The sequence below is a fragment of the Gorilla gorilla genome, chromosome 6 (genome assembly GCF_029281585.2).
Source record: "Gorilla gorilla gorilla isolate KB3781 chromosome 6, NHGRI_mGorGor1-v2.1_pri, whole genome shotgun sequence".
NCBI lineage: Eukaryota > Metazoa > Chordata > Mammalia > Primates > Hominidae > Gorilla > Gorilla gorilla.
The window spans coordinates 13,617,969-13,679,548 of record NC_073230.2 but is presented as its reverse complement, the minus strand read 5'-3'; the positions used below and the strand labels follow the sequence as shown (position 1 = coordinate 13,679,548).

The following is a 61,580-nucleotide window of genomic DNA, read 5'->3' as shown; positions in this document are numbered from 1 at the left end:
AAAATTGTCTTTTCTCTAGCATTGTTGATTGAAAAAAAATTTTTTGATACTGTGGAAACATTTCCTTTATCTTCTCTACTTGTTTTGGGTACTACCCTGGAAATTTTTAGGGCCACTGTCACATTTGGGAAACTCTCACATTTCTTTCACAGAAGAGCTGCAAGATTTCAGGGTACTTGTAGTTTTCTTGTGCAGGGACTAACGTGTGATACTTTTTGGATTTGTAATACTAGTTTTGTTTTGTTTTCGAGACGGAGTCTTGCTCTGTCGCCCAGGCTGGAGTGCAGTGGCGCAATCTCTGCTCACTGCAAGCTCCGCCTCCTGGGTTCACACCATTCTCCTGCCTCAGCCTCCCAAGTAGCTGGGACTGCAGGCGCCTGCCACCATGCCCGGCTAATTTTTTGTATTTTAAGTAGAGACAGGGTTTCACCGTGTTAGCCAGGATGGTCTCAATCTGCTGACCTCGTGATCCACCCACCTCAGCCTCCGAAAGTGCTGGGATTACAGGCGTGAGCCACTGCACCCGGCCTGTAATACTAGTTAACCAGATTGTTAGCACTCCTTGTATATAAATAGTTCAGTGCTTTTGGATATGACACTTCCCTTGAGAGGCAGCTTAATTCTCCTTCCCTACAATATGGGATGGGCTTGGTGACTCTTTATTCTTTTGAGAGAGGGTCTTGGTCCATCACCCAGACTAGAGTACAGTGGCTTGATTATAGCTCACTGCAGCCTCAGCCTCCCGGGTTCAAGTGATCCTCCCACCTCAGCCTCCTGAGAAGCCAGGACAACAGGCATGTGTTGTCCAGTTGGCCAACTACACATGGCCGGTGACTCACTTTTTTATTTTTTTATTTTTTTGAGACGGAATCTCACTCTGTCACCAGGCTGGAGTGCAGTGGTATGATCTCGGCTCACTACAACTTCTGCCTCCCCGGTTCAAGTGATTCTCCTGCCTCAGCCTCCTGAGTAGCCGGGATTACAGGAGTGTGCCACCACAGCCAGCTAATTTTTTTGTATTTTTATTAGAGACAGGGTTTCACCATGTTGGCCAGGCTGGTCTCGAACTCCTGATCTCAAGTGATACACTCACCTCGGCCTCCCAAAGTGCTGGGATTACAGGCGTGAGCTACCGTGCCCAGCCCCAGTGACTCACTTCTTTTATTTTGTTTGAGACGGAGTCTGGCTCTGTTTCCCAGGGTGGAGTGCAGTGGCGTGCTCTCAGCTCACTGCAACCTCCTCCCGGGTTCAAGCAATTCTCCTGCCTCAGCCTCCCAAGTAGCTAGGATTACAGGTGTGTGCCACCACATCCAGCTAATTTTTGTATTTTTAGTAGAGGTGAGGTTTTGCCATATTGGTCAGGATGGTCTCGAACTCCTGGCCTCGTGATCCACCCACCTCAGCCTCCCAAAGTGCTGGGATTACAGGTGTGAGCCACCACACCTGGCTAACTCACTTCTAATAAAAAGAATATGATAGAGATGCCAGCTTGTCACTTCTGAGACTAGGTCTAAAAGGTGTTGCAGCTTCCTCCCCTCTCTGTCAAACCACTCCCTCTGGGGAAAGCTAGCTGTCTGGTCATGAGGACACCAAAGCAGCCATCTGTAAAAATCCATGTGGTAAGAAACAGTCTTCTTATTAGCAGCCAGAAGGGGGCCTTCTGCCAACAGACAAATGATTAAACCATCCTGGAAGGAAGACTCCAGCCCCAGTCAAGCCTTCAGATGAATGCAGCCTTGGCTGATGTCTTCACTGTAACTGTTGGGGAAAAAATAATGAAAATAATATCTCCTGCTAACCCAGTAAAACTTCTGCTCCAAATGTAGAAAAGAATGAAATAGTTTTATTAATGAATCAGCATCAGACTAGACTGTGATGAGCATCACAGGCAGTCCATCAAAGTGATTTCAAAGACAAAACACCAGGCCAGGCACAGTGGCTCATGCCTGTAATCCCAGCACTTTGGGAGGCCGAGGTGGGTGGATCACCTGAGGTCAGGAGTTCAAGACCAGCCTTGCCAACATGGTGAAACCCTGTCTCCACTAAAAATACAAAAATTAACTGGGCACGGTGGCGCACACTTGTAATCCCAGCTACTCGGGAGGCTGAGGTAGGAAAATCACTTGAACCCAGGAGGCAGAGGTTGCAGTGAGTCAAGATCATACCACTGCACTGCAGCCTGGGCAACAGAGTGAGATTGTCTAAAAAACAAAAAAATACAGAACACCCTTTTATATAGGAAGGTAGATACAATCCATTACATACCAATTAATAGTCTTTACCCAAAAGAAAAAAGAAAACTTATATTTTTGTCTTGTTTTTATTTTTTATTTTATTTTCACTTTTTGCTGGGATTATAGGTGCACACCATCACACCCAGCTAAATTTTTTTTGTATTTTTAGTAGAGACGGGGTTTCACCATGTTGGTCAGGCTGGTCTTGAATGCTTGACCTCAAATGATCCGCCCACTTTGGCCTCCCAATGTGCTGGATTACAGGCATGAGCCACCGCACCCGGCCCAAATTTCTTTTTTAAAAATAATTTTACTTAATGTATTGAACCATCAGTGGTTAGCTCTCTTCCACATTGCCTGTCTATAGATTTGTGAAAGTGGTAACAGGTATACGTAGGAACCAAAGCATAGAGCTTGTCTGGTGAATCTTCATCCTTATTAAGTTTTCTGGGCAACTTCATATGGATATGGTATGGGACATTCCTTATTCCTTTGGCCCAGAGAGCTTTGTTGAGCCTCACATCAATGTGCAAATTTGGAGTCCCCATCTCCTTCATGGCGAATTTCTGGATCTCTCTGTGTGCCCGAGGGGCACTTCTTGAAGCCCACTCCACCCATGCGCTGGTGTATTCTGGGGTCACCGCCTCACTAATGGCGGAACGACCTTTCTTCTTGCCACCCTTCTTTGCAGAAGCCATCCTGCCAAGCCCCAGTTGGAAAAGGTGGAATCAAATTTCAACATGAGGTTTGGACGGTACAAACATCCAAACCATAGCACCCAGTAAAACTATCTCTTAAGAACCTGGGTAAGCCAGGTGCGGTGGCTCATACCTGTAATCCCAGCACTTTGGGAAGCCGAGGCAGTGAGTCGAGATCGCACCACTGCACTCCAGTCTGGGCGACAGAGCAAGACTCCATCTCAATTAAAAAAAAGAAAAGAAAAGGGGAAGGAGAGGGTAGCAGCCGCCGAGGTCTAGAACTGTCCAGCATGCTGCGTGGACAGCGGTGGGAAGGGTATATTTACCAGTGAAGGGGAAAGAGCTAGTTGATAGTGATTTGTGGTCACTGATGGAGTGAGAGCTTGGGAAGGCAGGTGCCCAGCATAGACAGGGAATTCACTCTGAATTGGAGGAGTGGGGAGGGAGGCCTGGATGCCCTGTGATGAGGATGGGAGCCGATGCATACAAGTTTGTAGAAGAGGCATGGGGTGGGAGAATCCTGTCTGATAGAATCTTTTTTTTCTTTTTTTCGAGATGGAATCTTACTCTGTCGCCCAGGCTTGAGTGCAACGGCACAAGCTCAGCTCATTCTAACCTCTGCCTCCCGGGTTCAAGCAATTATCCTGCCTCAGCCTCCTGAGTAGCTGGGATTACAGTCCCCCACCACCACGCCTGGCTAATTTTTTCTATTTTTAGTAGAGACAGGGTTTCTTTGTGTTGGCCAGGCTGGTCTCAAACTCCTGACCTCAAGTGATCCACCCTCCTTGACCTCCCAAAGTACTGGAATTACAGGCATGAGCCTCAGTGCAGCCTCTGCCTGATAGAATCTTTTCTCTGTGAAGCATCATCAACTCATACAAAAATCTTTGAGGCCTCCTTGAGACTAAGGACTATTATATCTTTGGCACCTGAAAGGAGGGTGTTATGGACTGAATTGTATCGCTCTCCCCCCACCACTAAATTCGTATGTGGAAGTCCTAACGCCCAGTATCTCAGAATGTGAGTGTATTTGGAGAAAGGTAATTAAGGTTAAATGACACCACATGGGGAGGGGGCTTAATCCAATAGGACTGGTTTCCTTAATAGAAGAGGCAGAAGCCTGGACAACATAGCAAGACCCCATATCTACAAAATTAAAAAAAAAATTAGCCAAGCATGGTGTTACATGCCTGTGGTCCCAGCTACTCAGCAGGCTGAGGTGGGAGGATTGCTTGAACCCACGAGCAATCCTCCATATGTCTGCATTACTTGGTGTTTACTGCATGAGCCATGATTGTACCACTGCACTCCAGCCTGGGTGATAGAGCAAGACCTTGTCTTTATGAAAAAAAGAAGAGGCAGAGTGCGGTGGCTCACCTGCAATCCCAGTATTTTGGGAGGCAGAGGCAGGCCTGAGGTCAGGAGTTTGACACCAGCCTGACCAACATAGTGAAACCCTGTCTGTACTAAAAATACAAAAATTAGCCAGGGGTGGCAGTGTGTGTCTGTAATCCCAGCTACTTGGGAGGCTGAGGCAGGAGAATCACTTGAACCCAGGAGGTGGAGGTTGCAGTGAGCTGAGATCGCACCACTGCACTCCAGCCTGGGTGACAGAGCAAGACTCCATCTCAAAAAAAAAAAAGAAGAAGAAGAAGAAGAAAGAAAGAAGTAGGACAGAGGAGGAAGGAGGTGGAGGGAGGAAGGAGCAGGAGGAGGAGATGGAGACGGAGACAGAGACGGAGATGGAGAGGGAGACGGAGACAGAGAAGGAGAAGGAAGAAATGCTGGGGAGAAAAGACCAAGTGAGGACACAGGGAGAAAGCTTGTCTGCAAGCCAAGGAGAACAGCCTCAGGAGAGACCCAACCTGCTGACACTTTGATCTTGGACTTCCAGCCCCCAAAACTGTGGGAAAACACATTTTTTCTGTTTAAGCTGCCCAACCTATGGTATTTTTATCATAGCAGCCCTAGCAAACGAATAGAGGGAACAGGAAGAGAGAAAAGAAGTAAGGGCTTTATGTTGAAACCCCCAGCATCTGTGGCCCTTAGAGTGCTGACATGTGTGTGTGCGTGCATGTGTGTGTGTGTGTGTGTGTGTGTGTGTATATATATATGGCAGCTATTTTCACTCAGAGGATGGGGCTTTTGGATTTAGACAGACTTGGATTTTAGATCCAGCAAGTCACATAACCTTCCTAAGTTTCAGAGTTTTACTTGCAAAAAAGAGGTAATGAAATCCACCTTGGGTTTTTGTGAAAGTAAAATGAAATGAAATCCGTAAAAACACTGAGCACACTAACTAACCACTCACGGATATTACTATCTGGAAAGGTGGTGTATCGTGAGGCTACGTTATTTTGTTAGTATTATTGGAGATAAATGAATTCCTGAGGCATAAGTGCCTGCATTCACACCTTGTCATTTGGTGAGGAACTAGGGGGTCTGGGTGGATATGGTACAGATATTGAGTCATATACAGGGCTTTGCACTGACTCTGGGGTAGAACCACCATAAAACATAACTCCAGGTAACCAGACTCAAGAGAGGCTGCCTTCTAAGATGTTGGTACCTAGCAACGCACCTGGCACACAGTAGGCAATTAAAAAGCATTGGCCGGCCTGGCGTGGTGGCTCACGTCTGCAATCCCAGCACTTTGGGAGGCTGAGGCAGGCGGATCACGAGGTCAGCAGTTTGAGACCAGCCTGGCCAACATGTTGAAACCCCATCTCTACTAAAAATACAAAAATTAGCCGGGCGTGGTGGCACATGCCTGTAGTCCCAGCTACTCAGGAGGCTGAGGCAGGAGAATCGCTTGAACCCGAGAGGCAGAGGTTGCGGTGAGCCGAGATTATCCCACTGTACTCCAGCCTGGGCGACAGAACAAGACCCTGTCTCAAAATAATAATGATAATAAAAATATATAAAATATAAAAAGCAGGCCAGGCGCAGTGGCTCACACCTGTAATCCCAGCACTCTGGGAGGCCGAGGAGGGTGGATCACGAGGTCAGAAGATCGAGACCATCCTGGCTAACACAGTGAAACCCCGTCTCTACTAAAAAATACAAAAAATTAGCTGGACGTGGTGGTGGGCGCCTGTAGTCCCACCTACTCGGGAGGCTGAGGCAGGAGAATGGCATGAACCCGGGAGGCAGAGTTTGCAGTGAGTGGAGAGATTGTGCCACTGCACTCCAGCCTGGGCGACAGAGTGAGACTCCGTCTCAAAAAAAAAAAAAAAAAGCATTGGCCAATGAGTGCAGGAAGGAAGAGCGCTCACTGAGTACTGAACATCTATCAGCATCTGTTAATGGGTCTGTTAATTAACCCTTTCAGGGTTGTAAGTAATAGCAACCATTCAAACCAGCCTAAGCCAGGGAATTTAAATACATTTAAAATTCTTTTAAATGGAAGGAGAATCTGTTGTCTTGAAGACTGACAAGTCCAGTGTGTGCTTCAGGTATGGCTGGATCCAGGGACAGTGGCATGTATATGGTGATCTTCTCCCCTTTTTTTCTCCTGTGCTAGCTTTATATCCAGGCAGGTGCCCTTCATATGGTGGTCTTGGCAGCCCCTCCTGACTCCTACCTTCTATACACCCAGAAATTCCAGAGCAAAGGGAATCTCTTTTTCAAACAGTGCCAGCTGGAGGCTTGGACTGACTCTGAGCCACACAGCCAGAGTCACAAGATCATCCTTATCCAATCACTCCAGCTCCAGGCCCTGGGAGTAGGGGAGAGATAATTTCTGAAACGAGAAACAGGAATCCTTTCCCAGCACAAGGGCGAGACTGGTTGCCAGGAAGGCAGACCACACTGCCCACTGGACTAAGTATCTATTTCATTTATTTATGTATTATTATTATTTTTTTTTGAGACAGAGTCTCCCTCTGTCACCAGGGCTGGAGTTCAGAGGCGCAATCTTGGCACACTGCAACCTCTGCCTCCCAGGTTCAATAGATTCTTGTGCCTCAGCCTCCCGAGTAGCTGGGATTACAGGCGCCTGCCACCACACTTGGCTAATTTTTGTATTTTTAGTAGAGACAGGGTTTCACCATGTTGGCCAGGCTGGTGTCAAACTCCTGACCTTAAGTAATCCACCTACCTCGGCCTCCCAAAGTGCTGGGATTACAGGCATGAGCCACTGCGCCCAGCCTGGACTAAATATCTGGAGAGAAGTCAGGTAATTCATGGGTGAACAGGTAAGACAGACAGAAGCATGCCACCTGGTGAGTACTTGGGGATGGGGAACCAAATCTGTGCTGGGTCCAGGCAGCACCAGCGCCACTGGGGATTTTAAGGAGGCTGGGATCTGCACCCCTGGCCAAGAGGTCATGCAGTAGATTAATTGCAAAAATGCTCCTGATTCTCCATCTGTACCTGAATCCACACCCTGTGTGGAGTGGCTTTGCGATATCTCCTAGCAGAGCCTGTTTCCCTTCCCCTAGAATCAGGGCTGGCCTTGTCATTTGGATGGACAGCAGATTGTGGCAGAAGGCACGGTGTACCAGCTCAGAGCCTCAGCCTCAAGCCATCTTCTGTGCCTTTGGTTGTTCACCCTCTTTGACCCCCAGTCCCCTCATGAAAAGAATCCTGGCTATTTGGGTGCAAAATGAGAGACCCCACAGGGCTATCCCAGCTTTCCCAGCCAAAGGCCCCAGACATGAGATTGCTTGGTATGATTACCAAAGCTGCCTAGCTGACTCATAGCTGACTGAGGGTGCAGAGTCTAGCTCAGATCAGAACCGGGACCCAGAGACTTGTGAGCAGTAAGTGATTGCTGTTTGAAGCCAGTGAGTTTTGGGACAGTTTGGTATGCAGCATTGTTGTAGCAAACAGATAACCAATAAAAGGCATGCTAGGGAGAAAACCTAGCTGGTGCTTGGCCTGCCACACTGTGCAATCAAGAGGTTAGGTCTCCTGGAAGGGACATGTGTTTCTAACTTGCAGGAAAATGCCATGTGGGCTAACCAGGCCTGGAAATCACGCCTGTTGGAGTCTATTATCTCTACAGATCTTATGCAGGGTTTTTTTTTTTTCAAACGGAGTCTCACTCTGTCGCTCAGGCTGGAGTGCAGTGGCAGGATCTTGGCTCACGGCAACCTCCGCTCCCCCAGGTTCAAGCAATTCTTCTGCCTCAGCCTCCCAAGTAGCTGTGAATACAAGCGTGTGCCACCACGCCCGGCTAATTTTGTGTATTTTTAGTAGAGATGTGGCTTCACTATGTTGGCCAGGCAGGTCTTGAACTTCTGGCCTCAGGTGATCTGCCTGCCTTGGCCTCCCAAAGTGCTGGAATTACAGGCGTGAGCCCCCGCGCCCTGCCTGCAGAGGTTTTAACTGACCTCCTGACATGCTTCCCAGAGACACAGGCACTGGGAACTTTTGGAAACAATTCTGCTTGAGCTGCTAGGGTGAAATGTACCCCACTAGCCACATCCCCCTTGCAGTATATATTTTGGTTTTGATGTTTTTGTATGGTGCTTGTGTGCAAGGAACAAAAAAACAAAGATGGCTTCCAAGAGGGGCCTAGGGGAGACTGGGAAGAACTGAACAGGTTCCCAGTACTGCCCAGGTGCAATGTAAGCCATTTGATTGCAGTGGGAGAAAAAGAATCCATGAGACAGGATTAAAGCCCATTTCAGACTTTTCCAAAAAAAAAAAAAAAAAAAAAAGGTGCAATGAGGGAAGCTGTCTGATCCAAGCATCTGTCAATCAGAGAATTTTAAAAAAGGTGAAACAGTTCACACACCCTCCCTCCCTGCCCACCACACCACCTGCTCCTGCTCCTGGTATCCAGGTAACTCCTGCTATATGCCTAGGCACATGTAAAATGACCATTTGTGTCCCAAACACATCCCAGATTGTGTCATCTGCCCCCACACCTGCCCCGGTCTCATGACTTGCTCCAGGGAACATCACCATCCGTCCAGGTGAGAAGTCTGGCAGTTGGCCACCAGATCTTGCTCACCTCCTGCCTCAACACCTCCCCATTCTGTCTGCTCTACCTTGACCACACCTATTCCACTCCCAGGCTCCCCACTTCCAATTGGGCCACCTCTACACAGGTTTGGGTTTGTCCACTGCATGAAACCTCAATTCCGCAGTCTGACATAGGGGGTCTTCCTTCTCCAGTCCTTCCTTCCCTGCGTCTCTCCCAGGCTTCTCTCTTCCTATGTCCCTGAAGCCAGCTTCCAAGGCCCAGGCTGGGCGTGCACATCCCCAGGGCCCCTCTACATTGGGCTTTCCGCCCTCTCGCGTCTCGCGCCTGCCTGCAGGGTCGTGTTCAAGGGTGTCGGCCCCCTCACAGGGACCCGCTAGGAGCAGGATCAGAAAAAAGTCCACATGTCCCAGGAATGTGGCCACTTTGTAATCCACCCTCCAGGCCCCCCTGACAGCCTGGGAGCGAAGTGGGAAGTGGGCCCAGGAAGCTGACAGAGCACGGTCCTCCAGGTGCAGGCACACTCAGCACCTGCTCCTACAGCATCTGACTCTGGGCCTGGGTGTAGGAACAAAGGCTGGCAGAGGAGGGCCCGGCCACAGCTCGGCGGCTGAGGTAGCTGCAGGTGAGGCTGGCGGTGTGCTCAGAGCCTGGGGCACAGTGGCCCCGGACCCCGGCAGTGTCTGGGCTGCCCTCTCGGCCTCCATATCCCTGCTCAGGCCGCAGAGGACGCGCTGTGGCCACTGTCACCAGGCCAGGGGTGAAACCATCCCGGAGCTGCGCGGGCCCTCCCCGGCCTGCAGGTCACTCAGCGCTCGCTGGGGAGGGGGAACACAGAGGTAGGGTGGTCAGTGGTCCCAGGAACCTGTGACGCCTCCCCTGTCTCTTCCCACACTAGATAGCCCATCAGGGAGTTAGGGGGATGTGTCACTCACTGGAGCCCCTTTCCCAGCCCTGGCTTCATGGAGGATCCCTTCATTTGGCCTCTGGCCCCCACCTCTCCAAAAGGGCCCCTCAGGGCTCCACCGAGGCTCACCTCGAATTTGCTCATGAACTCTGCAAAGATGCCGAAGAAAGCCTCAGAGGTGGTGGCCTTGGAATCCTCCCCAAAGAAGGCCAGAGCCTTGCCCAGCTCCTCCATGGCCTCGCGCTGCAGCCCGTCCAGCGCCCGAAGTGCTGGCTGGGCCGTCTCCAGGAAGGACTGACGGGCCTCAGTTAAGGAAACAGCCAGCCCGCTGGTGCCCCCAGGGTCTCGGGTGGTGGCCCGACAGACAGGTCCCTAGCAGCCCTATTCCCGGTTGGCCTGAGTCCTTCCAAGGGCCAGGCCCTGTGTCCAACAGGGAACCAGGCCCTGTTCAGGGACTCTAGTCCCACTGGCCACTGAACTCTTCCTGGAACTGGCCACAGCCAGTGCAGCCTCAGGCCATTCACCCCTGTTCTCTCTGCAGGGCCAGGCCCTGGGTCTCTGATCAGAGGCCTCCACTGCCACCTTCTTCCCCAACCACTCATTTACAGTAGGCCCCTCTGTCACTCTCTAGGCCTTTTTTTTTTTTTTTTTTTTTTTTGAGACAGGGTCTTAGTCTGTCGCTCAGCCTGGAGTGCAGTGGCGTGATCACAGCTCACAGATCATTCCAGCCTCTACCTCCCAGGCTCAAGTGATCCTCCCACCTCAGCCTCCCGAGCAGCTGGGACCAGAGGTTTACACCACCATACCCAGCTAAGTTTTTGATTTTTAAAATAGAGATGGGGTGTATGTTGCCTAGGGTGGTCTCAAACTCTTGGGCTCAAGTGATCCTCCCACTTTGGCCTCCCAAAGTGCTGAGATTACAGGTGTGAGCCACTGCACCTGGCCTTAGGCCTTACTCTGTTTTCTAGAGCATTTGTCATGATCTGAAACTGTTCATAAGTTCATTTCCTACCGCCTAAGTGAAAGCTCGCTCCCTCCTTGCACCTCCAGGGCTTAGAATAGCATCTGATACATGGTCAGTCTTGCAAAAAGATTCAGTGGCTGAATCGCTATCATTTTTTCAGCACTTAAAATGGTGCCAAGCTTTGTTCCAAGCTTGTTGAATCATCGTTTAACACCTCTATGAGGTAGATTATCTCTATTTTACATGCGAACAAATTAAAGCACAGAGGACTTTAGCAACTAGCCCAAGATCACACAGCAAGCACTGTAGTGCCTGAGCCACGGTTGAACCCACCAGGGTCATATCAATTAATGACCACTGTGGTAAAGGCTCTCATGACCCCTCTTTTTCCTGATGAGAAAACTGGGCTCACAGAGGGTAACTGACTTGCCCACAGTCCCACAGCAGGTAAGGAAATGAGTCAGGATTTGGGCCTATGCCTGTCTGATATGCCAGGTCAATTTCCTTTGCAGAGGCTGCCTTTAATTAATTAATTAATTTTGAGACAGAGTCTCACTGTGTTTCCCAGACTGGAGTGCAATGGCATGTTCTTGGCTTACTGCAATCTCCGCCTCCTGGGTCCAAGTGATTCTCCTGCCTCAGCCTTCTGAATAGCTGGGATTACAGGCACATGGCACCATACCTGGCTAATTTTTGTATGTCTAGTAGAGACAGGGTTTCACCATGTTGGCCACGCTGGTCCCAAACTCCTGACCTCAGGTGATCTACCCTCCTTGGCCTCCTAAAGTGCTGGGATTACAGGTGTGAGCCACAGCGCCTGGACTGCCTTCATTTTATTTTTGAGACAGGGTCTCACTCTGTCACCTGGCTACAGCGCAGTGGTGTGATCATACCTCACTGCAACCTTGAACTCCTAGGCTCATGTGATCCTCTAGCCTCAGCCTCCTGAGTAGCTGGGACTACAGGCATGCACCACTATGCCAGACTCATTTTCAAATTATTTTGTAGAGATGCGGTCCCCTATGTTGCCCAGGCTGGTCTTAAACTCCTGGCCTCAAGCGATCTCTCAGCCTTGACCTCCCAAAGTGCTGGGATTACAGGCATGAGCCACTGCACCTGGCCCAGAGGCTACCCTTGAATGTGACCATCCATCTTCTCTCTGGGGACCTCCAAGCCCAAGGAAGCAGGCCAATACCCCTGGACTGAGGGATGCTAGAGTGGACTAACCCTTACCTAAACAGCCTCAGTTTTCACATCTGCAAAACATCTGGGTGGGCCAGGCACGGTGGCTCACACCTGTAATCCCAGCACTTTGGGAGGCCGAGGCAGGTGGATCATGAGGTCAGGAGTTTGAGACCAGCCTGACCAACATAGTGAAACCCCATCTCCACTAAAAAATACAAAAAATTAGCCGGTTGTGGTGGTGGGCACCTGTAATCCCAGCTACTCGGGAGGCTGAGGCAGAAGAATTGCTTGAACCCAGGAGATGGAGGTTGCAGTGAGCCGAGATCGCGCCATTGCACTCCAGCCTGGGCAACAGAGCGAGACTCCATCTCAAAACAAAACAAAAATCCAGGTGTGAAGTGGGTGGAAGATGGGGGTGAAAAGCACCTTGCCCAGGCTGTAGAGTTTGCTTAGTGATTCTCTGCAGATCTCCTGCCTGAGAGGAAAGGGCAGGGGTGGATCTGACATCAAATTCCTACTCAGACACTCACCCGCACCAGGCCCCATGTGCTGCAGTCAGAGGAATGTGACGGGCTTTCACCACCTACTGCCCTGGCCACAGGCACAGCCCCCAGAGCTCTCCCCTTTACCTAGCTTCAGCATTAGGGAAAACCCTGTGTTCCCTGCCAAGGGGTGTTGGAGCCAGAGAGGGGGAGCAGGGAGAACTGCCACATGCCCTTCTTTCCTGTCTTCCCATCTGGGCCTCTGTCACCCACTGGCCAGGCCCTGTTTGGAGGCTCAGTGGGAATGTCCCACCCTCCTGAAAGTCTTTGGCTGGTAGGGCCTGACAGGCTGCTCCTTGTAATTTTGACACTTAGCTCTGGGCTCCACTGCCCCAGAGGACAGATGGTACAGTGGCTTTGGGGCACTCAAAAGAGCTCTGGCTTCAGTTACACACAGACTTGGCATAAGCACTTGGATTATAAATGACCCAGGGCTAAGCACAGTGGCTCAGGCCTGTAATCCCAGCACTCTGAGAGGCAGAGGCAGGTGGATCACCTGAGGTCAGGAGTGCAAGACCAGCCTGGAAAACACAGTGAACCCATGTCTGTACTAAAAATACAAAAATAAGCCAGGTGTGGTGGTGGGTGCCTGTAATCCCAGCTACTTGGGAGGCTGAGGCAGGAGAATAGCTTGTACCTGGGAGGCGGAGGCTGCAGTGAGCCAAGATCGTGCAACTGCACTCCAGCCTGGGCAACAGAGCAAGGCTCTGTCTCAAAAAATAAATAAAATTAAACAAATAAATAAATAAATAAATTTATAATCCAGGATGGGACCTGGTGGTGTGGCTCACACCTGTAATTCTAGCACTCTGGGAGGCTGAGACAGGCAGATCACTTGAGCCCAGGAGTTTTAGACCAGCCTGGGCAACATGGCAAAACCTTGTCTCTACTAAAAATACAAAAATTAGCCAGGCATAGCCTGGGTGACAGAGTGAGACCCTGTCTCAATCAATCAATCAATCAATCAATAAACAACCCAGGATAGAGCCTCTTCCAGGACCCCTGGGTGCACAGCAACCTGTGTCCAGAATCTCTGCTGGAAGTCGAGGTCTCCAGCGGCCACTGGAGCCATAGCCAGCTCTACCCAACCACCCCAGGATCCAGCCTGGTGCAGGAACAGGTTGCTCAGAGGATGCCGACATGACCATTGCAAACTTGTCCTCACTAGAGGGGGAAATGCTCTGGCAGGCATCCTGTATCTCGCTGATAGTGCCATGGAGGTCAGCCAGGTCACTGGTCAGGGCCCGTTGGTTCACTGTAGGGAAGAGGACAGGGGCTGCATGGGGCCACTCTCCCAGCCCAGGACAGCATGCCTCTGCCTCCCCATCCACCCACCCAGCATACCTTTGGCAGCCAGGGGCACGGTGGGCAGGTCCTGAGCAAAGCCCAGGAGTTCAGGGAAGTGCTGGCTCAGCGATTTGGCAAGGATGTGCAGGAAGGTGGACTTCCCATCCACTGTCTTGGTGGAGTTCAGCTGCAAGTGACCCCCAATATACGTTCCCATCAAGGACCCCATCAGATGGGGTCACACGGGCCCGGCTTCTCCTGGACTACTGTGGCATCAATGATGAATTCTTGGCGCCCCCACTTTTTAATAGCAGGGTCTTGCTCTGTTGCCCTGGCTGGAGTGCAGTGGCTCCATCATAACTCACTGCAGCCTCAAACTCCTAGGCTCAAGTGATCCTTCCACCTCAGTCTCCCAAGTAGCTTGGACTACAGGCATGCGACATGCCTAGCTAATTATTTTTGTAGAACTGGGGTCTAGCTATGTTGTCCAGGCTAGTCTCCAACTCCTGGCCTCAAGTGATCCTCTCACCTTGGCCTCCAAAGTGCCGGGATTACAGGCATGAGCCACCACACCCAGCCCAATCCCCAGCCTTTGACACTCTCTTTCCAAACTCTCTTCCCTCACTCCATTTTTCCAGATCCTGGGAGTGTGTTCCCCCACCCCACCCCACCCCACCCTTTGCTGCAGTCACATCCTGGCTTCAATGTGGCCCTTTTCCTGCTAGGAGGAGAGCCCTCCTTGGTCACGATGTCCTCTTCTGCCCTCTGCCACAACTGAGCTAGGCCTGGCGTTAGCGCCTTGCTGGTAGAGCAAACCAGTCGACTGCTGCCGGCAGGTCCCCTCACCTCTGTCAGAAAGTTGATCTTGAAGCCCGTGGTCTTGTTGGTTTTGGGCTGTCCATCGTTGAGATAGTTGCCCATGGCCAACACAAACTGTGGACAAGAAGGTGGGTAGGTCCTGTCCTCACCCCACCACCCACCCACCCTGCTGCCTGGATGGGCCTCCACGCTGGAAGCCCCAGGAGGCAGAGAAGCAGATAGGGTGCCAGGGAGGGTACGCCCACTGACCTCCAGGATCTTGGCGAGCTTCCGACTGTTTTTGAGCTCCAGGGAGGCCTGGCGCAAGCATTCAAGGCTGCCTCGGATCTCCTCTGTCTTCTCCTGGAGGGTGGCCTGGAAGTGGAGGCTGCGCAGGCGTGTCTTGTATTCGGGAACTGACAGCATCTGCCTCGAAGGCAGAGCCAGGATTCACCCATCCCCTTCCTGGGACCCTCTGCCCCACCGCAGGCTTTGGGGTGGGAGGGGGGGGGGGTCTGCTGGCTGCTTCGGCCCGATATTCCGGTAGGAAGAATAAGCACGACCCCTGGGGGAGCCCACCTCCCATGTACCTTGGACCCCTGATAGGACCCGGCCATTAAAGGTGTTAAACTGGGACTCAGAGGCTTGGGCGCAATGGCGGCCCCCGAAGGCGCGCGGGACCCCAGCAGCACTGGCCACAGCGACAGCCCCTATGGAGCCGGCCGAGGCCTCGGGGCGGGGTTGTGGTCGCGGCACCTGCAGGACGAACTGGTCCGGCTCGCTGAGGCGGCCAGGCGCCTCGCGGAAGGCCTGGTAGCGCTGCTCCTCGTCGGCGTCGGGCGCGAAGAGCAGCAGCTGCGCCAGATGTGCAGGCTCCAGGCGCCGGGGCTCCATGCTCATCAGCACCTGGCGCAGCTCCGCGGGGCTCAGCTTCAGGTGCGCCAAGAGGATGGCTGCGGGCGGGGCGGGGCGGTGAGCTGGGCGGGGCCGGATGGGACCCAAGACGGAGAGGGCAGGGCAGAGGCGGGGAGAGGGCGGACACGGGGCGGGGCCTAGGGGAGAGGACGGGGCCTTGAGGCTGGAGAGACAAGAAACGCGGACGGGGACAAGAGGCTGAACTGAGGCGGGTCCCGGATGGGGAGAGGACGGCGCTTCAATATTGGCCTGGGCTAAGAGGAAGAAAAAAGGAAAGGAGGCGGGGCCGCTCGGTGAGCAGGGGCCGGGAGAGGGTGGGGCCCGGCAGGAAGGGGACGGGGCTTCCAGGTTGGCCCAGGATACTGCGGGGAATCTGAAGGGGCAGGGGACAAGGGAAGCAGGTAGACCTGCGAGGCAGAGCTGGGGCGGGGCCTCGGCTACTGGAGGAACGCTAGAGGGGTGGGGGTCAATGAACAGGGCGGGGTCTATGAGGCTAAACTGGGGCGGGGCCCGGGTGGAAAGAGGGCGGGGCTTTGGGATTGGCCGGGGCTACTGTGAGGAGCCTGGCGGGTAGGAGCAAGGAAACTGAGCGGGGCTGCTGGTTGAGATCGAGCGGGGGAAGAGGGCGGGGCCCAGCAGGGAGAGGGCGAAGCTTCTAGGTGGGCTTCGGCTACAGGGAGGAGACCGAATGGAGGGGACAAGGAACAAGGGCGGGGCCTGCGAGGGGTGCCGTAGGGGGCCGGGGCAGGGGCGGGCCCTGAAATAGAGACGGTCTTTCAGCGACCGATTTAAGGGTGAGGACGGGGTTCTCGAGACGCTAGATTAAGAAGCTGGGTGGGGTCTATGGGGGTCGGGCCAGGGACTAGGGCGGGGCCTGCGAAGGAGAGAGGGAATGAGGCTGGAGGCGGGGCCAGAACCGGGAAGTTGATTAGACAGTGAGGGCGGGGCCGGCACCTGCGCCCACATGGGATCTGGCTGGCTATGGGGCCTGGGAGGGGGCCTTCACCGCGCTGAGCGACAGGAGGCCGGGTCCCCACCGCCTAATCTCTGTCATCCACCTGGGCAGGTCTGAGGCCCAGAGAAAGGGCCGCCGCCTGCCCCCTACACCCCCTGGGGTTCCCCGGACCCTCACAGGTGTTGTAGGCCTTCTTATGGGACAGGATCTCCACCACCTCCTTCTTCCGGAAGGGCTCCGGCCCCGGCACCGGTTCTGGAAAAGAAACTGACAGTTGACGAAGGCGGCTAGGCTGAGGCTGCAGTGGGAAGGCCCAGGGGTGGTGTGGTCACAGCCAACAGCCACTATCCCCCTAAGCACGACCTCGACTTAATCAGCTACATGTCCATAGTCCCTTCATTCCTCAGGTCGGGGACCTTCAGGTCCTGTGTGTAACCTCCCCCGCCCTGCGTCCTGTGCACTCCCCGTGCTGCAGGAAGCCAGGTCTTTCTGTTCCATCCTGGGACCGCCTGTTCCACCCATCAACGACAGGGAGATACCCAGGAAGGGGTGAGGGCAAGGGAGCCTGGAAGATGTATTTGTGGATGCCTCCTGTCTACGGTATGACTGTGAGCAAATTACCTCACCTCTCTGTGCTTCCTCATTAGGAGGTGGGGGGTGATCACAGTATGTACATCATAGAGTTGCCATGGGATTTAGAAATGAGAGTCCCTGGTATTTGATCACTGCACAATAAATGCCAGCTTTTTTTTTTTTTTTTAGACGGGGTCTCACTGTGTCACCCAGGTAACCAGGTCGGAGTGCAGTGGTGTGATCGCGCCTCACTGCAACCTCCACCTCCGAGGCTCAATCGATCTTCCCAACTCAGCCTCCCAAGTAGCTGGGACCACAGGCATCCTCCACCGTGTGCCTGGCTAATTTTTTGTATTTTCGGTAGAGGCAAGGGTTTCGCCACGTTGCCCAGGCTGGTCTCGAACCCCTGAGCTCAGGCGATCCACCCACCTCAGCCTCCCAAAGTGCTGGGATGACAGGCGTGAGCCACTGTGCCCGGCCTAAATGCCAGCTATTAAATAACTCAGGGACTGAAGGCTTGAGGACGCATCAGGTTAAATAGTAGTCAGTGCAGCCCTGGGAGATGCTAAGCCTGGGGCTGCCACAGATGGTGTGGTATCTGGGGTTCCCCCAAGGCCATCAGGCCACTCACTAGCAGGTTTCTGGGTGCCGAAGTGGAGCTCCAGGTCGAGGTATTTCACCATGTCACTCAGCTTATCATAGTCGGAGTCTTCCCCGAGCTGCGAGGGAGGATGGGAGGTTCAGAGTAGGAGGAGCAGCAGCAGCTGGACTGGCCTCCCACTTCCCACCCTCTGAGGGCCACCCTAGGGGCTTCCCGAGCAAAAGCATCCATCAGGTGCTGGGATAAAGCCCGGAGCAGGAGGAGACTGCAGGAGAAGCCAGATCATCCGAGTCACCGGTTGCTGAGCCAGCGACTCTTGGGGTCAATCGAGACTCAAGACTTGGAACACTACTCGTGCAGAAGCCAGCAAGGTGGGACTGCAGCGGGGGCATGAAGGAGCTGTGAAGAGGCTAGAGCCAAGTAAGGGGCTACCGGAGGTGGCTCAGGGGTCTGGCTCTGTCATCAGGTCTCCTTGGAGAGCAGTGAGTTCACCAGGGCTGCCCTGGGCAGAGTGAGCTGGTGCTGGGAGAACTGCAACTGTGACAGCCTAGGGGCCAGACGCTGGACACGTGGCTGTGATGAATGGCGTAGATGAGAGGTAACAGCCTGGGGCTGGGACAGGGAGTGAGGATGGGGTGGCTGCCAAAGGGAGAGAACCCAAAGGGAGGGCAGGCAGGGGAATGAAGTCTTAGAACATGGCTGCAGGGCAGGGACACTGAGGATGGATTTGGGTTTGGCCAGATGTGTGACCTGTGTCCCTGTGTCCACCTTTGGTAACCAATGGAAGAACCACGCTGTGGGGCAAGACTTGAAGATCGGTCCAAGGCTGGCAGGAGTGAGGTCTCCAGGGGACCCAGGAGGTCCCTATTTGTGCCCTTGTCTCACTGAGATTTTTTTTTTTTTTAGATAGGGTCTCACTCTCTACGCCAGGCTGGAGTGCAGTGGTGCCATCTTGGCTCACTGCAACCTCCACCTGTGGGAATCAAGTGATTCTCCCTCTTCAGCCTCCCGAGTAGCTGGGACCACAGGCATGCACCACCAGGTCTGGCTAACTTTTTGATTTTTTTGTAGAGACGAGATCTCACTATGTTGCCCAGACTTGTCTTGAACTCTTAGGCTCAAGCAATCCTCCCGCCTCAGCCTCCCAAAGTGCCGGGATTACAGGCGTGAACCACCAAGCCTGGCCTCAATGGGCATCTTTATTAGCAACTTGGAAAGGGTCCCTGGAGATGTGGGCTGATGATATCTTGGCTGAGAAAGCAGGAGACAGAATTGGGACCCAGGAGATGGCAGTGGGGAAAAATCACAAGCATGCCTCTGCCCAGTGTGACTACATGTGAGAGTGAGCTATTGATCCCAAGAAGATGGAGTTGAGGATGATGGTGATCATGAGCACTGGGACGGGGCAGCCCTGGGAGCTGGAAGGAGCCCCTGCCATATTAAAAGGAGTATGATGTCCCAGTCAAAGGAGCTGAGAACCCTGTTCTCTCCTCTGAGCTGGTCAAGCCCCATTGGGGGTTCCATCTGGGAATGTCTCTTTGACAGGGACATGGACACTGGAGTGGGGGTTGGAAACCATGTTCTAAGAGAATGATCTGAAAAAAAAAAGGGGTGGGGTGAACCTTGTTCATCTTGCAGATTGTTTGGTCTGTGGATAAGATTGCTCTGCCCGATTTTAAGGGCCAGAAAGAAAACAGGGCATGGGAATCCTGGGGAGACAAGATTTCAGAGCAAGACAAAGGATGGTTAAAATCGTCCAGTGAGGAAAGGAAGACCTTGACAGGTAGTGAGTTCCCCATCACTGAAGGTGTTCAAGCATACACTGGCAGTGTTGTGAGGGAGGAAATTCAAGCATCAAAGTGAAAGGGTGAAGGCTGGTGTGCAGGAGTTTGAACCAGCTGCTCTTTTAAAGGTTTAAGAGAACTTGTCTGGCCTCAAAAGTGATAGGTTTCAAGGATGGGTAGGGTGGCATTTCCAGGTGTCCCCAGTGTGTGTCTTTGGCTGAGGGACACAGATTGGCTTCAATGCCTGCAGTGGCCCCCAAGCGTGGGGATGTCCTTGGGCTGGGCCTCTACTTATCCTCTGCTTGGGGTAGGGAGGATGATGTTGGAAGATGCCTGGCCGATGGGTTTTCCTTCAGTGCTGCTGCCCAAGCCATCCTCCCCCAGTACAGAGCGCTGCTGGGTCCCAGGTCACCCACCTGACCCCAGATGGTGCCTTCTGAGTTCTCCACCTGTTCCCACCGCAAGCGCTTGACGCTCATGTGGCTGGTCTCACTGCGCCGGTGGCCCAGGCCCCGGGACAGCATGGGGGGTGCACAGGGCACGGGTGGGGGCAGGGGCGGTGGGGGTGGTGGAGGGACTGGGTGGCTGAGTTGGGTGAGGGGCTTGGCCAGCGCCTGAGCAGGGCCTCGGGAACCATCAGAGCTGCGGGAGCTGGGCTTAGGGTCATGGAAAGGCAGGGGTGGCGGTGGTGGGGGGCTGAGCGGGGGTGGGGGGATGTGGTCAGAGATGGAGGAGTAGGTCAGGGAGCTGCCTTCTTCACTGCTGCTGATGCAGTCGCTGGCGCTGCTCCGCTCATTGGTTACGAAGCTGCCCTGGTCATCATGGAAGCTCATCTGGTGGTGGGGAGAGAGGCAAGGGGAGGGTGAGGCTGGGCCCAGAGAGACTAGAGCAGGTGCAAAGTGAAGGATCATGGGATAGCCTGGGGCAAGGACAGGGCCATCTCACGGGTTAGCCTCAGGCTGTGAGGGACACCTGGGCTAAGGATAGGACTGTCTCACAGGTTAACCTCAGGCTGTGAGGGGGATAGCCTGAGCTAATGATAGGACCCTCTCATGGGTTAGCCTCAGGCTGTGAGTGGGATAGCCTGAGCTAAGGAATGGGCTAACCTTGGACAGGGAATATGGGCTAGCCTCAGTCAAGGAGCATGATAACCTTGAACAGGAGATAGGGTAACCTGGGGCAAGGGGTGGGATAGCTTGAGCCAGGGAGTGGGATAGCCTGGGGAAGATCCCAAGGGCAGCAGGCCCCTTGCGGGAGCCCAGGAACACTGTTGCCTTGCAGACCGCCACACCTCGCCTCACCCGCCTCCCTCCACACCTGCTTGCATGCCCACCTCCTCGTAGTCGTTCTCAGGGGTCAGGAAATCATCCACGATGGTGACCCGGGGGCCCAGCTGCTCACTCAGCACGTCCAGGAAGCGGTCAGTATCGCGGCTTCGCACAGGGTGGGAGAAGGTGAAGAGCTTCCTGCGGCTGGGCGGGCGGGTGGGGTCCGGGCTTGGGGGGCTGTCAGGGCAGATGGGCCCGGGGCCTGGCTGTGGGGAGGGCGCCCTGCTGCTGTCCAGGCTGGCGTAGGGGTGGGACTCAGAGCTGCTGGGGGAGGCCAGGCCCCCCGAACACAGCGGGTGGTAGCAGGGGGAGGGCAAGAGTCGCTCGCTGGGCCACGAGACGCCGGACAGGGTCCTGGGCCCTGGAGGAGGGATGGAGTATGAGGATTCCTCTTCAGCCAGCACCGAGGTTCCAGGTGCAAGCTGGAGAGAGGGTCCTAGGACAGGCTGGCTCTGTGTCCCAGGCCACTCCCCTTTCCCTCTCTGGGCACAGTGCAGGAAGATCTTGAGCGGCCCTGCCTTCCAAGCATGACTAAAGGCCAGATCTGGTGAGCAGGAGCACTGCTCGGCCTCAGGACAGGCTGGACGCCAGCTCACCTTGGAATGGTCACCAAGGGTCCCAGCTGGGAGCCACTGAACACCATTAACTCAAAGGGTGGAGGGGCTTCTCTAGGGCCCAGAGCCAGAGTCATGGAGCGTCTCGCACACCCAGCAAGCCCTGAGATCACAGGAGGACCTCCCAGGGCTCCTGCCTTCTGAGCTGCAGAGCAACTGTCTTCCCAGCTGTGCCATTCACAGGACAACGCGTGCACTTGATCATTTATCCAATAACCACTTGCTAACTCGGGGACTTCCTCAGAATCAGGCATCTGCCTTTTTTCTTTTTCTTTTTTAAGACAGGGTCTTACTCTGTTGCTTATAGGCTAGAGTGCAGTGGTTTGAAATAGCTCACTGCAGCCTTGAACTCCTGGGCTCAAGCGATCCTCCCGCCTCAGCCTCTTGAGGAGTTGGGACTACAGGCATATGCAACCATGCCCAGCTAATTTTGTATTTTTTTTGTTAGAGATGGGGTCTCACTATGTTGCCAGGCTGGTCTCAAACTCCTGGGCTCAATTGATCCTCCTGCCTCGGCCTCCCAAAGTGCTGGGATTACAGGCACGACCCACGGTACCCAGGCTACTTTCTTGATCCACAGCTGAGGTGAGGGTCACAGGGCCATGGGAGGGACTGGGACAACCCTGACCCTGATGGAGCAGAGAAGCAGCTCCAGGGCTGAGCCTGGGGTGGAGGGAAACACCCGGACAGTAGATGACAGAGGCTGGAGCCCTACCTGTGGTGACTGCTGGGCTGGGGCCTGGAGGGGAAGCCCGGGATTTGGACACGGTCCCCATCTTTCCTTTGAAGCTGCTGTTCAGTCGAGACTCAAGCTCTGCATAGACGGCTGACATCTGGAGGGAGACGGGGGAGAGTCCAGCCCATTCTACTTCCCCTCGTGGCCCTAATGTGGTCCAGGCCTGGGTGGGCCGGGAGGCAGGGATATGCCCCAGCCTGAAGCAGCACAGGGACGCCTTGGCCTGGGTCTCCTGGGCCCAGTCCTATGGACCGTCCATTCCCTGCCCCCTACTGACCCCACCTGGAGGGCAGAGAAGGTCTCACCATCTTGGGGTTGGGGGTCTCAGGGAGGGACGTGCCATCGCCTGCCTGGCGCTCGCCTGGGATCAGGGGAAGAGGCATCTCAGGGCACTCGCTGGGACCTACCGGGGAATAATGTCATTACCGTATCTGAGCTCTACAGCTCAGGCCCCGGCCCAGAACCAACAGGCCCTGCAGACCCAGGAGGGCCAATCCTGAGCCCTGCTTAGCTCCATTCCCTGGGATTCCCCACCTCACCAAGCCCATTTTGCAGGTGGAAAAACTGAGCTCTATTCATACCCTCCCCCTGACACCAGCCTTACCGCAGCTGAGGCCGGCCTCCAGGCCCTGGGACCGGAGGCTGCGGCGGCACATGGAGGAAGCCCGCAGGGAGCTCCGCGGCTGGGGCTCAGGCGTGGGCTCCGGCTCTAGGTCCAGCTCAGGCTCCGGCTCTGCTGTGGGACATGCAGGGAACATGGGGCCCTCTTGCCCTCTCAGCCAGACAAGGGACCTCCAAAACAGGGAGGGGAGGGCAGATGTCATCTGCACCAATATGCGGACCCCAAGCTACGGGGCCTGCCCTGCTTGCCTCCAGAACAGCTCTTCAGGGGAAGCCCCAGGGCAAGAAACCAGGTGCCAGGAGCAGCACCAGAATGCAGCACCAGAATGCAGCTAGCCTGAACTCAGGGGCCTAGCAGAGATCTCATGACAACAGCTTCCAGAGTCTCAATGCCCTGTGCTTGCCCCAGGCCAAGTCACTGCTGCCCAGAGAGGATTATGGGCAAAATAGAAGTGTTTTATTTTTGAGACTGTTTTGCTCTTGTTGCCCAGGTGGGAGTGCAGTGGTGCAATCTCAGCTCACTGCAACCTCCAGCTCCCAGGTTCAAGCGATTCTCCTGCCTCAGCCTCCCAAGTAGCTGGGATTACAGGTGTCCATCACCATGCCTGGCTAATTTTTGTATTTTTAGTAGAGATGCGGTTTCAACATGTGGGCCAGGCTTGTCTCAAGTTCCTAACCTCAGGTGATCCACCTGCCTCAGCCTCTGAAAGTGGTGGGATTACAGATGTGAGCCACCACACCTGCCTTTTTTTCTTTTCTTCTTTTTTTTTTTTTTTTTAAGACAGGTCTCACTCTGTCCCCCAGGCTGGAGTGCAATCAAGGCTCAGTGCAGCCTTGAATCCCAGGCTCAAGAGATCCTCCTGCCTGAGCCTCCCCAGTAGCTGGGATTACAGGTGTGTGCCACCACACCCAGCTAATTTCAAAATTTTTTGCTATGTTGCCCAGGCTGGTCTCCAACTCCTGAGCTCAAGTGCTCCTCCCACCTCATCCTCCCAAGTAGCTGGGACTACAGGTGCATACCATCACGCCTGGCTAATTTTTTATTTTTTATTTCTTTGAGATGGAGTCTCACCGTGTTGCCCAGGTTGGAGTGCAGTGGTGCGATCTCAGCTCACTGCAACCTCCATCTCCCGGGTTCAAGCAATTCTCCTGCCTCAGCCTCCCGAGTAGCTGGGATTACAACTGCGTACCACCACACCTGGCTTATTTTTGTATTTTTAGTACAGATGAGGTTTCCCCATGTTGGCCAGGCTTGTCTCGAACTCCTGACCTCATGTGATCGTCCTGCCTCAGCTCCACAAAGTGCTGGGATTACAGACGTGAGTCACCGCGCACGGCCACCCCTGGCTGATTTTTAAATATTTTGAATATATGGGGGTCTTGTTGTGTTGCCCAAGCTGGTCTTGAACTCCTGACCTCAAGTGATCCACCCACCTCAGCCTACCAAAGTGCTGGGATTACAAGAGTGAACCACTGCACCTGCAGCGGCTTTCAGAGCAGGTGCAGGATGCCTAGAACAGGGTAGAACACAGGCTTCAGCACACCTTCCATCCACATGGCCTGCATGCTGAGTGCAGGGGTTTGTGGGCATTCGGAGGGCACACTGAACAGACAGGTGGCAGCCACACATGGCACTGCAGGCCTGTGTGTGTGCAAGAAAGAGTACACTGGGAGCCCACCAGCCAGGTGGGATGTGGTCGTGTGCTCACGATCCTGGTGGTGGTGTTGGCATGTCTGGCAACCACGTGAGTTTCTTTCTTTTTTCTTTTTTTCTTTCTTTTTTTTTTTTTCTGGAGGCAGTAGCTTGATCATAGCTCACTGCAGCCTCGATCTCCTGGACTCAAGCCATCTTCCCACTTCAGCCTCCTGAGTAGCCGGGACTACAGGTGTGCATCACACCTGGCTAAATTAAAACTTTTTTTTTTTTTTTGGTAGAGACAGGCTCTTGCTATGTTGCCCAGGCTAATCTTGAGCTCCTGAGCTCAAGTGATGCTTCCACCTCAGTCTCCTAAAACCCTGGGATTATAGGTGTGAGCCACCACGTCCAGCCTTACACGAGTTCCTTCTCACAAGTTCCACTTCTCAGAGTACAGAGCGCAGCCACTGAGACCACTTCCATTTTGTGGGTGCAAAAACTGAGACTGCAGGTGGTTAGGTGCAGTGTCTAAAGTCTCAGGTTATGTTGTATATGCTGCATAAAGGTCACGGTGGGAAGGCGCGTCCGTGGGGCCACGTGTGGGCCTAGCCCTGGTGTATTGGGTGTGTACGTGCATGGCTGTGGACACTTCTATGTGGGAGGGGCCCAAATCGGCTGTAAGACCTCATAGGTGAGGCCAGATGCAGTGGCTCACACCTGTAATCTCTGTGCTTTGGGAGGCCGGGGTGGGAGGATCACTTGAGCCCAGGAGGTTGAGGCTGCGGTGAGCCATGATGGCACCACGACACTCCAGCCTGGGCAACAGAGCAAGACTCCATCTCAAAAAAAAAAAAAAAAAAAAAAAAAAAGGCTGGGCGTGGTGGCTCACACCTGTAATCCCAGAGCTTTGGGAGGCCAAGGCAGGTGGATCATGAGGTCAGGAGATAGAGACCATCTTGGTTAACATGGTGAAACCTCTTCTCTACTAAAAATACAAAAGAATAGCTGGGCGTAGTGACATGCGCCTTTAGTCCCAGCTACTCGGGAGGTTGACGCAGAAGAATCGCTTGAACTTGGGAGGCGGAGGTTGCAGTGAGCCAAGATCGTGCCATTGCACTCCAGCCTGGGGCACAAGAGTGAGACTCCATTTCAAAACAAACAAACAAGCAAACAAACACCTTCACAGGTGAGAACAGGTGTCTGTCTGTTCACCTGGTGAACTGGACAGTCAGCAGCTGCAGGCAGGGAAGTGGCAGGGGAGAGGACGCTTACCTGTCATGGCCGTGTAGCCCAGGAAGCATGCGATTTTCTCCTGACAGAGCTCCTGCTCCTCATAGGTCAGCAGCTGGTAGATGAACTGCCACAGGACCTGCTTGGCAGGGGTGTCCAGCACAGGGTAGACGTCAACGATGAGGGTGTCGATGTTCCTGGGGGAAGGTGCAGGAATGCGAGGCTCAATACTCATGGGCTTACCATGATGCACAGAGTGGGGGTAGACAAGACGGCACTTCCAAGCCACAGCGTCTGCCCTCATGCCCTATCCCTACCCTTGAAAGACAGAAGTGGGGGCCGGGCACCATGGCTCACAACTGTAATCCCAGCACTTTGAGAGGCCGAGGTGGATCATTTGAGGTCAGGAGTTCAAGACCAGCCTGGCCAACATGGTGAAACCCCGTCTCTACTGAAAGTACAAAAATTAGTCAGGTGTGGTGGTGCACACCTGTAATCCCAGCTACTCGGGAGGCTGAGGCAGGAGAATTGCTTGAACCTGGGAAGTGGAGGTTGCAGTGAGCTGAGATCATGTCACTGCACTCCAGCCTGGGAGACAGAGTGAGACTCCGACTCAAAAACAAAAACAAAAACAAAAAAAAGAAAAAAAGAGAGAGAGAGAAGTGGGCAGGAAGGCAGGCTCCAGGGATAGGGTAGCCAGACTCCAATCTCAGCTCTGCCACTTACCAGCTAAGTGACCTTTCTCAAGTGACTTACCCTCTCTGTGCCTCAGTTTCCTCATTTGTAAAAGGGGAATAAAAATAGCATCTACCTCATAGAGCTGTTGTGAAGGTTAAAACATACAGAGCAGGCTGGGTGCGGTGGCTCCCGCCTGTAATCCCAGCACTTTGGGAGGCTGAGGCGGCTGGATCACCTCAGATCGGGAGTTCAAGACCAGTCTGGCCAACATAGTGAAACCCCCTCTCTACTAAAAATACAAAAATTAGCTGGGCGTGGTGGCATGTACCCTCAGTCCCAGCTACTCAGGAGGCTGAAGTAGGAGAATCACTTGAACCCAGGAGGTGGAGGTTGCAGTGAGCTGAGATTGCACCACTGCACTCCAGCCTGGGTGACAGAGCAAGACTCTGTCTCAAAAAAAACCAAAAAACCAAAAAACATATAGAGCAGGCCAGGTATGGTGGCTCATGCCTATAATCCCAGCACTTTGGGAGGCTGAGGCAGGCGAATCATCTGAGGTCGGGAGCTCGAGATCAGCTTGGCCAACATGGTGAACCCTGTTTCTACAAAAAAATACAAAAATGTGGTAGGCATGTTGGTGTGCGCCTGTAATCCCAGCTACTCAGGAGGCTAAGGCAGGAGAATCGCCTGAGCGCAGGAGGCGGAGGTTGCACTGAGCCAAGATTGTGCCACTACACTCCAGCCTGGGCCACAGAGCGAGACTCTGTCTCAAAAAAATAAATAAATAAACAAAAATAAAAATAGGCTGGGGGTGGTGGCTCACGCCTGTAATCCTAGCACTTTGGGAGGCTGAGGTGGGTGGATCATGAGCTCAGGAGTTCGAGACCAGCCTGGCCAACGTGGTGAAACCCCCTCTCTACTAAAAATACAAAAATCAGCCAGGCGTGGTGGCGTGTGCCTGTAATCCCAGCTACTCGGGAGGCTGAGGCAGCAGAATCGCTTGAACCCGGGAGGTGGAGGTTGCAGTGAGCTGAGATCGCGCCATTGCACTCCAGCCTGGGTGACAGAGCAAGACCCCGTCTCAAAATAATAATAATAATAAAAATAAATAAATAAATAAATAAATAAATAAAAATAAAGTAGGAGAATATCTTTTGACCTAGAAGCAGGGAAGAGCTTAAAATTTCAAAAGCCAGAACTGTGGGCGGCAAGCCACCCAGATGCCAAGGCAAGAGACCGAAGGCACAAGCTGTTCCAATATAATAAAGAAAATACATAGAATAAGAATAGTTATACTAGAAATAGATTATAGATATGATTATATATGAATATTATTAATCATTAGTTTGTAGCATTACTGTTTATTCCAATATTATAATAATCTTTGTCCTACAATTATAACCTAGGAGAAACCAGGCCATACAGAGATAGGAGCTGAAGGGACACGGTGAGAAGTGACCAAAAGACAAGAGTGTGAGCCCTCCGTTATGCCTGGACAGGGCCACTAGAGGGCTCCCTGGTCTACTGGTAACGCCAGTGCCTGGGAAGGCACCCGTTGCTTAGCAGACCGGGAAAGGGAGTCTCCCTTTCCTGGTGGAGTTAAAGAAGACTCTGCTCCACCACTGCTTGTGGAAGGCCTGACGGCCCGCCCACAGCCATCCAGAGGCCTAACGCTGTCCCTGTGATGCTGTGCTTCAGTGGTCACGCTCCTGGTCCGCATTCATGTTCTGCCCTGTGCACCCGGCTCCACCTTCTAGATAGCAGCAGCAGAATTAGTGAAAGTACTAAAGTCTTTAAAATGCGTAGAAGAAATAATTACATAAGCTGTCCCCTCTTTCTCTCCGCCTCAGCTACCAAATAGGGAAGGGCCCCCTGTCTGGCAGACACGTGACTCACATGACCTTACCTATCATTGGAGATGACTCTCACTCCATACCCTGCCCCTTTGCCTTGTACACAATAAATAACAGCACGGCCAGGCATTCGGGGCCACTACTGGTCTCCGCGTCTTGGTGGTAGTGGTCCCCCGAGCCCAGCTGTCTTTTCCTCTATCTCTTTGTCTTGTGTCTTTCTTTCTTTTTTTTTTTTTGAGACAGAGTCTCGCTCTGTCGCCCAGGCTGGAGTGCAGTGGCACAATCTCGGCTCACTGCAAGCTCTGCCTCCCAGGTTCACACCATTCTCCTGCCTCAGCCTCCCAAGTAGCTGGGACTACAGGCGCCCGCCACCACACCCGGCTATTTTTTTTTTTTTTTGTATTTTTAGTAGAGACGGGGTTTCACCATGTTAGCCAGGATGGTCTCGATCTCCTGACCTCGTGATCCGCCTATCTCAGCCTCCCAAAGTGCTGGGATTACAGGCGTGAGCCACCGCGCCCGGCCGTCTTGTGTCTTTATTTCTATGATCTCTCATCTCCGCACACGAAGAGAAAAACCCACAGGCCCTGTAGGGCTGGACCCTACACAAAACTATAAGACCAAAAATGTGGTGAGTTTGATTATGCAAAATCAAGGTTATCTATTCAAGGAAGCCCAACTTAGACACATTCATGTTAGACACAACAGACCTAATAACAGAAGTAACAAATGGGAGAGAAATTTACAATGTTCAAAATCAAGGAGAAATCAGCATCTAAAATATACAAAGGTGTCCAGCCGTCGTGGCTCACACGTCATCCCAGCACTTTGGGAGGCTGAGGCAGGGGGATCACCTGAGTCAGGAGTTCGAGACCAGCCTGGCCAACATGGTGAAACCCCATCTCTACTAAAAGTACAAAAATTAGCCAGGCATGGTGGTGGGCGCCTGTAATCCCAGCTACTCAGGAGGCTGAGGCAGGAGACACACTTGAACCGGGAAGGCAGAGGTTGAAGTGAGCCAAGATCATGCCACTGAACTCCAGCCTGGGCGACAGAGCAAAACTCTGCCTCAAAATAAATAAATAAATAAATAAAATAAAATATACAAGGGTCTGGGAGCAGTGGCTCACACCTGTAATCCCAGCACTTTGGGAGGCTAAAATGGGTGAATCTTTTGAGCCCAGGAGTTCAAGACCAGCAACATGGCAAAACCCTGTCTCTACCAAAAAAAAAAAAAAAAATTAGCTGGGCATGGTAGGCGAGCGCCTGTAGTCCCAGCTACCTGGGGGGCGGAGGCACAAGGATCACTTTAGCCTGGGAGTTCGAGGCTGCAGTGAGCTGTGTTTGCACCACTGCACTCCAGCTTGGGTGACAGAGTGAGACCCTATCTCAGAAAATAAATAAAATAAAATATACAAGAAACTTCATGCCAGTCAACAAGGACAAAAAGTCCAAGAAAACAAAAATGGACAAAGGGTATGAACAGTAATTTATAGAGAAAATCCCAGAAAAAGTTCACAAGCATATTAAAAGATGCTTAAAATAATTAGTAATAGAAGAAAATCAAATAAAAATAACAGAATGTCACTTTTATGGCTAAGAAAGTAGCAAAAATAGGCCAGGCGTTGTGGCTCACACCTGTAATCCCAGCACTTTGGGAGGCTGAAGTGGGCAGATCACGAGGTCAAGAGATCAAGACCATCCTGGCCAACATGGTGAAACCCTGTTTCTACTAAAAATACAAAAATTAGCTGGGCGTGGTGGAGAGTGCCTGTAGTCCCAGCTACTCGGGAGGCTGAGGCAGGAGAATTGCATGAACCCAGGAGGTGGAGGTTGCAGTGAGCCGAGAGCACGCCACTGTACTCCAGCCTGATGACAGAGTAAGACTCCATCTCAAACAAAAAATAAAAATTAAAAAAAAGAAAGTAGCAAAAATAAAAAGTTGGGCATCACTGTGATCTAAAGGAATTTGGCTTTAGTTATAATCAATGTATGAAATTTACACTGGACAGAGCTAAACACATAGTAATTGGTGAATAAGTTAGACACAAAACATGATATCAAGCACAGTTTTTTTTTTTTTTTTTTTTTTTTTTTTTTTTTGGAGACGAAGTCTCATTTTGTCACCCAGGCTGGAGAGCAGTGGTGCGATCTTGGCTCACTGCAATCTCTGCCTCCTGGGTTCAAGTGATTCTCCTGCCTCAGCCTCCCGAGTAGCTGGAACTACAGGTGCGCACCACCATGCCCAGCTAACTTTTTCTTTTTGTAGAGATGGCTTCTTGCTCTGTTGCCCAGACTGGTTTTGAACTCCTGGGCTCAAACGATCCTCCTGCCTCAGCCTCCCAAAGTGCTGGGATTATAGGTGTCTGGCCTGGGTTTCTTTTTGATGTGATGAAGTTTTAAAATGGACCGTGGTGATGTTTGTACGTATTTGTGAATATACTAAAAACCACTGAATTGTATAATTAAATGGCAAATTGTATAGTATGTGAATTACATCTTAAGACTCTTTAAAGCCAAGTGCAGTGGCTCATGCCTGTAACCGCAGCACTTTGGGAGGATCACTTGAGCCCAAGAGTTCGAGACCAGCCTGGGTAACATAGTGAGACCTCCCCATCTTTTTTAAAAAACAAAACCAAACCAGGCCAGGTGCGGTGGCTCATGCCTGTAATCCCAGCACTTTGGGAGGCTGAAGCAGGTGGATCACCTGAGGTCGAGAGTTTGAGACCAGCCTGACCAACATGGAGAAACCCTATCTCTACTAAAAGTACAAAATTAGCCAGGCGTGGTGGTGTATGCCTGTAATCCCAGCTACTTGGGAGGCTGAGGCAGGAGAATCGCTTGAGTCCGGGAGGTGGGGGTTGCGGTGAGCCGAGATCGCACCACTGCACTCCAGCCTGGGCAATGAAGAGTGAAACACCATCTCAAAAAACAAAAACAAAAATAAAAAACCCTTCAAACAAAACAAAAAGGTATGGACAAGTGACAGGCTTTGCAGAGACCATAATAATGACCCCATGGACCGAGGAGTGTGATAAATGCAGCTGGCTGCAGCTGAGGTCCAAAAAGAAAGACACCAACCCTACCCCGAAGGGCCTGGCCCACGACAAGTGCCCACAGGTGGGGCTCTGGTGAAGGTCCCATCAAGAATGCTGCAGGTGGGCCAAGGCACAGTGGCTCACGCCTGTAATCCCAGCACTTTGGGAGGCCGAGGCGGGCAGATCACGAGGTCAGGAGTTTGAGACCAGCCTGACCAACATAGTGAAACCCTGTCTCTAGTAAAACCCTGTCTCTAGTAAAAATACAAAAAAATTAGCCGGGTGTGGTGGTGGGCACCTGTAATCCCAGCTACTCGGAGGCTGAGGCAGAAGAATCGCTTGAACCCAGGAGGCGGAGGCTGCAGTGAGCCAAGATCTCATCATTGCACTCCAGCTGGGTGACAGAGCGAGACTTCATCTCAAAAAAAAAAAAAAAAAAAAAAAAATAGAATGTTGCAGGTGGTTCCTGTCTGCCTCACTTCACAGAGAAGGCTGAGACTCGCCCAAGGTCACGTGACTAGGAGGTGTCAGAGTCAGAGATTGTTCCAGGGCAGCTCAATTGCCCACCACCCTGGGGCCCCTGATACCAGCAGCCACCTTCCTGAGCATCCCCCAGGAGAACGGGACTGAGGAGGTTCAGGCAGGGAGACTAGGATGTGAGTCTAGGCAGGACTTAGGGCCCACCCAGGGCAGGGCCCCACCGCGGCTCTGGCCCGGTCACCTGTGCTGGAAGAAGCTCTCGAGGGCCCGGCAGACCCCGTAGCGCTCAGGAGGTGTGAGTAGGTGCTCCAGCTGCTGGCTGAAGGTCCTCCCTTGGACCCGGATGCTGGACGGCAGGATCTCCGCCACCCACTGCAGGGAGGTGAGCGCCGACGACGGGTTGGGTGAGTCCAGAGAATCGGAGTCTGCTGGGACCACAGGCGGGAGAGGCATGAGTGACTGAGAGTCCCAGGCCAGGTGCAGTCTCCCTGGCTTTTGAGGTCAGGAGACCTCCTGAGCTGGGGTGTGGCTGTCCAGTGCCATGCATGGGAAGGCATGCCTGCGGCCCGACACTGGGGCCAAGGATAGAGGGAGTCAGCCCTGGGAAGGGTCCCTAAGGCTATACACTAGGGTTTTTTGTTTGTTTGTTTTGAGACAGAGTCTCGCTCTGTTGCCCAGGCGGGAGTGCAATGGCGCGATCTCGGCTCACTGCAACCTCCGCTTCCTGGGTTCAAGTGATTCTCTTGCCTCAGCCTCCCAAGTAGCTGGGACTACAGGCACGCGCCATCACGCCCAGCTAATTTTTGTATTTTTAGTAGAGACAGAGTTGCGCCATGTTGCTCAGACTGGTCTCAAACTCCTGGCCTCAAGCGATCCTCCCACCTTGGCCTCCCAAAGTGCTGGGATTCCAGGCATGAGCCACCATGCCCAGCCTCACTGGGGTTCTATAGCACCACTTAGGAGGCAGCCCCGGGGAGGCAAGCTGCAGGTTTAGGGGAAGAGCTGAGTCCTCCGCACTGTGACTCTCACATATAGCAGCCCGGGCAGGGTCTCTGTGGGCCAAGGAAGCCAAGTGTCCATGGGGGTCTCACCACTGGCAAATGGGACGAGCCCTTCCTCCACCACCAGCGTGGGCATGGCACCACTGCCCTGCAGCATAGACACCACCTTGTCATGGGAGCAGTTCCTGCCAAGCAGAGATGGCCCAGGAGGGCCTGACTGGGGTGAGCCCTGTCCACGGCCACCAGCCAGACCTCCCTGTCCTGTCCACAGAGGTCACACAGCAAGACCACCTCTGTGTGACTCTGTGTCCCCAGCATGGAGCTGGAGTATTTTCTGGTTGGAAGGATGAACTGAGGTCCTGGCTAGAGTTGGCGACTGGAGAGGAGGAGGGTTAGATTCAAGAGTTCCCATTGGAAGAGGGACAGACCCTGGGGACCAACTGGTGAGAGGAGATTGTGATCACAGCCTGGGTGCCCCAAGAGGCAGGAGTCTTGCAGGGGGTGGGGGCAGCTCATCACCAACCCCTGGTGTCCCCAATAGCCTCTGACCTCATGTCCAGTCCATTGAGGAAGAGGATCCGGTCACCTGACTTGAGGGCAGCATTGTCAGCTGGGCTCCCTGGAAGCAAGAAGAGAGGGTGTGCCAGTCAGCTGGGCAGGATGCTATCCTGTTTTACAGGCGAGAAATGGAGACTCAGAGACCCATAGCTTGCCAGGCATGGTGGCTCACACCTGTAATCTCAGCACTTTGGGAGGCCAAGGCAGGAGGATCGCTTGAGCCCAGGAGTTCGAGACCAGCTTGGGCAACATAGCGAGACCCCATCTCTACCAAAAAAAAAAAAAATACAGAGCCCCATAGGCATGGGTGGCAGAGGAGAGTCAAATCAGGTCAGCAGACCCCTGTAATATACTCTGCACGTCTCTGATCTCAGCTGCTCTAAGGATCTAAGGACCACGGGAGTGATCCCCTAGCGGGGGCACAGCATGGACCCCCAGTGCTGGAGAAGAGCAAGGTCTGGAGGGCAGGACTTAGGCAGCATCAGTACTTCTTGAGTCCCTGCTCCATACACTGTTCTTAGCCCCACACAGAAAGGTCCTGTCAGGGTCTGGGATTCCTCTTTACTTCAGGAGAATTATTTTCTGTATTTTTTTTTTTTTAATTTTAGAGACAGGGTCTTGCTGAAGTGCAGAGGTGTGATCACAGATCACTGCAGCCTCAACCTCCTAGGCTCAAGCAGTCTTCCCACCTCAGCCTCTGAGTAGCTGGGACCATAGGCACGCACCACCACTCCGGGCTAATTTTTTTTTTTTTTTTTTTTGGGATGGAGTCTCGCTCTATCACCCAGGCTGGAGTGCAGTGGCGTGATCTAGGCTCACTGCAACCTCTGCCTCCTGGGTTCAAGCTATTCTCCCACCTCAGCCTCCTGAATAGGTGGTACTACAGCCACCACGCCTGGCTAATGTGTGTGTGTGTGGGTGTGTGTGTGTGCATTAGCGTGTGTTTAGTAGAGACGAGGTTTCGCCATATTGCCCAGGCTAGTCTCTAACTCCTGCTCAAGTGATCCACCCGCCTTGGCCTCCCAAAGTGCTGGGATTACAGACATGAGCTACCATGCCCGGCCACCCAATTTTTGTATTTTTTGTAGAGACGAAGTTTCACCATGTTGCCCAGGCTGGTCTCAAACTCCTGGCCTCAAATGATCCTCCTGCCTCAGTCTCCCAAAGCGCTGGGATTACAGGTGTGAGCCACCACATAGGCCTCTTTCTGCCTCTTTTATGAGTCATCATTCTAAATGTAATTTGGAAAGTAGGGAAAATGATCAATGGTTAAATAAAATATACTCTCAGATTGCGAGAAGTTCTCTCTGGGGGAAGTGGAAACTGTCCAGAGAAGAGAGGGAACAATTAGGGAAGACTTCCCGGGAGAGGCGAGATGGGGGAAGTCCTTTCCCTGGACCAAAAAGGAGAGAGTGATGGTGGTGGCGAATCCAATCTGGCCTGCCTGGAATGGTGGGACAGCTAAAGAGGTTGTCGCAGGGAATCAAAGAGCACTCCTGGGCCAGGAGTCAGGAGATCCCAGTTTCTGGTCCTTAATTTACCAGAGCCTCTCCAGGCCTCAGTTTCCCCATCTGTAAAAGCTTCCATCTAAGCATCCATTTGGCTTCCTATGACAGGAAAGGCATGGGATCACTGGCTTGCAGTTTGGGTTGGGAAGAATAGCAGACCTGGATGTTTTTTTTCTTTTTTTGAGACAGGGTCTTGCTCTGTCACCCAGGCTGGAGTGCAGTGGCACGATCATAGCTCACTACAGCCTCGAACTTCTGGGCTCAAGTGATCCTCCCACCCCAGCCTCTAGAGTAGCTGGGACTACAGGCATGTGCCTCACTATTGCTCAGACTGGTCTCAAACTCCTGGGCTCAAGTGATCTTCCTGCCTCGGCCTCCCAAAGTGCTGGGATTACAAGTGTGAGCCACTGCACCCAGCCACACCTGGATTCTAACAAGGCCCTAGGCCAGGTATCTCTGGCTACACATGTGGGAGAGACTGGGAGATGGAGATGGTGGTGGTGGCATGGTTGGAACAGCCACATCCACAGAGGAGAGATTAATCACTTCTAGAGGAAGCTCTCCAGAGAGCAGCTTTGGGCCTTTTGCTTACAATATGGTGTCAACAATTTAGTGATGCCCGAATCGGGGAAGAACCTGAACATGCCACTTCTCAGGATTAAGTCTCAGAACAGCCTGAAGCCTGTAAGGATGATGCACTGACACTGAAGTGCTCTTCCAGGGCTGGGACTACCGGCCTCAGTTTCCCCCTTTGTAAAAGCGTCCATCTAAGCATCCATTTGGCTTCCTATGACAGGAAAGGCATGGAATCAGTCCCGGGCTGGGACTACAGGATCAGACGATGCCCAGCTCACAGATCCATACACTGGAGATGTGATGACATGCAGAGTGTGGAAAGAATGCATTGGCATGGCCACCAATGGGGATGTGTAACCAGAAGCATTACACTTAGGTGCTGGGAGGGGACGGATGCAGGACAGAGCAGGTGACCCAGTTCTGAGCAGATGGTTACAGGGAGGGAGAATTCAATTCAGCTCTAGGAGACACTTCTGCCCTACAAACACCTTCCACAATGAATATGAGTGCACACACACCCCTGCCCCACTGGAGGGGCAGGAAGAAAGGGATTCTTGCACTGCAGAGGTTCTGCGTTCTTCAAGATGCCATGGTTGGGCATGGTGGCTCACGCCTGTAATCCCAACATTTAGGAGGCTGAGGCAGGAGGATCACTTGAGCCCAGGAGTTGGAGGCTACAGTGGGCCATGATCATGCCACTGCACTCCAGCCTGGGTGACAGAGGGAGACCTCATCTCTGGTTTGTTTTTTTTGAGATGGAGTCTCACTCTGTCGCCCAGGCTGGAGTGCAATGGCATGATCTCAGCTCACTGCAAGCTCCGCCTCCTGGGCTCACGCCATTCTCCTGCCTCAGCCTCCCGAGTAGCTGGGACTACAGGCACCTGCCACCACACCTGGCTAATTTTTTTCTGTATTTTTAGTAGAGACGGGGTTCCACCGTGTTAGCCAGGATGGTCTCAATCTCCTGACCTCGTGATCCGCCTGCCTTGGCCTCCCAAAGTGCTGGGATTACAGGCGTGAGCCATCGCACCCGGCCGACCTCATCTCTTAAAATAAAATTAAATAGGCCGAGTGTGGTGCTCTTGCCTGTAATTCCAGAACTTTAGGAGGCCAAGACGGGTGGATCACCTGAGGCCAGGAGTTCAAGACCAGCCTGGCCAACATGACGAAGCCCCATCTCTACTAAAAATACAAAAAAATTAGCTGGGTGTGGTGGCAGGCGCCTGTAATCTCAGCTACTCAGGAGGCTGAGGCAGGAGAATCGCTTGCACCTGGGAGGCAGAGGCTGCAGTGAGCTGAGATCACGCCATTGCACTCCAGCCTGGTCAACAAGAGCAAAACTCTGTCTCAAAAAATTAAATTAAATTAAATTTTAAAAATAGGCCAGGTGTGATGGCTCACGCCTGTACTCCCAGCGCTTTGGGAGGCCAAGGCAGGAGGATTACTTGAGCTCAGGAGTTCAAGACCAACCTAGGCAATACGGCAAAACCCCAGCTCTACCAGAAATACAAAAAATTAGCTAGGCATGGTGGCGTGCGCCTGTGGTCCCAGCTACTCTGGAGGCTGAGGTGGGAGGATCACTTGAGCCTCGGAGATGGAGGTTGCAATGAGCCAAGATTGCACCACTGCACTCCAGCCTAGGTGACAGAGCGAGACACTATCTCATTAAAATAAAATAAAATAAAATAAATAAAAAGATGCCATGATTTCAGGAACAAGAAGGAGCTAGCAGGGTGGGAGGAGAGCGAAGTCCATATTCAGCAGGGGTTAGACAGCAGGCAGAAGCCCTGAGGCCCTTTTGGCTGTCTGAGTCTGGCCTGCCAGGCAAGAACCCAGTTCAGCGTGGGCACTCCATGAAGCTCGTGTTGCTGGGGGCACAGCCTGGGTAGGCACCAGCTCAGTCCTGGCTGCCCCAGAGTCCTAGACAGTGCCCCCGGCCCTCCCTGTGGACACAGGAAAGGTCTGGATGCAGAACCTGGTTCCCTTGGCTTGGGGTGATGCTGAATTTAGAGGGGCAGGGGTGGGGTGCCCCAACTCAGGCAGAAGGCTCTGGCCTCAAGCATCTTAGGTAGGAATGGGATTCAGATCTGCTGGCTCTGGGACACTCTGGGGACACCGTCTACACAAGGATGGTACCTGACGGGGAGGGGTTGCTGAGCAGGAGCCTACATGGGGTACAATGACCCGGCAGAGCCACCACGGGGCCCTTCACCCCATCCTGGGCCTTAGGGACTCTTAGGGCAACCGGTCCACCCCTCACCAGGCAGGACAGACTCGATCCAGACAGGCCCGTGGCCGCGAAGTGTGAAGCCGAAGCTCTTGTTGCCTTTGTAGACTCGGACAGTCCTGGGGGAAAAAGAAGGGGCGAGCAGCATGATGGAGAGGGGGCCCTGAGGCGCAGAGGTTGGAGATGTCCCGTGTCCCTCTCCCCTTAACCTCTCCGGCCCCCTAAGCACCCCAGATGCCCAGCCCCGCCCCTACGCCCTCTTCCCGGGTCTCGGTCCCGAGCCCACCCGCAGGGAGGCGCCCGCTGCCAGTGCCTGTGAGCCCCGCGTACCTGCGCGCGCCCCCGGGGCCGGCGAGGCCGCCCACCAGCAAGGAGGCCCTGCGCGGGGGCGGCTCATCGGGGCGGCGCGGCGGGGCGCTGGCGCGCGTGGACACCAGGAGGCGCTCCGGCCGCTCCTCGCTGCGGCTCCGGCGCAGTCGCTGCGCGCCCTGGGCCCGGCGGGCGCGGCACAGCTTGCCCAGGAGGCCCTGCGACACCACCTCGTCGAAGCGCGCCCGGTGCTTCTTGGGGATGAAGATCCTGCCGGCGAGGACGGCGGAGTCGGGGCGCGTTCCCGGACCCCGGATCTCTGCAAACCGCGGCCCGAAGGCGCGTCCTCGCTGGCGGCGCCCTAGGCTCTCCCACCTCTTCCCAGGAGTGGCGGAGGGCTGGGGGGATCGGGATGAGCAGCCGGTAGCACCCCAGTCTCCCCCTCGCTGCTCGGATTTGCGCCCCCAGCTAGGACTTGGCGTCCTGCTCGCTTCACCTAGGGAATGGCCCGTTCGGACCATCCTCCCTGACTCTGGCCACTGCAGGGCCCGAGCCCCCCAAAGCCAGGCCACGGACCCGTTCCTCCTCCTGCCTCTGTCCTCTCCCCCCACTCCCTCTGCACCCGCCAGGCCAAGCCCTGAGCCAGGGATCCCCACCACCCACTGTCTCCCACCTCGTCTCTAGATGGCTCTGCTGGAGGAAACTGGAACCCACGAGCCCCTCACCACGCCTCCAGTCTTCCTGCTTGCTTCTCTAGCCAGGCCCATCTGCAGCTGCCCACTCAGATATCTGCCAGGAACCCCGTTTCTGCCACCTTCAGTCCTATCTCTAAGCTCTTGCCCAGGCTCTTGCCCCAGCCTGGTCCACTCCTTTGCTTCCTTAGCTAAATGAGGCTCCGTACCCAACACTGGCCTCCTTCCAACTTAATCCTACATGTATTCAGGGAGCCCCTGCTATCTGTGCCAGCCAGGAACTGGCGTTCAAAGCTGAAGGGGCTGTGGCTCCTGCTCTCAAAGTAGTTACCTTGGAAGTGAGAGGCAGGGGGAAGGCCCGTGGGTCTCAGCTGCAGGGCTAGAAACTCTCTCTCTTTCTCTGTCTCTCTCTGTTCTTTTCTCTCTTGAGAGAGGGTCTTGCTCTGTCTCCCAGGCTATAGTACAGTGGCACGATCATAGCTCACTGTAACCTGGAACTCCTGGTCTCAAGGGATCCTCCTGCCTCAGCCTCCCTTGTGGCTAGGACTACAGGCACATGCCACCAGGCTAATTTTTTTTTTTTTTTTTTTTTTTTCAGACAGAGTCTTGCTCTGTCGCCCAGGCTGGAGTACAATGGTGAGATCTCGGCTCATTGGAACCTCCACCTCCCCAGTTCAAGTAATTCTTCTGCCTCAGCCTCCCGAGTAGCTGGGATTACAGGTGCATGTCACCACCACGGCTAATTTTTGTATTTTTAGTAGAGATGGGGTTTCACCATGTTGGCCAGGCTGGTCTTGAACTCCTGACCTCAGGTGATCTGCCCGCCTCGGCCTCCCAAAGTCCTGGGATTAGACGTGAGCCACTGTGCCCGGCATTTTTTTTCTTTTTAATTTTTTTTGTAGAGATGAGGCTCTATGTTGCCCAGGCTGGTCTCAAACTCCTGGGCTCAGGTGATACTCCCATCTCTGCTTCTCAAAGTGCTGGGATTACAGGCGTGAGCTACAACACCCAGCCTTGGAAGCTTTCCGGGGGTTATGTCTATAGTTCAATCCTGAGCCACAGTGACTGGCCAGGGCTCAGAACACAGGAGAGACTCAGTCAACAGGAGATCCACCAGCAGCCTAACCCCATCTCTGAGTAATGGCAGCAGTTAACATCCTGATGGACTCTCCGGTCTGTGGCAGAGGATTCTGAGGCACAGAAAGGACCTGTAGCTCTCCACGGTTACACAGATGGCCTGTGGCACAGCTGGCATCAGAGACCAGACTTCAGCGCTCAGCACTGTGGCAGGACCTCTAACAAGAGCCCCTGAAGGTCTGGTTGCCTGTGAGGTCTCCCTGGCTGCATCCCAAGGCCCCCTTCCCTGTTCCTTGTACCAGGTGCCAGGGCCAAGGGCAAGAGGAGGGGGAGAAGGGAGAAGGGATCAGTGGCCTTGCAACTGAAAGACAAACCCCTCTGAGGTGTCCCAGCGGCCCTCACACTTCCCTCCACCTCTGTGGGTAGGAGTAATTAGGCCCGCCAGGCAAAAGAAATTGCCTGGTGGGAGGAAGTGGGTGTGGATTCTCAGGGAGGAGGCTCTGTCCCCGCAGTGAGCTCTGCCCCAGGTCTGGATGGTCCAGGGGGTAACCAGGAGCCAGGATGAATGTCCTGCTCACCTCTGCCCGGTGCCCATTCCTATCCACCTGCAATGCTTCCTGCAAATCCGGAAACTCAGCCTCATCCCCCAGATGGTCATTTAAGGTCTCCGGAGCCTGACCGCTCCATCTGCCAGGCCTGCACATTCCTTAGAGCCTCCCAGACCTCAAGCCTCATGTCCAAGCAAAGGAGAGAAGACACACACACCTGAGACTGTCCACCTCACTTCCGGCTCCAGCCACAGACTCTGAAGACATCACCCCATGCACCCAACCCTTGAGTCCAACCTGGGCAGGGGTCAAGAGGACATCACAGCTCTACCTTCCAGCAGCAACTAGAAAAGGCCCTGTCGTCCGGGCGCGGTGGCTCAAGCCTGTAATCCTAGCACTTTAGGAGGCCGAGGCAGGCAGATTACTTGAGGTCAGGAGTTCGAGACCAGCCTGGCCAAAGTGGTGAAACCCCATCTCTACTAAAAATACAAAACTTAGCCAGGCATGGTAGTGCACTCCTGTAATCCCAGCTACTCAGGAGGCTGAGGCACGAGAATTGCTTGAACCGGGGAGACAGAGGTTGCAGTGAGCCGAGATTGTACCACTGCACTCCAGCCTGGGCAACAGAGTGAGACTCCATCTCAAAAAAAAGAAAAGGCCCTGTCCCCCAGGTGGGAACCAGGCTGTCACCAACTGCACAGATGGAAGAAGGTTGGGCAGCCCTTTCCTTACTTGGTGTTTTTGGGGCTGAGACAGAGGCCAAGGCTGTCTGGTGAGCCAGACATCCAACCTGGCTCCTGCTGGCCCTCCATGCAGCTCAGTCTGGCCCAGAGTCCCCAGCCCTGGGTCTGCCCTAAATCGACTGACCCAGCAGAGCCAGGAGCAGTGGGGCCACAGTGACTATTACCACCAGTCACTATCCCCCCGACTGGCAGTCCAGCAATCACTGTCTCTGGACTCTGAAGTCCCTGCTATGCCAACAGGCCTCTCTCAGGCCACAGAACTCTTCCTGGGGGCCACACAATGACCTTGCACACCGGGTCAGTTCTGTTCTCTCTGCCAGAGTCAGGTCTAAATCCAACCCCAAGTTCCTACCCCGCCCCCTCCTAGGGTCCTCTCTCCCCACCCAGCTCTCTCTCTCTCTCTCTTTTTTTTTTTTTTTAAGACAGAGTCTCGCTCTGTCACACAGGCTGGAGTGCAGTGGTGCGATCTCAGCTCACTGCAAGCTCTGCCTCCAGGATTCATGCCATTCTCCTGCCTCAGCCTCCCGAGTAGCTGGGACTACAGGCGCATGCCTTCACACCCGGCTAATTTTTTGTATTTTTAGTAGAGACGGGGTTTCACCGTTTTAGCCAGGACGGTCTCAATTTCCTGACCTCATGATCCGCCCGCCTCGGCCTCCCAAAGTGCTGGGATTACAGGAGTGAGCCACCGCGTCCGGCCTTTTTTGTTGTTGTTGTTTGTTTGTTTGAGAGAGACTCTCTGTCGCCCAGGATGGAGCGCAGTGGTACACTCTTGGCTCACTGCAACCTCCGCCTCCCAGGTTCAAGCGATTCTCCTGCCTCAGCCTCTCGAGTATCTGGGGCTACAGGCATGCACCACCACACCTGGCTGGTTTTTTTAATTTTTAGTAGAGACGGGGTTTCACCATGTTGGTCAGGCTGGTCTCGAACTCCTGACCTCAGAAGATCCGCCCCCCCCACCCCCCTCGCCCTCCCAAAGTGCTGGAATTACAGGCGTGAGCCACTGCGCCTGGCCCCCCACCCAGCTTTCTTTATCTCACCTTTGATCATCAGCCAGCGAAATGGTGGCAAGGGGACAAGGGTTCCCTGGTTCAGTATAGGGAGCACGGCAGTGGAGAGGTCGTGCCCCCCAAACTCAGGACGAGATGCCCCCGATTTTCACAAGAGCACCCAACCTCAGTCTCGGCCCTCTGTCCTGTCCCCTAGACCAGCCCAGCTGTAGGAAGGAAAGTGGGCTTTCAATCCCAGCCTTTTATCCCAACACCGACTCTTTAGGGCCACGCACGGGTTCTGAGCGCCCAACGCTTAGACCTCGCCGCCCCGGTACCCACCGAGTTTATTTCCAACCTCCCTGGGCCTCGGGCTCCGCCCAGGCTCGGAGGGTGCCCACCCAGGGAAGGGAAGCCCCTCCACGCTCCAGCCCCACCCCCTTTCAGACCAGCCCGAGGCGGATCCGTGGCGCACAGGGCGCACGGTTCCCGGAGGCGCGGGACGCGATGGGGAAGCTACCGAAAGTGCCGAGAGAAGCCCTGGTCCTTCCCCATCTGGAGCCGGGGACCGCAGCGCGGCAGGTGCCGAAGGGCAGGGGGTAGCCGAGCCCAGGAATGGAGCGAGCGCGCCGCGACTCCACGCACCTCTGCCCTGCGAGCGCGCGCGGCCCCTCCCGAGCGGTCCCGGCCCGCAGCCCCGCCCTGCCCCCTTTTGGTGGCCCCGCCCCCTCCAGGTAGCCCCGCCTCTGCCCTGCTGGGACCCTTTTGGTCGCTCTGGGGTGCAGCGGAAACTGGCGGCGGTTTGAAGCCGCCGCGCTCACTCCCCTTGGCTCTCTCCGTTATTCCCTTCCCAGGATCCTCGCCTGCGTCCTCTCCAGCTACTGCGCCCCGGACCCCCACACAGTGGCGAGTCCCCGCAGTTCAGAGGAAGCCCCGACGCCCTTTGGTAGAGCATGCAATATTTTCCGGAGGGGATGCCCTTTGCGCTGGGCCTCCAGGGCTCAGCAGGAGTCGGCCGGCTAGAAGAAGCCCTGTTTACCCTCCCCGGGGTCGGGAGGGACCCACCTCAGCCTCCCAAGTAGCTGGGACTACAGGCATATACTATCATGCCTGGCTAATTATCGGCTGTGGCCAAGAAGAGGCTGGATAGGGAGGCTTTGAATGCCGTGGTCAGCAGCTGAGACCCCACTCTGGGAAGAGGAAGGAGCCGTGGGAGGGTTTCATGGTTCAAGGAGAGGTGGAAGGACTCCAAAGGTTTTGGCACACCAGGAGAGGGCTGATGCTGGGAGGTGACCCAGAGGGGGGTGTTGGGATGGGACAAGAAGCCGAATTCCAAAACACAGAGGAGGTGGAGTGTCTGAGGCCTGGGGAGTCAGTGCAAGTGAGGACAGGACGCCCAGGCTGCGACAACCCCCAGGTGAGTGGGGAGGGAGCGAGTAGAGGGCCTCCCGGAGCTGCGCCTCTTGCCCTGCCAGGAGAGAAGAGGGAAGGAGCATTAAAGGGGAGGAGAGGGAGGCCACAGGAAAGGAGGTCTGGACTCTTCCCTGGGGGCTCTGGGCCTGCCATCCCCTGAACAGCAGCAGGAGGGGACCCCAGCGTGCCTGCTTGCGTGTCATGTCTCAAGGAGTCCCGACTGCCTCTGGAGAGGCCCAGAATCAGACCTGAGGAACAAATGAGAGTTGGGGTAACCAGTTCAAGGCACATCCTGGGGAGGGGCTCTTCAGGGGCAGCCCCAACCAGAACATCAGCATGAAGCCCTCTCCAAAGACAGGCAGGAATAGCAGAGGCAAGATGCCCCGGGACTTTCCCTCTGTCTCACTCAGAGGGACAGCTCCCATGGGGCAGCCTGTGGGTACCTGCAGGCAGCACAGGGAGGACCCTCTGGTCCGATCATCGGTCTGTGATACTGTCCACGCACTGCTCCCCAATACACCGCAGCCCCCCATTCCTGGCCCTAGCAAGACCATCACCTTGCTGTGACCCCCCGTGGCTGTACTTCTTCCTGGAAGCAGCCAGAAACTGGAGCCAGTGCCCACTCATGCCGTGCCCTCCCCAAGCCCTGTCCTCAGCCCTGCAAGGGAGAGAAGCAGCTGACAAGCCTCCCAGCCAGCACAGCTCTCTGACGTCTGTGGGGCCCCAGCCATCCCATTATGATTGGAGCCATTCCTGGTTGTATTGTGCCAGCTGCAGTGGCCCAGAATCCAGAACCACATATGGCCAAAGGCTCTGAAAACCATCCACCGTGCTGTGGGCACAGGAGATGCAACCAGGGAGCAGACGCCCAGGGTCAAATCCAGGCACGCTACCTCAGAGCCAGGTCTCCGTGGGCACAGTGGGGCCAGCTGCTCATGCCTGTGGCCAGGTGACCCAGGGCAGCATGAGGTGGTCACCCAGTCACTAGGAGATCACCAGGGGACAGGCAACAGCCGGACTTCCCTGAAGTGTCTGCTCCAGCAAAAGGCATTGCCTAAGGTTCCTCCAGAGCTGTACTTCTCAACCAGTCGTGATTTTGGTCCACCCAGGGGATATTTGGCAGTCACTCGGCATTTTGTTTGTTACAAAATGACAACTGACAGGGGGTTGTGCTACTGGCATCTAGGGGTAGAGGCCTGGGATGCTGCTAAACATCCTATAATGTGCAGGACAGCCCCTGACAACAGAGAAATATCAGCTCCTAAATGTCAGCAGTGCCCTACTTGAGACACCTGCTCTTGGGAACAAGAGCTTCCCTAAAAGAAGCCAATACTAATTGAGCACATATTTTATGCCTGGTGCTTCTATCTACACGTCTCATAGAATTCTCCCAACATCTCTCTCACTTATTTTTAGAGACAGAGTCTCACTCTGTCACCCAGGCTGGAGTGCAATGGCATGATCATCAATCACTGCAGCCTCAAATTCCTGGGCTTAAGTGATCCTCCCACCTCAGCCTCCCAAATAGCTAGGACTACAGGCATGTACCACTATGCCTGGCTAATTTTAAAATTTTTTTTTTGTAAACATGGGGTCTTGCTCTGTTGCCTAGGCTGGTCTTCAACTCCTGGCCTTAAGCAATCCTTCTGTTTCAGCCTCCAAAATCGCTGGGATTACAGGCAGGCACCACTGCCCCCAGCTCATTTTTAAACTTTTTTTTTTTTTTAAGAGATGGGGTCTTGCTATGTTGTCTAGGCTGGCCTTAAGCTCCTGGGCTCCAGTGATCCTCCTACCTCAGCCTCCCAAAATGTTGGGATTACAGGCATGAACCACCAAACCCAGCTAATTTTTTATTTGTATTTTTTGTAGAGATGGGGTTTCACTATGCTGCCCAGACTGGTCTTGAATTCTGGCCTTAAGCAACCCTCCCACCTCAGCCTCCTAAAATGCTGGGCTTACAGGCATGAACCACTGCACCCAGTCCCAATAACTCTATATTATGGTGTTCATGACACTTGGCACTGAAGCAGAAGAGGGTGACAGGGTGCAGATGGTCCCTCACACGCCACCCTTAGATTCTCAACTCACCTTTCCTGCTTTCAGTTGGCCAAGTTCATTTACATGGTTTCCTACCAAGAACCCTGCTGAGAACACCCAGAAACTACCAAGCCCATTTTACAGACAAACTGTAGATGTCAGTGAACCTGCTTGAGATTGCACTGCCAGTGAGTGGACCTGTATTCAAGCCGGGTCTGTCCGGATTCCGAATCCCAGCTTCTACCATGACCTGCCCCTGACCTGACACCCCGTTCCCCCCACGCCACCACTCATATTTCCTGAAACGCTAGCAGACCGCAAAGCTGACTCTGCTTTCCTGTTCCCTCCTGGCCACGTCACACTTTTCAAACTGCCTGGCCTGTCCTAATTAGAAAGCCATTTTCTCACTTCATCAGACCGGGATCCCTTTGGGGACAGACCCAAATTAGCCTCCCAGTCGCAGGATTAACCGTTGTGGTGAAGGAATAGGAGACCTCCTGCTTACATGGTGACCACGGACCCATCTCACCCTTTACAGCAGCCGCGCTGTCCAAGGGAACGTTCTGTGAAGATGGACAAGGTCTACATCCGCCTGGTCCTGTACGGTAGCCGCTAGCCATATGTCACTGTCACTGTTGTGTGCTTGGAATGTGGCTAGTGAGACTGAGAAGCTGAACTTTATATTTTATCAAATATTAATTACATTTAACTTTTTTTTTTTTTGGAACAGAGTCTGGCTCTGTCACCCAGGCTGGAGGCTGGAGTGCAGTGGCTTGTTCTCACCTTACTGCAACCTCCACCTCCCGGGTTCAAGCGATTCTCCTGCTTCAGCCTCCCAAAGTAGCTGGGATTACTGGCAACTGCCATCATGCCCAGCTAATTTATTTATTTATTTATTTTGAGATAGAGTTTCACTCCTGTTGCCCAGGCTGGAGTGCAATGGCACGATCTCGGCTCACTGCAATCTCCGCCTCCCAGGTTCAAGTGATTCTCCTGCCTCAGCCTCCCGAGTAGCTGGGATTACAGGCATGCGCCACCACCCCCAGCTAATTTTGTATTTTTAGTAGTGATGGGGTTTCTCCATGTTGGTCAGGCTGGTCTCAAACTCCCGACCTCAGGTGATCCACCCGCCTCGGCCTTCCAAAGTGCTGGGATTACAGGTGTGAGCCACCGCGCCGGGCCCTGCCCAGCAAATTGTTGTATTTTTAGTAGAGGCGGGGTTTCACCATGTTGGCCAGGCTGGTCTCGAACCCCTGACCTCAGGTGATCCACCCGCCTCGGCCTCCTAAAGTGCTGGAATTACAGGCATAAGCCAGCATGCCCAGCCACATTTAACTTTAAATAACCATGTGTGGCTAGTGGCTACTGTGCTAGATGGCCCAGCTTCATGGTGTCACTGCTCCCTTCTCCTTCTCCCCAAGCCTTCTATTTTGGCCACTGGGATCACCCTTTAGTGAGGCCACACCTCTCTGATTTGGGTGGGTCCTGGCCTCCTTGCAGAGCTTTGACACACACACACGTGTATATTTTTTTGCCTACCACCCTTTGGCTGTTCAACCTCTCACTTAAATCTTACCTCTTGGTGGGGCACAGTGGCTCACACCTGTAATCCCAGCACTTTGGGAGGCTGAGATGGGAGGATCTCTTGAGGCCAGGCCAACCTGGGCAACATAGTGAGACCCTGTCTCTATTTATAAATTCTTAAACAAATTAAACCTTGTCTCTCCTCAATGTGGGGTCTTAGGGCCCAAGTGGTGGCTCTCTGTGGTCTCCTCTACTCCCTGTTGGGTGGTTCACAGCTGGGGGCTGTTGGATGCCATAGGCCAGGGTGGCACTGCCCTCACCCTATATGGCTAGCACCTGGCCCATCTGAACTCTCCTTGGGGACTGTCCTCCCACATCTACAGGACGCACCACCAGACTCCACCAGTCACTAAGCCACAGCACCACCACCTCCTGCTGCCTCCTCCAAGAAGCCTCCCCTGGTTGCTCTGTGCTGAGTTAGCCATCAACTGGCACCCAACCCTGGGAATCACAGCTGCGTCTGTGGCTTCTCCATGCCCCCTCTGACCTCTCTCCAGATGGGGCTGCCCAGAGATCGCTGCCAACCTAGAGGCCAGCACACTGTGGGGCCATGGGTGACAGGCCAGCCCTGGGGAGGGGGTTGTTGGGAAGTGGGGGGTTTGAAGAGGTGCGGGGGTGGCTGAAGCCCTACTGCCAGGGTAACGTTCTCCTTGCAGAGCCCAGCTGGGCGCCGCCCCTTCCTCCAGCAGCCTCCCCAGTTTTCCTGGCGCACTTGACACGCGCTTACAGCAGAGGCTGCCGTTTCAAGCTGCGGGGACTGGGCATCCCCAGGTGTCCAGGGCTCCCGCTGCCCAGGCTCTAAATCGAGCGCACCCAAGGGGGTTCCCCCTCCCGCGCCCTGCCCGACCCGCTGCCGCAGCTGCCGGAGGCTTGGGGACCAGCAGCGGCTGGGAAAGGCGGGCATGGGGCTGTCCCGGGGGGCAGGCGGGCTGGCCCGGGAGGGGGCAGGAACAGACACCGGCAGCGCTGTGGGAGAGGAGAACCGAGAGGGCCTCCAGCCGACCCCGGCTGCCAGCAGCCGGGAGACGAGCGAGCCAACTTCCTGGGGTACAGCTGGGCCGCCTGCGCCCCGCTGGCCCATCCCTGGTGGGGAGGGGTGGGACGGGGGGCTGCCTGTCAATCAGCTCCCCAGGAAGCGCTCAGAGCCAGCGCATCATCTTCGCGGCAAATTCGGCTCTAGAAATAACTTTTTTCCTTTTTTCCCCTCTTCTGATTCTCCTAGCAAGGGGCTCACCCCTTACTCACCCCAGGCAGCTCATGGTGGCCTCTTTCGGTGGTGGTCGCCTATGCTCCGCTGCAGAGCCGAGAGCTGCGCCGGGGCTGGGGTGGGGTGGGGGGGCGGGGAGGGTGGCCAGCCCAGTCCCTGACATTGGCCAGGCCCAGAGGGAGGGGCAGGCTGCGGGGTGAATGGCAGCAAGGGGAGGGGGCGGGCTGAGTCCGGGAAGAGGGAGGGGAGGGATGGGGGAGCAGTCGCAGGTCCAGGAGGCTGGGTGAGGAGGGAAACCCGGCGGGATCCGGGGAGGGAGAACAGCAGTCCAGCCCAGAGGGGGTTTGGTCCAAGCTGGGCAGGCAGGGAGGGCCTCCAAGGATGGAAGTGGAGTCACGAGACTCCTGGGTCCCTCCAGGTGAGGACCCACCAGTATTTTTTTTCTTCTGACAAATAAACTGAGAGCAGGCCGGGCACGGTGGCTCACGCCTGTAATCCCAGCATTTTGGGAGGCTGAGGCGGGCGGATCATTTTAGGTCAGGAGTTCGAGACCAGCCTGGCAAACATGGTGAGACCTTTTTTTTTTTTTTTTTTGAGACAGAGTCTCACTCTGTTGGCAGGGCTGGAGTGCAGTGTCGTGATCTCAGCTCGCTGCAACCTCTGCCTCCTAGGTTCAAGTGATTCTCCTGCCTCAGCCTCCCGAGTAGCTAGGATTACAGGCGCCCGCCACCACAACCTGCTAATTTTTTGTATTTTTAGTAGAGACGGGGTTTCACTATGTTGGCCAGGCTAGTCTCGAACTCCTGATCTCGTGATCTGCCCGCCTCGGCCTCCCAAAGTGCTGGGATTACAGGTGTGAGCCACTGTGCCCGGCTGAGACCTCGTCTTTACTAAAAATACAAAAATTAGCCAAGCGTGGCATCGTGGCGCCCAGCTACTTGGGAGGCTGAGGCAGGAGAATCACTTGAACCCGGGAGGCAGATGTTGCAGTAAGCCAAGATCATGCCACTGCACTCCAGCCTGGATGACAGAGCGAGACTCCGATTCAAAAAAGCTTCGAGCAAAACAGAGCGGAAGAGCAGAAAGTGCACTGCTGACCCTGCTCGTGGTCCTGTGACTGCTACCAATTTGCTGTGTGGCTTCAGGCCAGCCTCTTAACCTCTCCGAGCCTCAGTCTGTCTCTGGGAAATGGGGTTAATAACAGCTCTTGGGTGATTCAGTGAAAGAGTGTTCCTCTAGTGTCTGCTGAGGTCCTTGGCACACATTCATCATCATCATCAAAGGGTCGGGCACCGTGGCTCATGCCTGTAACTCCAGCACTTTGGGAGGCCATGGTGGGCGACTGACTGAGCTCAGGAGTTTGAGGCCAGCCTGGACAACATGGCGAAACCTCATCTCTAAAAAAATACAAAAATTAGCTGGGCATGGTGGCACGCACCTGAAGTCCCAGCTACTCAGGAGGCTGTGGCAGGAGGATCACTTGAGCCCAGGAGTTGGAGGCTGCAGTGAGCCAAGATCATGGCACTACCCTCCTGCCTCAGCGACAGAGCGAGACCCTGTCTCAAAACAAAACAAAACAAAACAAGAAAAGTAATCAGGCCGGGTACAGTGGCTCACGTCTGTAATCCACACACTTTGGGAGGCCGAGGTGGGTGGATCACTTGAGGTCAGGAGTTGGAGACCAGCCTGGCCAACATGGTGACACCCCATCTTTACTAAAAATACGAAAATTAGCTGGGCGTAGTGGCACCTGTAGTCTCAACTACTCGGGAGGTTGAGGCAGGAGAATTGCTTGAACCGGGGAGGCAGAGGTTGCAGTGAGCCGAGATCACGCCACTGCACTCCAGCCTGGGCGATAGAGTGAGACTCTGTCTCAAAAGAAAGGAAGATGAAAGAAAGAGAGAAAGAGAGAGAAGAAAGGAAAGAAAGGAAATCAAAGGGCCAAGAGCACATATGGTTTGTAGGGTGGAGGTCGAGGGGGTACTGGAGCCCCACATGGCGCAGTCCTGGGCTTCCCTGCCCTCACATTGTGCCATTATCCTGTCTCAATAAAGAATTGGAAGTGTCTGGTATCCTGTTGGAGATTTTTACAATCTAGGTTTTGGGGTAGAGCAGGGCAGACTGTGACCTTTTTTTTTTTTTTTTTTTTGAGACAGTGTCTTGCTCTGTCATCCAGGCTGGAGTGCAGTGGCACAATCATAGCTCACTGCAGCCCCACCCTCCTGGGTTCAAGCAATCCTCCAGCCTCAGCCTCCCAAGTAGCTGGGACTACAAGCATGCACCACCACACCCAGTTAATTTTTATATTTTATAGACATGGGGTCTTTCTATGTTGCGTGGGCTGGTCTCCAACTCCTGGCCTCAAGCGGTTCTCCCACCTCAGCCTCCCAAAGCGTGTGGATTACAGGCAGCAGCCACCGTGCCTGGCCAAGGTGGTGACTTTGGATCAGAAGGTGGATCCTTTCTGAGGTCTGTCCTGGCCCTTCTCCCATCACTCAAGGTGGTACCCTGGCATCTGGCAGAGCCAACAGCTGCCTTCTCAGGGTCATTGGCCTACCCTTGTTTGGGGCTTGCAGGTATGTTGCGATGCCGTTCAAGAGCAGGCTACCATCTATTATCTCCCACCTGGGCCGGAAGGGGTGCCTGGGGTGGTTGTGGGAGAATGACGGCTCTAAGTGAGACCCACCCTGCCTGTCTATCCTGCCCCCTGCCCGCAGTACCTGAGGTTGTCCAGGAGTGGCCCACAGGCCTCTCGGGGCAGCGCCAGGGTGAGAGCACACACCAGATCATCCACCCGCTGTTCAGCTGCAAACTGCTTCAGTGCGGCGAACACCTGCTCCTTGGCAGTTGGCTGGTCCCCCAAGATTTCATCCACCTGCAAGGAGGAGTCCTGTGAATGACCAAAAGAGATCCAGAGTGGAACCCTGGAGAACTGCTCTCCTCCTTCCTTTCCTCCCTCAGTTTACCTACACGGGATGGCTGACGTGGGCGTACCACCTGAGTGCTATGCCCATATCATGCCCCTTCCTTCCTTCCTTTCTCTTTCTCTCTTCCTTCCTTTCTTCCTTCCTCCCTTCCTTCTTCCCTTCCCTTCCCCTCCCCTCCCCTCCCCTCCCCTCCCTTCCCTTCCTTTCTTTTTGAGACGGAGTTTCACTTTGTCACCAGGCTGCAGTGCAGTGGTGCAATCTTGGCACACTAGAACCTCTACCTCCCAGGTTCAAGTGATTCTCCTGCCTCAGCCTCCTGAGTAGCTGGGATTACAGGCATGCATCACCACGCCCAGCTAATTTTGTATTTTTAGTACAGACAGGGTTTCTCCATGTTGGTCAGGCTAGTTTCGAACTCCCAACCTCAGGTGATCCGCCTGCCTTGGCCTCCCAAAGTGCTGGGATTACAAGCGTGAGCCACCGCGGCCAGCCATATCATGCCATTTCTAACCATGTATCTGCCCTGTGAAGAGGGCCTGGTCGCATGGTTAGTATCTTCATTTTATTTATTTATTTTAATTTAATTTTTAATTTATTGTTATTTATGTATTTATTTTTTGTGACAGATTCTCACTCTGTCACCCAGGCTGGGGTGCAATGGCTCAGTCTTGGCTCACTGCAACCTCTGCCTCCCAAGTTCAAGAGATTCTCCTGCCTTAGCCTCCCAAGTAGCTAGGATTACAGGCACCTGCGACCACACCTGGCTAATTTTTTGTATTTTTTTATTTTTATTTTTTTTTTTAGTAGAGATGGGGTTTTACCATGTTGGCCAGGCTGGTCTCAAACTCCTGACCTCAGGTGACCCACCCACCTTGGGCTCCCAAAGTGCTGGGATTACAGGTGTCAACCACCGCACCCAGCCAATTTATTTTAATTTAATTTTTTAGAGGCATCGTCTCACTCTGTTGTCTAGGCTGGAGTGCAGTGGTGTGATTATAACTTACTGCAGCTTCGACCTCCTGGGCTCAAGTGATCCTCCCTCTTTAGCCTCCCAAGTAGCTGGGACCACAAGTATGTGCCTGCATGCTTGGCTAATCTGTTTTTTTATAATCCCTCATCTACTTAAAGAGAACTGGCTAATTAAATTTTTTTTTTTCTGTAGAGATGGAGTCTTGCTATATTGCCCAGGCTGATCTCAAACTTTTGGGTTCAAGTGATCCTTCTACCACGGCCTCCCAAGGTGCTGGGATTACAGGTGTGAGCCACCTCTCTTGGCCAGCATCTTCATTTTCCATGTAAGGAAACTGAGGCTGGTAGAGGTGACGGCGTCACGGGGTGAAAGTGAAGGGTCAGGATTCAAACCCAAAGAGAGCTGTTCCAATAAATATTGTAAAGATCAAAGGAATTAATATAAAAGCTTAAAACCACGCCACACATTCAGTAATTGCTAGTTACTATTATTATAATACTACACTCCCTTCCATACTGTGCACTGAGAGATCCCACAGAGAACATTCTGACTCCACAAAAAAAGTCCTGGCATGTCAGCTTAGCCCTGAATTTTGACTCCCTCAGTTCTCTCTCCAAACTTTTGTTTGTCTTTGTCCACAAACCAGCTGATACTAATCAAGGCACATCTGCACACAGGAGTGTGTGGCCATTGGAAATGAGTGAGCAAATGTACACATTGGAAATGAGCGTGCAAATGGACACGTTGGAAACGAGTGTGCAAATGTTCACGTTGGAAAGGAGCATGCAAATAGACATGGTGGAAACGAGCGTGCAAATGCACACGCTGGAAAAGAGTGTGCAAATGGGCACGTTGGAAACGAGCATGCAAATGGTCATGTTGGAAATGAGCATGCAAATGGTCACGTTTCTGGAAGGCAGGTTTTTAAGTGTGTCCAAAGCCCATCCTTCTACCCAATGATCTCACATGTAGGAATTTATCTTACACACATCCTGACAAGACACATGCACGATGATGTATGAGTGAGGTGGTTCACCTGTGTATTATTTTTAACACTAAGACGTTGGCAGCAACATAAATATCTGACAGTAGGGGCTAAATAATTGCAGTACATCCATGTGGGAGATATTTGCAGTTTCTTGGCTATCTAGGCCAAAAACAAAGAGGAAAATCTCAGCCAGGCACGGTGGCTCACACCTGTAATCCCAGCACTTTGGGAGGCCAAGGGGGGCGGATCACCTGAGGTCAGGTGTTTGAGACCAGCCTGGCCAACATGGTGAAACCCCGTCTCTACTAAAAATACAAAAATTAGCCAGACGTGGTGGTGGGCGCCTTTATTCATCCCAGCTACTCGGGAGGCTGAGGCAGGAGAATCCCTTGAACCCAGGAGTCGGAGGTTGCAGTGAGCCGAGATCTTGCCATTGTACTCCAGCCTAGGCAACAAGAGCAAAAACTCCATCTCAAAAAAAAAAAAAAAAGAAAAAAGAAAAAAGAAAATCCCAAAGTAGGTGGGAGGCAAGATCCCGGCAGGGCCGGGGGCAATGGCTCACACCTGTAATCCCAGTGCTTAGGGAGACCGAGGCAGGAGGATTGTTTGAGACCAGGAATTCAAGACCATCCTGGGTAACATAGCACGACCCCATTTCTACAAAAAAAAATTTTTTTTTAATTAGCCAGATGTGGTGGTGCATGCCTGTAGTCTCAGCTACTTCTGAGGCTGAAGTGAGAGGATCACTTGAACTCAGGAAGTTGAGGCTGCAGTGAGCCAAGATTGTGCCACTGCACTATACAGTCTGGGCAACAGATCAAGACCCCATTTCAATAAATAAATAAGAAAATAAAACCATGAAATAGGGAGTGCTGGCTAAGGAGTGCAGAATTTCTTGTTAGAGTGATCAAATTGTTTGAAAATGGATGGTAGTGATGGGTGTTACAATCCTGTGAATATATTAAAAACCATCGAATTGCCCACACGTCATACAGTTTAGCCACTGAAAGCACATACTCCATGAGACCCTTCCCTTGTTGGCTGAGGGTCTGGTTGTCTCTGGGCACTGACAGCTGGAGCTGACCCTGAAGCAAGGCTGGGCGGCTGAGTGAGTCCATGAGTCGTTCACGTCTCCCTCTCTCGAGGACTTGTGAGTGCAACTTCAGCCTGAACTGGGGCTGTCAGGCCCCGCCTCTCTCACCCTCATCCACCTCCAAACTTCTCAACAGACTCCGCATCCTTCCCTTCCATCCTCTGCTCTCAGAGGTTGAAGAGGCCCACTTCCGGCCGGGTGCGGTGGCTCACGGCTGTCATCCCAGCACTTTGGGGGGCGAAGGTGGGTGGATCATCTGAAGTTAGGAGTTCGAGACCAGCCTGGCCAACATGGTGAAACCCCATCTCTACTACAAATACAAAAATTAGCTGGGCATCTGATGGCAAACGCCTGTAATCCCAGTTACTCGGGAGGCTGAGGCAGGAGAATTGCTTGAGCCTGGGAGGCGGAGGTTGCAGTGAGCCAAGATCGTGCCACTGCACTCCAGCCTGGGTGACAGAGCGAGGCTCTGTCTCAAAAAAAAAAAAAAAGCCCCCTTTGTAGTCAAGGCCAAACCACCAGGCCACAGACACCTCACCATTCCCAGTCTCCACCCCTTTCTTCCTGCCACCTACTTGTCATTCAGCTTTCAGCTCAAAGGTCATCTCATCAGGCAGCCTTTCCTGGCCACCCTGTCAAAGTGGGTCGTGTCACTCTCACCTCACCCTGTTTATGCCTCTACTTTATTCATCATCATCTTTTTTTTTCTGGAGTCAGGGTCTTGCTCTGTTGCCCAGGCTGGAGTGCAGTGGTGCAATCACAGCTCCCTGTGGCCTTGAACTCCCGTGTTCAAGCGATCCTCCCACCTCTGCCTTCCGAGTAGCCAGGATCACAGGTGCACGCCACTGTGCTTGGCTAATTTAATTTAATTTTATTATTATTATTATTTTTTGAGACAAAGTCTCACTCTGTTGCTCACTCTGTCGCTCACTCTGTCGCTCTGTGCAGTGGTGGGATCTTGGCTCACTGCAACCTCCACCTCCTGAGTTCAAGCAGTTCTCCTGACTCAGCCTCCCAAGTAGCTGGGATTATAGGCAAATGCCACCAAGCCCGGCTCATTTTGGTAATTTTTGTAGAGATGGGGTTTCACCACGTTGGCCAGGCTGCTCTCAAACTCCTGACCTCAGGTGATCCTCCCACCTCGGCCTCCCAAAGTGTTGGAATTACACGCGTGAGCCATTATGCCTGGCCTGTCATGATCTTTAATAGCTTGTGTATTGATTAATCCACTTGCTTACTGTCTCTTTCCCTGCAGTAATGTTAGGTGTGTGAAGTCAGGCTCCTTGTCTGTGTTGTTCATGGCTGTCTCCCCTGTCCTGCACATCATAGGCCCGTGATCAATGACTGGTAAATGCATGGTTTTCTTTTTCTTTTTTCTTTGTTTTTTTTGAGACGGAGTGTCACTCTTATTGCCCAGGCTGGAGTGCAATGGCATGATCTCGGCTCATTGCAACCTCTGCCTCCCGGGTTCAAGCGACACTCCTGCCTCACCCTCCTGAGTAGCTGGGATTACAGGCACCCGCCACCACAACCAGCTAATGTTTTGTGTTTTTAGTAGAGACAGGGTTTCTCCATGTTGGCCAGGCGGTCTCGAATTCCTGACCTCAGGTGATCCACCCACCTCAGGCTCCCAATGTGCTGGGTTTACAGGTGTGAGCCACTGCGCCCGGCCTGCATGGTTTTCAGTATATCTACTTTTCCATTCCCTGCAGCTTATATAAATGTTCAAGTCTCTCTCACGCTATAAATAAATAAATAACAACCTGGGCATAGCAGCTCATGCCTATAATCCCAGAGCTTTGGGAGGACAAGGCGGGAGGATCACTTGAGGCCAGGAGTTGGAGACCAGCCTGGGCAACATAACCAGACCCTGTCTCTAAAAAATGAAAGACGGCCGGGCGCGGGGGCTCACGCCTGTAATCCCAGCACTTTGGGAGGCCGAGGCAGGCGGATCACAAGGTCAGGAGATCGAGACCATCCTGACTGACACGGTGAAACCCCGTCTCTACTAAAAATAGAAAAAAAAATTAGCCGGGTGGGCGTTGATGGCGGGCACCTGTAGTCCCAGCTACTCGGGAGGCTGAGGCAGGAGAATGGCGTGAACCCGGGAGGCGGAGCTTGCAGTAAGCCGAGATTGCGCCACTGCACTCCAGCCTGGGTGACAGAGACAGACTCCGTCTCAAAGAAAAAAAAAAAAAAGAAAAGAAAAAGTAAAAAGTTAGCCAGCTGTGGGGGTGCACGCTGCTATTCCCAGCTACCGGATACTTGGGAGGCCGAGGTAGGAGGATCTCTTGTGCCCGGGAAATCAAGGCTGCAGTAAGCCGTGATCACACCACTGCACTCCAGCCTGGGTGACAGATCAAGACCCTGTCTCCATAAATAAATAAATAAAAGACAATCCTCCTTTGATCCTGAAAGCTGCTCATTCTCCTCCCTTCTGTAGTCTGGAGCCGTCTACACGTGCTGTTTCTGTACCACTGCCCTTTGCCACTGTAGTTCACTATTGCACTTGAGGCTCTCCACGACCCTGCTCCGGCGAAGAACTCCAGACGGTGACTCTCAGACCTCGATCTTCAGCCCAGAGCTCGCTCTTGAACTCCGGAACTGTATATCCACCCGCTTTTTAGATGATTCCAAAAGGGGAGGAGAAGTAGCGGGAGGCTTCGAGGGCTTCCAGTCAGAGGCCACGTTCTGTACACGTCTGAATCCTAGCACAGATGCACCATGAGTCTGTGTAACCGTCTGTCTCCCCCACCCAGGTGTGATGATCCGGGGTCTCATGCTTGTCCAGCCCCAAGCACAGCGCCTGGCACATATTAGGCACTCAGAGAATGTGGATGGGACTGAATCAAAAAGCAGCCTTGCATTGCACTTCCTGCAGGCCCCAGCTCACCACTGTTTCCCTCCCTGTGAGTGGGCCAGGCTGGCAGCACCAGCCGCCCCCTCCCCACGCACGCGCCGTGCTGGGGAAGGTTGCCGGTTTGGAAATCAAAGTCAGCAGCAACCTCAATTCAAAGGAGAACATGGCTGGCTGCAGAGATGTTTTATGTAAGAAAGAGGAAAAAATAGTTCCTCCCTCCTGGGGCCCGTGCTACAGTGCGGTTTCGGTGTCAGTTATTACCCAGAAGTTCTCAGCCTACATCTAAGCATGAGGTATCATCACGGGACACTAATGGATTTTCTATTAAATATCAGCCACTTCAAGGAGGAAAAACTGGGGCAGGCAGAAAGCGCAGGCGAGAATTAGAGGGCTGGTGATTGAAAACCAACCAGTCTGGCTCAGTGGCTCATGCCTGTAATCCCAGCACTTTGGAAGGCAGAGGCAGGTGGATCACCTGAGGTCAGGAGTTTGCGACTAGCTTGACCAACATGGTGAAACCCCATCTCTACTTGAACTCCTGACCTCAGGTAGTTCCATCAAGTAGATGGATCTACTTGATCCATCTGCCTCGGCCTCCCAAAGTGCTGGGATTACAGGTGTGAGCCACCGTGCCCAGCCAAGCCACCAAGCCTGGCCTGTCTCTACTAAAAAAAATACAAAATTAGCCGGGCGTGGTGGTGCATGCCTGTAATCCCAGCTACTTGGGAGGCTGAGGCAGGAGAATTGCTTGAACCCAGGAGGCGGAGGTTGCAGTGAGCCAAGATCACGCCATTGCACTCCAGCCTGGGCAACAAGAGCGAAACTCTGTCTCAAAAAAAAAAAAAAAAAAAGATAGAAAACCAACTGGGCTCCATGGAGGCCCTTCATCTTCCAGAGGAAGTCATTTTTGGAGATTCACTCTCAGCTTTTGTGGGTGCCCAGCGAGCCCTAACCAAAATCCTCCACTTCCCCGTTCCTCCTTGCCAGAAAACACACTGCAGCTGGCCTGGGCAGCCTGTCGGATTCTACCCTCAGCGGGTTGCTGCCCAGCCCTGCTCCTGGGCAGGTCTTCTCTTGCATCCTGCCCTGTTTGGAGCTCTGAACTTGCCCCCTTCCAACTCTGCAGGGATTAGATGTAGTCTGGGATAGACCTTTGGTTCCATGGCAGGTGATCTGGGATTGTAGCAGGCATTACTCGCACTCACCAATATTTCTAGGTCTTCCCTCTTTCCTGGACACACATTAGACTACATTTCCCAGCATCCTTAGGGAGGAGCAGTGTGCCTACTTCTGGCCAATGAGCATTGAGGACAGGTGCTGTTGTAAGAGGAGATGCACAATTTTCCATGCTCTCTTCCTCTTCCATAGCGAACCCTGAAGCTTCACATAGAGATGGAGGAGTCTGAAATGCTGAGACCTCGTATGGACATCAAGCCACCCTAGAAAGTCTACTGACCCCCTAGAGGACTCTGTGGATGAAAAGTAAACTTCTGTAGTGCAAACGCACTAAGATGTTGATTTTGGGTCAGGCATAGTGGCTCACACCTATAATCCCAGCACTTTGGGAGGCTGAGGCAGGAGAATTGCTTGAGGCCAGGAGTTTGAGACTAGCCTGGGCAACATAGCAAGACCTCATCTCCCCAGTCTTTTTTTTTTTTCTTAATCAGCCAGGTGTGGTGGTGCACACCTGTGGTCCCAGCTACTAGAGAGGCTGAGGCAGGAGGATCACTTGAGCCCAGGAGTTGGAGGCTGTAGTGAGCTATGATTGTACCACTGCACTCCAATCTGGGCAACAGAGCTAGACCCTGTCTCAAAAACAACAACAATAAAAAATGTTGGGTTTGTTTGTTATAGCAGCAGAGCCTGTTGTGGGTACAGGAAGAAAGTCACAGCTTTGGAAAATCTGGACTTTGGTGATGTAGGGAAGCTGGAGTTGAGTCCTGTGTGTATGCGAGTGTGTGTATCTGGCCACAGAGGCTGGTCTACTCAGGGTCAGAAAAGCCCATTCAGGGGATCAGGCTAGGGTACATGATGGAGGAGACACTCCTGAGGGGGTTAATTTGGAAGGGGTTAGGACTGGACCAAGCTTGGGCACTGAAGGAGGCCAGAGTGGGTGGGGACCTGATGCCTGGGCAGTGGGCTGGGAGGCATTTCTGCAATAGTCAAACTCCGACAAAGTTTCCAGGCTTCCTGACCTCCCAAACCCCATGGCCAAGTGCTGCTGGGGCAGAACTGAGCAGATTCCCTTCTACGGAGGAAAAGTCTGTGAGCTTGATAACACAACAGGGTGACTGTAGCCAATAATAACTTAATTGTCCATTTTAAAATAACTTAGGCCGGGTGCAGTAGCTCACACCTGTAATTCCAGCACTTTTGGAAGGCCGAGGTAGGCAGATCTCCTGAGGTCAAGAGTTCGAGACCAGCCTGGACAACATAGTGAAACCGTGTCTCTACTATAAATACAAAAATTAGCCAGGCATGGTGGTGGGCGCCTGTAATCCCAGCTCCTTGGGAGGCTGAGCCAGGAGAATTGCTTAAACCCGGGAGGCGGAGGTTGCAGTGAGCCGAGATCGTACCACTGTATTCCAGCCTGGGCAACAGAGCAAGACTCTGGCTCCAGAAAAAATAAATACAAACTTAAACGGTGTAGATGGATTGTTTATAACTCAAAAGATAAATGCTTGAGGGGATGGGTACCCCATTCTCCATGACATGCTTATTTCACATTGCATGCCTGTATCAGAATATCTCAGATACCCCATAAATATATACACCTATTAGGTACCCACAAAAATTAAAAATCAAAATAATGTAAAAAAAGTCGGCCAGGTGTGGTGGCTCACGCCTGTAATCCCAGCACTCTCGGAGGCCGCGGCAGGTGGATCACGAGGTCAGGAGTTCAAGACCAGCCTGGCCAATATGGTGAAACCCCATCTCTACTAAGAATACAGAAAAAAAAAAATAGCTGGGCATGGTGGGGCACGCCTGTAATCCCAGCTACCCGGGAGGCTGAGGCAGGAGAATCACTTGAACCCAGGAGGTGGAGGTTGCAGTGAGCCGAGATCACACCACTGCACTCCAGCCTGGGTGACAGAGAGAGACTCTGCCTCAAAAAAAAAAAAAAAAAAAAAAAAAAAAAAGTCTATGAGCTTAAGTGTCCCAGCCGCCAAGCAAATACTGAGTTTCCAGGCTTCATGTCCACAGGGGTCCGATAACCAGGCAGGGGTAGGCACTGAGTGTCTTGGCTCCGGACTATTTCCTAGTTACACACAGGCTCACTTTTTGTTCCATTCGAGTATTAGTGAAATAAAGGCCTTAGGACCCCATCTGAAAGCCCTGGAGGACAGGAGTGAAGGTGAATGGCGTGGGAGGTTGCTGTACTGGGACCTAGTCAGTGGCCTGGGGTAGCTGTAACCATACTAGGCAGCTTCTTCTTTTATAACCGTGTCACGTCCCAGGTTTCTTGGAATTGCCTGGATCTGTCCAGTAAATGGCAGGTTCCTGCAAATCAGGGGTTGCTTGGGATTCAGGCCTGAGACCGACTCTATCCTCCCTCTTTCCATCCCAGCCCTGGGTCTCTAAATGGTGCCTCCATCTTGGCTTGTGGCCACTCCCCACTTCCTGCAGGTGACTCAGGCCTTGGGTTCTTCTTGTGGCTAGAGGTCTGATCCATTCCAGGCTCCTCATTCTTAATCTTCAGGACCACGCTAATATTCCACCTGCAGTCTATCACAGCCTGGTTTGTGCCAAAGTCAAGAAGAAATGCCTTTGGCAGATTGGTGAACCCAAACTAGGGTCTCCTGCAGCCAACAAGCCAGCCAGGCTGCTGTGCAAGGGCAGGCCTAATCCTGGTTTTGTGGGGGCTTAGAACAGGTGCAATTCTTTTACATTTTTTTGGAGGTGGGGAATGGCGGGGAGGGGAATGGAGTCTCACTCTGTCACCCAGGCTGCAGTGCAGTAGCATGATCTCAGCTCACTGCAACCTCTGCCTCCCAAACTCAAGTAATCCTCCCACCTCAACACCCTTGAGTATCTGGCACAGGCGCGCGCCACCACACCTGGCTGGTTTTTTTTTTTATATTTTTGATAGTGACGGGATTTCACCACATTGCCCAGGCTGGTCTCAAACTCCTGAGTTCAAGTCATCAGCCCTCCTCAGCCTCCCAAAGTGCTGGGATTACAGGCGTGAGCCACCTCACCCCACTGGCTCTTTTACACTTGATCTTAGATGAAGGGCCAAGACGCGATATCTGTGGCTCTTTTTATTTTATCTTTTTATTTTAGAGATGGGGTCTCACTCTGTCACCCAGGCTGGAATGCAGTGGTGCAGTCATAGCTCACTGCAGCCTCAAACTCCCAGGCTCAAGTGATCTTCCTGCCTCAGTCTCCTGAGTAGCTGGGACTATAAGGCATGCACCACCATGCCAAGCTAGTTTTTGATTTTTTTTTGTAGAGATGGTGTCTCATTACGTTGCCCAGGCTGGCCTTGAACTCAGGGTCTCAAGTGATCCTCCCACCTTGGTCTCCTAAAATGCTGGGATTACACCTAGCACCTGGCCTGCAGTTAAGTTCTAATGGGGAGGATAGACAGAGAAAGGGGCACGTGGGAACATTCTGGTGTCAATTATTCTATAGTCCACATTATATTTTTATCTATATCCTATTATTTTATATATTGATCAAG

General features: G+C 53.3%; 1 protein-coding gene across 2 annotated transcripts; it reads right to left on the bottom strand.

The window, feature by feature from the left end:
* Positions 1 to 1,764: 1,764 nt before the first annotated feature.
* Positions 1,765 to 42,483, bottom strand: GRID2IP (Grid2 interacting protein). Of its 2 annotated transcripts, none has more exons than XM_055346486.2 (21): positions 42,338 to 42,483; positions 37,790 to 38,038; positions 37,493 to 37,578; positions 33,140 to 33,209; positions 32,681 to 32,775; positions 31,831 to 32,014; positions 25,583 to 25,737; positions 22,658 to 22,789; positions 22,359 to 22,456; positions 22,033 to 22,150; positions 20,709 to 21,064; positions 19,792 to 20,208; positions 17,622 to 17,709; positions 16,595 to 16,672; positions 15,304 to 15,500; positions 14,818 to 14,973; positions 14,596 to 14,682; positions 13,807 to 13,936; positions 13,599 to 13,717; positions 9,901 to 10,065; positions 1,765 to 9,682 (listed from the first exon to the last, which is right to left on the bottom strand). In XM_055346486.2, the coding sequence occupies exons 1-21, from the start codon at positions 42,370 to 42,372 to the stop codon at positions 9,611 to 9,613; spliced, it is 3,087 nt and encodes a 1,028-aa protein (XP_055202461.1). In that variant the 5' UTR covers positions 42,373 to 42,483; the 3' UTR covers positions 1,765 to 9,610. The 2 variants fall into 2 exon arrangements, with proteins under 2 accessions (XP_055202461.1, XP_055202463.1); XM_055346488.2 differs by having other exon boundaries at positions 22,658 to 22,786; positions 42,338 to 42,468.
* Positions 42,484 to 61,580: the final 19,097 nt, after the last annotated feature.

What these genes read in the sequence shown, in the direction of transcription:
- GRID2IP (XM_055346486.2), bottom strand. Translation starts at nt 42,372, where the DNA reads ATGGGGAAGGACCAGGGCTTCTCTCGGCACTTTCG. An exon ending in GCTCGTCCCATTTGCCAGTG is followed by an intron (nt 32,015 to 32,680) that starts GTGAGACCCCCA and finishes TGGTCCCAGCAG; the next exon opens with ACTCCGATTCTCTGGACTCA. An exon ending in GGGCTACACGGCCATGACAG is followed by an intron (nt 22,790 to 25,582) that starts GTAAGCGTCCTC and finishes CATGTCCCACAG; the next exon opens with CAGAGCCGGAGCCTGAGCTG.